At 46.0% G+C, this 54,629-nt stretch overlaps 3 protein-coding genes across 3 annotated transcripts in view; 1 reads left to right on the top strand and 2 right to left on the bottom strand.

Moving 5' to 3' along the window:
- The window catches only part of LOC126533604 (ubiquitin-like protein 7), a 26,195-nt gene extending 12,223 nt beyond the window's left edge, over positions 1–13,972 (bottom strand). Inside the window, exons 1-9 of the mRNA XM_050180768.2 lie at positions 13,564–13,972; positions 11,518–11,619; positions 9,521–9,606; positions 9,149–9,230; positions 7,039–7,096; positions 6,405–6,570; positions 3,944–4,219; positions 1,296–1,355; positions 1–70 (exon numbers count right to left, since the gene is read on the bottom strand). The exon at positions 1–70 is cut by the window's left edge and continues 12,223 nt beyond it. Of these exons, the coding sequence (XP_050036725.1) occupies positions 1–70; positions 1,296–1,355; positions 3,944–4,219; positions 6,405–6,570; positions 7,039–7,096; positions 9,149–9,230; positions 9,521–9,606; positions 11,518–11,619; positions 13,564–13,720 (1,057 nt within the window). The 5' untranslated portion in view covers positions 13,721–13,972. The remainder of the gene's footprint in view (positions 71–1,295; positions 1,356–3,943; positions 4,220–6,404; positions 6,571–7,038; positions 7,097–9,148; positions 9,231–9,520; positions 9,607–11,517; positions 11,620–13,563) is intronic.
- A 12,738-nt stretch (positions 13,973–26,710) lies between these two features.
- Positions 26,711–28,269, top strand: LOC126533602 (beta-1,3-galactosyltransferase 5-like). Its single transcript, XM_050180767.3, has one exon. The coding sequence runs from the start codon at positions 26,800–26,802 to the stop codon at positions 28,144–28,146; it is 1,347 nt and encodes a 448-aa protein (XP_050036724.1). The 5' UTR covers positions 26,711–26,799; the 3' UTR covers positions 28,147–28,269.
- Positions 28,270–29,398: 1,129 nt separating this feature from the next.
- Positions 29,399–53,686, bottom strand: LOC126533608 (arginase, hepatic-like). The gene is made up of 10 exons (XM_050180772.3): positions 52,479–53,686; positions 46,422–46,494; positions 45,246–45,349; positions 43,762–43,939; positions 41,673–41,763; positions 38,279–38,335; positions 36,188–36,292; positions 35,314–35,390; positions 33,812–33,871; positions 29,399–29,718 (listed from the first exon to the last, which is right to left on the bottom strand). The coding sequence occupies exons 1-10, from the start codon at positions 52,629–52,631 to the stop codon at positions 29,540–29,542; spliced, it is 1,077 nt and encodes a 358-aa protein (XP_050036729.1). The 5' UTR covers positions 52,632–53,686; the 3' UTR covers positions 29,399–29,539.
- Between the last annotated feature and the right edge of the window lie 943 nt (positions 53,687–54,629).

A 54,629-nucleotide genomic window follows, 5' to 3' on the forward strand; every position in this document is an offset into this window, starting at 1 on the left:
TGGCAACCAGGGCCTGCAGGCAAGTCGCGTCATTGGCAATGCCCATGTCCCGCAGCTGCTGGAGCTGGCTCTGGAATGAGGGCGTGACAGATGCGACGCATAAAACTATGGTTTTTGAAACATGGGACCTTCTACTGTATGTCTTGCCCATTTTCAATGAAATGTTTCATGCAATCGTTTGAAATTAAAGACTTGGAAATCAGCACTATGCTGACTTTGGTACCACAAGATGCTGATTTACACATGACAAACTTAACGCTCCGACTGCCAAGTAGTTCTGTAAAAAGTGCACAAAATCTACATTTTTTTTTTATTCCCACAAAATTATGGTGCATTATGCCCGTGTTAGAAAATTGCATTAAATGTGCAATTCATCTCTTAGATTCACCCGAAATGTCAATGAAGGATGCCTACCCAGAAAAAGCTTTCCCTGAGCACATGTGTCAGGTTCGATGGTGATTATATGAACAGATGATAACGAAAGGAATCGAAGGCACTGAAGCAGATATACTAGAGTGCCGATGTTCAAATGCACAATGTGAACTGGTTTGGTGAGCAAGGCTCATCTTCCATTCCAGTTGTCCAGTGTGCCCCCCGCCCTGGACGTACCTGCACTTGGTCAAGATGAACTTTGCAGTCTTTAATTAAAGTGAAATAAATCTTTTGCAGTATGCCCACGGGTACTACTGGGGTATGCAAATGCCAAAAAACAACCTCACACCGTGCTGGACTGGCCTCCAGATCAATAGATCACGGGCCGAATAGCAAGTTTTAGTTTTACCTTCGCTCATTAACTCACAACTAAAATGTTATTTGTCTATTGTACAGCTCTCCCGAATTTTTTCGTAAAGTTTACGACCTTTGTGTTCAACTTGACAAAAAATTAATTTGGTGGTGAAGATGTTTGCTCGTTAATCTTCGAACATTACGTTGGAAGTCTCCCGATGGTGAAAATATGCAAGAGGGATATCTGATTGGAGCAAGTTCATTCACATGGGTTGTGCAGGCAGGTCAAATAGGCAACCGCTGGAAAATTCATAGCGAACCGAAAGCAATACATTGCTTGTCAGACTTTGCGGAGTCTGCCGCTGCTTGCAAGTTAAGGGCAAGCTTTAAAAAAGTGTATGCTATCTCTTTCTGTCTCTCCCATGCACTGCTGAATTGCCATACTTGCAGCTCCCATAGACGTTAGCACCAGGTTTCCCTTTAGTACCTCTTGTGAGAAACTCTACAGATGCAGGGTCTTACATTAATGCCTTCAGCGCCCTCCTCGTATACAGAAAACACCTACAAACCTGATATGTGACGGCAGGGTCTGCCACTTCAGCTGCAGGAGCGCCCGCAGGTGATGGTGACTGGACAGATAAAAGACACGGCATCATATACATCAAATTCCAACCTTTCAATGTTAGGTACGGGACTGGTAGGGGTTCAACTAATTGCTGAATCATTTGATTGATTGAATTAGATATATAGCCAGATAGATAGACAGATAGGTAGATAGATAGGAAGATATACAGCCAGACAGACAGACAGACAGACAGACAGATAGCACATTCGATTTCTACTTTGTCTAGGGCTTTGATGTAATTTCAATGTTAGTTTCCTACTTTGGACACATAGCAAGCAGGTGCACATTTCATTCAAGGGCATGTGAGAAATGGACAAACACTGCTAAATTAGCAGTGTGTTTGGGCATTTTTTTTTCTCCATCTTGTTTAATTCGGCCCACCGGATAAGTTTATCAATTTTCTCGGTCCCATCAGGGATGTGTTAACAGAATTCAACTGTACATTGGCTATAACACTGAGCAGCCGCAGTACCATGAACTTTTGTGTGTTCTATGGTAAAATAAACCACTTACTCTACAATGTTCCCATGCCCCATTATTGCTTATAATAATAAAATCTGGCTGTAACTGGGTGTCCACGCCAAAAGACACCCAGTTGCAAATAGCATTCATTTATGTATCAAATGATGTCAATATGATCTCCATATTCAGAAATGCACTTTAACTTGAAGCCTATGCTTGGCTCCATCAAGGTACTGCCTGATGTGAGCACGCCCAAGGAAAGTCAACGGGTATTCACGCCAGGCGTCCTCGTGACCAAGTCAAGCATGGGCTTGAAGTTAAGGTGCATTTCCGATAACAGGGGGTAAGCCTCTTCTTTCTTTTTTTACCATACCAACTCTACGAAAATATTATATTTCAGTTTGTCTAAAAAAAAAGTATCTGATACTCAGTTTGATTTGGGAATTTCACTATTAGAATACAGTCGAACCCACTTACAATAATATACAAGTGCCATGAAAATTCTGTCGTTATAACTGATAATTGCTGTAACTGGGTTGCATGGAAAAAAATGAAATAAAATGGGGCACAGCAGAGCCGTTGTGAGAAAACTATAATGGCAGGAAGGCCAGTGTCCCTCCCCGCCACCTTCCTCCATTCAGCTACTGATTGTCTTGACTCATTTAGCTGTTTAACTCTGGCTCCTGCCTGCTCCGATCGCATGTAAGAAGCCGCGGCTGTCGGCGGTCAAGAATGGCACTGCCATAACAACTGCAGAGAGGGGTCACGGGCAGCAAGCGACATGCGAGCTCCGCCGAGGCATCACTTTGGTGCCCCTAAAAGGGGCCATATAAAAATGCGAGAAGGTGCCACGGCAGCCTGTTGGCTTGAGAAATCCAGAAGAAATGCTGGGGCAAGGCCGCCACAAGCATCTCGCCACCCACGTTCTTCTCACTTCCTTGCACGAGAAAACCCTATGTCTGCTGGCCTTGCTAGCCAACATCCTTCTCCAAGGTATTCAGATGCTCCATGGGCTCTAGCAAAAGGTCTCGCGCGAAAATGAAGCCCTGGAGGGACTGAATCACCTGCAAGGCCTCCTGCGAGGACAACGTTGAGGCAACCTGCCTTAATGTGCCATTGTTTCCGTTGTCGCCGTCACTATCCGTTGCAAGTAGGTTGGCGACAACAGCCTCATCGGTTAGAAGCACTTTGTTTCGAAATATATAGCACTGCCCTTTTTTTCACCAGCTACGTCGAGCATTGCCGATGATCAGCGGGTGGATCAGCCATCTTCTGTTTCGGCAGCAAGTCAAACGAAGCTGAGAAACCACATGGCCAGGAACGACTTAATCCATCGGCATAAGCATGAGCGACTTAATCCGTTGGCAGAACTGCAGAGAACGAGGGACCAGTGAACAATCTAGGAGCAGCTCGAGCAGCACAGCGCAGTTGGTGTAGTCCATTCGTGTTCCGGAGGGTGGCGCAGCATAGAGCTATGGGCGCAGCCCTATCGTGTTCAGAGGGGTGGAAGGGTGATAGGAGAGAGGCGCATGGGAGGCTGGTGATGTGAAGGCTGGGAAATCGGCACGTCGCAGTTGTTCAGGCAGCAGGCGATCATACAGCGGCTCGAATTTCTCTTTTCTTTTCTAGGATTTTACATTTAATTACTTTTCAGCATGATTAACCAGCAGCCAAACTTCATCGTTATAACCGATAATGCAGCATGGGGGCATTGTAGTAAGCGGGTTATTCCACCACAGAAAACATACAAAAGTTGACGGTGCAGCAGCTTCCGATTATTATAACCAATATACTGTTCAAACCAATATTGTTACAAGTGTGTTAGACTGTATTGCTATTCCATGACGTCAAGTTTTGCACACAAACTACAGGAGACAAAAACATTTCGAGAGACAGACAGAAGCACAGACATGAGCGCTTGTGTCTGTTTATTTGTGAGCTAAACATGCCGTCATGAAATGCAGGCACCAAACTCAACCTGCTCTCTATCCTGCTCACCAGCTTGCTCACTAACCCACTCAAAACATCAGTAGTTATTACAGGATGCAGGCCCCAGTTTCCAAATCCTTCCAGTAGACAAGACTGACCAAAGGAGCCGGTCAACTCGAATCGTTCTTAGGAGCGACTCACGGGTGGTGCAACTGCAGCCGCGTTTGGTGGAGGAGCCAGGGACCCCAAAGCCGTCTGCACCGCGCTGTTGAGCATCTCCGACGTTATCGGGTTCCTCGGCGTCGAAGGTGGCGCATGCAGCCGAGGTGAGGGAGGAATCAGGGGGCTACCCGAGGCTGCTGGCGGGGAGGACGATCCAGAGCTCCCCGGATTGGCTGCGGCAGCGGCTAGTGCTGCAGCCAGCTGTGCAGGCGTGATCCGGTTGGGCGAGAACAAGCCACTTCCGGCTCCTGCTGGCTGTAGAAGTGAAAAGAACACACCAGCCAGCCGCAAGTTACCCTCTTCAGGTGCTCCAACCACAACTGTACATGCCAAGATAGAACAACAAAAGCACTATCAAAATAATTAAAAAGCAAAATAATTATATGACACCTGACTGGACCGTGCTGCAAGTTTGAGTATCACCTGAACTGTTTCAGTAAAGCGAGTTCGAAGCAGACAGTCGAGTGCGTGTTCTTGGGTGTTGGATGTCGTGTAGCGAATTCACTTTTTTCATTGTTTTTCGCAATGTTTTACATCAGGCATGATTTTCAAGCTGCTATGTGCTTTGCGAGTATGCTAGACAAGAAATAGTGGATGCTCTCATATTTGACAATCCTGTAAAACAGTTCTCGCATGAAGGCCACATTGTGGGGGCATGAGAGCGTTCACTCAAGAATTGAAAATTCTTAATCTATACTTGAGTTGCACACTTTTCACGAATCTGATATGCAAGAAATGTGGTGAAACTGAACTTTCAATGGACAGAATTAATCGGCATCTCAGTGCTTTGTAAACCTTGCCCGTGAGAAATTGTGCTTGAAAGCAGTGATAAAATATGACAGCACAGGGCCAGTACAATGTAACGATCCTACTACAATTCTTTTCCTTTTTGCAACTTCACCAATGGTACGAAATGTACTAAGCCTAAGTAATCTACGTGACTGGCGGTCGTGAGTAGTGAATGGTAAAAATACAAAGGCTTCCAGTGAAAATAATCGCTACATTATATCTTCCCAGAGATCCTTTGAGGTTCTTTAAAGGGCCTGTCGCCAGGTTTGGCCATTTGAAACAGACAAGTGCAGCGTATACATCGCACCTTGACGATCGTGTTTGCAAAGTATTACAGCCTTGCACGCCCGCACGAACAGCTGAAATTTCAAACCAAACACTGTGTGCCCTCCCTCTCGATGAAGCTCTGCTGTCAGCCAGAGAGTCAAGGTCACATACGCACAAATGGTGTGACATAAGATCAGCTGCTAGCTACATCACTTACCATGACATGCGAGTTTGGTTAATCATTCAATGCGGAAGGTGCAACGTAAATGTGTTGTGCAGGAGAAAAGGAAGAGAAAAAAAGAGAGACGGGGCTCGACTCATGAACGCGACGTGGTCCTTCGGCTCTGGTATGCGAAAATTCTGAGAGGAAACACCGCCTGCGCACGCTACTTGAGGAAAACGGAGAGCGCATCTCCACCGGCAGCAACACTCACCTCTGGGCGGCACGGTAATGGAGCAGTTGATTTCTCCCATCGTCTCCGATAAGGAATCGATTTGAAAAATTATATCAGTAAACTTTATCAGCTGTTTTCACGCCACGTAGTGGTTTGATAATTTGCAGACATGATTACTGGCGCATGATCTATGCACCACACTTGTCTGTTTCCAATGCCTAAATCTGGCAAGGGGCCTTTTAAACCACAGAAAAACCGGAAAAAAGAAAAAAGTAACAGACGACAATTGGGGATGCGAATGGGCCTTACTCTTGCAGTGATAGCAGAGTTTCTCAGATGTTCCAGTGTGACACAAAGTTCGATTTAGTTTTGGGAGATTTCGCAAATCAGTCTAGACGATGCGAGAGCAGTAGAAATGCGTGATGCAAGATCACTGCATGGTAAGCACACCACAATCCAACATCGCTACTTGGTTTGTTGTACAAACACAAATCGATCAATGTAGTAAGATGTTGGATATAGCACTCAAGGATCTGCAGGGCTGCTGCAAGTGTCAGCTATCCCACATCTCGAGGATGGGAACTGATATTTGGAACAAAAAGCACAACCCATGAAAGCCCTGCTTGGCGCGTTTTTCATCTCATTTACACTTACAATATATTACGACTATACCATTATAACTATACTATACAATCTGATATTGATCCTAATCATTGTTATTGTTTATGCTAATTACACCAGTGTTATGGAAGCTATTTCATGTTGTCCTTACTAATCTGCAATTTCCATCATTTGTTTAGTTCTGAATGGACAGTATGGTATCATTAAGGTACTGCTGACATTGTCTTATGGTTGGTAAGGTTCAAGTAGTCTGTGAGACTTTTTTTTTTTTGCTGACCTCAGTTTCTTTTGTAACAAAAGCGACATAAAGTGACTTATTGATTGAACTGATTGCAAATGTAAAACATTGTTTTTAATGTCCACCGCACCAGTTCAAGCTGCCCTTCCAGGTCTTCGTCATCGCTGAGGGCCTCGAGGGAGTAGGACACCTCGGGCGGCGGCGACGTGGAACGCCCAGCTGCGGCACCTTCCTCATGAAACGACACGGCAATTTGCACCGCAGCCTCCACCAGGGCAGGGTGACTTTCTGCCATTCTGTGCACAAAAAGTTCGTCATTATGTGTAGCATGAAAACACAGCACGTAAGAATTATGCGAAACCTCAGTGATGGCTGCTTGTGTTAATGCAACAGCATTTCAGACTCCACAAGAACAGAGAGACTTTCTGCCATTCCGTGCACAGTGAACTCCACCCAATGCATTAAGTTTAAAACGAAAATACAGTGCACAAACGTATAGGCCATCAGAGACGGCCGTTTATGTTAATGTAATAGAACTTCAAAAATGAGGACAAGGTTCACAATAGTGGGGCTTATATTTGAGTACATAGCGTCTTTCTTTTATTCCACCTTGAGACATTTTTCACGGCGCTTCCACAATGGATAGAGGAGTCCTAAATGTGGTAAATTATGAGAAGTGGGATGAAATGAGGGTAGATACCCAGACTGATTCAAGAAAATGGACAAACATATGCAAGGAGATGGTGTCACATTTAGAAACTTACTTTCGGAGGAAGTTTGGGTTCGCCAACAGCGTCATAAGCTCTGGATCTTGAAGGATGCCTGCAGTTGGCGAAAGAAAAGAAGCTCAAGTGAGGGAAGCGTGGGGTACCAACATTGATGCACAGTCTTAAGACCATAGTGCCTCGATGACATTTATCAAAGCACGAGTTATTAGTCACGAAAGCAAAAATGAGATCTGTTCAGACAAACATCAAGTTCAGCTTTGAACTAAGTTCCCAGCTATTCGCAATGCACACTGAACAATTACTGATGCATCACCGATCGAGCATGAAGGCTACCTAAACATTATACAAACAAATTTGAGCTTTTTCCTCCCATGATGTTGGTCACACATGCTTTACACTTCATGACTTCGCATGGTATATGCTTCTTTTATTTTACATACTAATATAATTTTATCTGCTGTCCTGTTCACTTAAAAACATTCAAAGAAATCTAGAAGTTATCACGGGAAACACAAAAAGCAGTTTATCTGCTTCTCACCCGGCACTGTTTTCAATGACAATGACTCAATCTTCTTTACTATTTTTCATCAAAATTCTAATCTGCTATGTACTAAACTTTTTTAATACATTGCCTATGCAAAACTGTACGCCCATATGGTGCTTTCTCCTGCAATTTTATTCCACTTACATATTTGGGCTTTCTTCAAGATGGATGTCTGGATGGTAATCCTATCGGCTGTCAACTGCATTTTCAAACTGCAAAAATAACATTACCATGTGTGCCGACACCTTCGCGGTCTGCCTATGGCACTTCATGTTCGGCGTCCTTAGGTTTCGAGCTGTTAACTTGGCCTCGCGCCATGATCTGCTAGCCTTCTAAATTGCTCAGACTGCAGAGTGACTGCCTATAAAGGTTATGGGTTCGACACCCAGACTTGGACAAATTTTTCTTCAACTGCGAAGCTTTCCTTCAGAAAAGCCTGTACGAGTTTTCCTTTGCCAGAACCTAGTGTTCAAGTAGTGGCCACTAGCATTCCCAATGCACGTGTACACACATGAAAAAAAAAAGAAGAACGAGTATTGAAACCAGCATTTCAAGGAGTACTGACAGAAAATTGTGTTACCCTTTAATGCGACCAGTTTCAAATGCCTGCACAGAGCAGCAAGGCATTGGTTGTGAAAAAAAGAAACTACTGTACAGACTTGCGTAAGGACTGGCCCTATTTTTGTGAGATTTTGCTGAAGTGTGGCCTTGCACGGGATTGGCGCATTTGGTCTAATTTTTTTTCCAACTCTGAATATGAAATCCAGTGTAATTCTCTGTGGTCGCCCACCGCCACAAAAGCGAACGCGATCCTATTCATCACAAATTTATTCATGCATGCTGCATGCTTGGCTACTTGTTTTTGCTATCGAAGCCACTGCGGCTTACGCTCGGTTCGCCAGCACATTCGCCAGCTCTTGCCAAGTAGCGCTCTCACTATTTAGTAGTAGCGCTGTGTAAAAGTACGCTGTACATGGCATCAGCGCACTGAGCGCAATTTCTACTCAGTTAGAATTTGTTTTTTCTCCAAATTTTGGGTGTGGCCCTTACATGTGTGTGGCCCTCACTCAAGTCTGTAACATGATATTCACATCGCCAAAACTCGATGCAGTGGTTTTGTGGTACGAGACACCACTGACATGTAAACACGCACTAGGACTGGGCTGCTGAAACCATAGTCCAATCAGCACTCATAAGGACTAGGAGGGGCGCTGGTTTCCCTGCATTTCTAAGAGAAGCGCGCAATTGGAAGTGCCAATTTGGCAGCTTTTAGCGGTCACTGGCCTTCAACCACTGCACCAGGCTGACTAGCACACTCTGGAGTTTGCAATACCACGTGACGGCCACCTCCGGTTTTGGCGACGTGACTAGCCTCCCTTTTCATGTCCAAAACAATGCCGCACCTGGCGCACATATTGAATGGGTTGCATAAATGGTGCTCTAGCCAATTACTTGTGGCGCACTCGATACCGTAATTTTCAAGTCAACAGCTACATAAAAAGCAAAAAATAAAGCTTAAGACATAATCCTCGTGTCAGTACTCCCTTAACCTGTCTGCCTGCTGTCTTGCATTGTCGACATGAAAGACAAAAACCTCCTTACCGACGGCCACTGGATCATCAGCCAGGGCGGGATTCGCAGCCATCACGTTTTCCAGAACGCTTGGATCCTTGAGGCTTTGCAGCTGAGGATGGAAACGTAAACTGATGACAACCCTGCAGTGCTTTTCCACAGCAAATATAAAGGGCAACAAGGTGCCATAACAAAAATGACAAGTAATAGAACAGTTGGAGACACTTTATAGTTGAACCGAGGATATATCCCATGACACTACTATCAGTGGCAAATCGAGAGTTTAGCAGACGCTCCTATGACAGAAGTGCTGAACCTGCTTCCCATTCATCCTCAGCTGTGCCATCAATTTCTAAAGTGGAAATTTCGAAGAATCACAGAAGCAGGGCAGTAAAAACTCACCACTGTTCGAAAAGCTGGATTGACCAAGGCAGTGCCAAATGCTATCATGGGGATGTCCTGCATGTCTAGCGTGCAGGTTGGCTTCTCTGCGATTCACAAGAGAGACAGGAGAAAGATCACTTGTGTACCAATACGAACGGGACATCACAAAAGATTTCCTTGTGAAAGTTGACACAAGTCACTTTCCTGAAAGCATGCTGTGTTCCCAGTTAAGGGAACATTGACCAAGACCCTTAACCCCCTAAAGGGGCCCTGAAATGCTTTTCTAACTAATTACAGAATGGCCTCACTATTAAGGGACATCGTCTCATGAATCTCATGCCGCAAAATATTTTCGTATCTTTCAACTATAAGCTGACCAATGCTCGGCTTTCTCTTCGGCTCAGTTAGTGCGCTGGAAGCTACACAGCGATAAGAGTCTTTTAGAGATTGCAGACATGTACATGTTTCATTTATTTAACTAAAATTAACAATGCTGTATTAATGAGAATGCTCTCGCAATCATGAAATAAGCCAATAGTGTTGCTGGGTTCAGCTGCTCACGATGATGCCACACGACGACATTGCGGAAATGAGAGCAGCAATTTTCTTGCTGTTTTTGGCACAAGACTGTACAACACCTGCTGCATGCAGTGCAGTGATATTTGGTTCACATGTTCACAGCAGCATCTACGACAGATCGGCAATGTTTTTCTTACTATGTTCAACAAGTGCTTCAGGGTGTCTTTAATGTTTATGTGTTTACTAACCCTTAACAGGAAGCACATATTTTCACGAATTTCTGTAGTAACTTCAAGATGGACCAACGCTCCTAAAATATGCTCCACATACTTCTAAGGCAAGTGGGCCACAAACACCAGCATGCATTTAGGTCATCACAACAGCTGTGACAAGTTGAATACTATAGCACAGCCACACACTGCAAGTACTATTGAGAACGTTTAGTGCTTGCTGTGCACAATACATGGTGAGAAAATGCAAACAAATTGTTTGTACATGAAACATTTTAAGGAGTAGGGTTCAACTGTGGTTCCGGAGCAAAATAACAAAAAATGAAACATTGACCTCCATGACCTCATCAAATGATCGACCTCTTACTGTGAAATTAGTGAAAATAGAGTTTTGAAAGAGTACTTTAAGAGTCTGAATTGATTTAGTGCTTCTACTTAGTGTCCCCTTAACTTACACCTAAATATAAGCACACAAGCATTCCAAAACTCGATCCACACCGAATGTGGCCCCAGTGGCCAGGAATCAAACCTGTGATCTTGTGCTTAGCATTAGAATGCCATTGCAACAGGTGCCCAGTTATTTGTTTTAGGCATTAAAGGGCTTTCCCAACTTCATTTCTTGCCTCCCTACCTAAATTGTCCACCTACATCTCTTTTCTAACCTACATTGCCACCTGTATCTCTTAAAATTATGTATCTCCTGTGCAGCTCTACAGCCGACCGAAAAAGTTTAAAGGACTGCAAGATCTGAAAGAAAGCTGAATACCTCTACAGTCTCTGAATGCAGCCTGGTGTTCAGATTCCAAACTTGAGCTCCCATATGCCAAAAGCGTAGTGTTATACGACTTTACTAGCTATGGTCCCAAACTGCTTAGAAATTTCAACGTTTCCTCAGATCCAAAGATCCACAAACTTTTGCAGTTGATTGTACATGTGATATCTGCAAAGGTTCCCTAAATCACTTATTTATCCACCTGTACCTGTTCTCTAACCTACATTGCCACCAGCACCTCTTCTCATAAAGTTATGCAGATCCAGTGCGACTCTACTCTGCATCTGGTAGCTCCAGGGGGTCACCGAGTCACACATATTGCTTATTAGCCAACAAGAACAAAAGCAGCTGCTTTGCATACAGCCTACACAGAGCAGCACAACACAGCAAAGCAAAAAAAAATATAGAAATACGAAGACATTATGCATACAATAGGGCAAGGACATTTGTTCAAGCTGTCCCCCCACCCCCACTTGGAAAGAAGGAAACCATACCAAGCTCATGATGAGGGTAGGCAAACACCGTCATGCCACTCTTGATCCCACTGGCTTCCAGCGTGTCATCCTGCTTCAGTATTTTGCCCAGGAAAACTAACTCTGAAAGTAATGCCCAATACAAAAAAAAAAAAGCAACAAAGGGGTTTTAAGAGGCAGCTCTACATCATGGAAAACACATGAACACAGAGATTGTTTTGATGCCTACAGCCACAAATTTAACTTTGTTTCTTGCACTTACCACTTTAAGGCACTATGAACACATTTGTGCACACCAAGAAAGTCCGTCAACAGCAAAAGCATCGATGAAAGTGATGATATATAAAATGCGTCCCATGCATCTTGAAACTGTTCTGATTGGAACTGTGCAACAAGTTTGAATAATGGGCTCAGAATGTTTTCACAAAACACGTGGGAAGGTAGATTGTTGTGTGTACTTATTTGCTTGGTGTGAGTATGTCGTTGTATATAGTGCATTCACTCCTTTCATGATTGACATTGACAAACACGAGTGCCTGCAGTCATCAACCTTCTGTACATGTTGTGCTATGCCACAAACACAAAAGGCAGAAGATAGCTGCTTTAAAGCTAGCTTACTTACAAAGGGGACAAGAGAATACTTTCATACCTGACGTATTCAGATATTCCATTTCACAAATCAGTAAAACAGTCTTTGAGTTGTAGGCACACATCACGGGTTTATGTAATGGATAAGCACAGTCAATCACGACAACACAGTGTACATACGCTCCTGACAGTGAGGTTTGCCGGTGAGGGCTGCACCACCTGTCGCAGCAAAAGCGCAACTATGGGGCAGACAGAGAATAGGCACCCTGTAAGACAGCGCAGTGTGTGGCGTTGAAACTAGCTAAGGCACAGCATGGCATTGGCATGTTCAATAACAGAATGAATCTCTTTGAAGCATTTAAGGCGACACTTATGCGTTCCGGTCTGCGTCGCGGGCCTTTAGTCGGCAGTCCTCAAATCAGTGGCGAATGCATTTTCGGAGCTCATACGTTAACATTCCTAATGGCATAGCTAGACGTTTGCGTCATTCTTTTGACTGTCCGTAGAGGCTTGGTTAAGGTGTCCTTGTCACCATGTTAAGGCTAGACCACTGTTTAATAAATCAAGATTAACATAAAATACACGTTTTCTCTAAACTATTGCTTTCTTGCCCTCAATCAGAAGGCAAGAAAATTGTACGCAAATGGATAACAGTTGTAGGAAATTACTAAGTGGTTAAAGACACGTTATAAACTGAGCTGTATGAATGAACCTCACAGAACGTATGTCACACTATACTGCATTCACGCAAGGCAGCACAGACCGACCCACTAAAATTCGACGCCTGTCGGAGATTTCCCAGCATCTGAAACGTAAAAGTTGTGCTAGCACCGTTCCTCGATTTATCGTGCTCCGTACTTCGTTATCATGTCCTCAAGATTCCAAGTCAAGTGCTTCCGTGCCCGCTGGCATTAAACAAGAACTTAATCGGAAGCACCGCCTTAATCGCGGCTCGGAACATTCTAGGTCACTTTCACGTTTTTTCAGTGACGCAGTGACGAGCAGTTTTGGGCTGAACTAAAACGTTCAGCACAAATCTGCTCGTGAACGAAAAACAACTTCGCAAAAAGCAGTTTCGGCGCGGCATCAAGTCGTGAGACGCAAATGCAGCGACAGAAGCTAAATGTCATCGTCGGAGAGAGTTTTTGTCTTTCAAGTTCAAGGTGACTGGAACAAAACAGAGCCGCACACCTCCGCATTCTTTGCGCTCTAGCGGTCGTCACAACGCTACGCTAGCATCTATCAGAGCGAGCAAAATGTCGTAAGCGCCTCTGCAGAGACCTCTCTGCGCAATTTATAGGCGGACCATTACGACACCGGAGCGCAAAAATACAAAAAGGACGATCGGGAGCACAAATAGGTGTTGGAGAGAAGAGAAAGAGAAGAAAAAAAATGATCGACTCGCGTTGCCTAGGCACGACGGAGGCAAGCAGCGGCTTCGAAAGGTCGGCGGACTTGGGAAGGCACGAACATACTCACCGAGATCGCCAATGTCCTTGCCGAACATCTCGGCCACTTTGGTGTGCAGCGCCGACACCTTGTCGTCGAGCTTGAGACTCGAGAGCTTGTGTCGCTCGAACTTGCACGAATTCTCCGGCACCAGCGAGACGTAGATGCACCACTCTTCCGAAGCCATGTTTCCGACCGGGGTCGCAGATCGCGCCGCTCGTTGGAAATATAACACGGCCGGTGGTTTAACAGCGCAGTTAGATGGGCTGATCACGGCGACAAGCGACGCGGCGTGACGAAAAACATGTCTTATCGGTGGAGGAAAGGCGAAATCACGCCCGAAAGTCTCTGGAAGATGAACGAGGCGACGCACGCAAGAGGCGAGCACGGCGAGCACGCAGGACCAAAACACAACACACGCTCGAAGCGGCGCTGGCGACGCCTTCGTCCCTTTCCCTCCGTGCTTCCCCTTCTTTTAATTTCATTTTCTTTGGCGCTGCCAGGTGGCAGCACCAGATGTTGCGGCAGTCATAGGGTTTCCTACAAAAATTACTGTAGCAAACTCTATGGCGGCAGTAAGTGGCTTTCTTACTTTCACATGCTTTCACCATCACCTAAAGCGCACGGCTGTCAGTGTTCCAATTTTTTTTTATGCGCTAGTTTCGTCTAAGAATGAAAATTTGACGAAGCGGCTCGTAAAAGAGCTCAGTGTTTCATGCAGGGTGACCCACTTTTCTTCGTCCAGCCTTTCCTTGACAAAGCGTATGAATGTCAGTTCACTATGGCTACACTCCACCTATACAGACCGTGAGATGTTTGTCGGTATCGTTACTTTATCACCTTGACTAACGCGCCGAATAACGTCGTGTGCGTGCATGCATGTGTGTGTGTGGGGGATTCTACGCGAAAGTCGGCTTCGTCACAACTCTCACATGCCACAGAAGTTGTGTTTTTGATGCTTACTTTTCCTTTACTTTATTGGCGATGAAAAGGCCAACTTCAAGCAATGTCGTGAAGCCAACTCCTGCAGCGGTGACCTAGCGGTAGAGCATACACGCATCGCATGATGCGGATGATGCCGCCGGAAACCCACTGTTTTTTTCTTTCTTTCTTTTCTAATGGATAGAGATGCTCCCTGGCTTGCTGCTCGGCTCTTGTGGGAGTTTGCATCTCGAAAGAGGGCCCAATAGAGATTTCCGAGTTGTCTCTGGGCGCCTTTTGTCCAACCACAAACTACCTTGTTGAAGAGCCCCCGCCGTGGCTGTGGGAGGCAAGTTCTGTCGCCGTGTACCAATAAACTACCCAACCAATAACCTACCATTTACCCACCATCTTCTGACACTGTAACAATGCATATGAAGTTGCATGAATGGCACAGTGGCTCTGGTGCTGCGCTTTGGGGGTAAGCACGAGGTCGCGGGATCAAATCCCGGCTACAGCGGCCGCATTTCGATGGGGGCGATATGCAAAACCACCCGTGTACTTATATAGCTTTAGGTGCACGTTTGAGAGCCGCAGGTGGTCAAAATTAATCCAGAATCCCCCACCACGGCGTGCCTCATAATCGTATCGTGGGTTTGGCAAGTGAAACCACCATAATTTAATTTAAAATTTATTTAGTTGTATGGATAGCCGTTTTATTATTGCATACGGTACAATGGTGTACTTTTGAAGATACGCTGGCCCTTTGTGGGGGCGAAACGCGATTTCGATATTCGAAGCTAAGCTATCGTTTTAAACATCTTAAAACAAAAACACCGATGTCACACGGCCACTTTCGATCGCCATCCAAATTGTGTAAACGCAGAAGCTGTCAGCGTGCTTCGGAAAAGGTGAGGGGATAGTCGTGTCGATAGGGGAAATCTTCAAAGATTTCCTGCGCACGTTTTGAAGCGCGCACGATTTGCCCGTTCAAATCTTGCGCCACAATGTTAGTATGCTGCGACTTGCAGCCCGCAATAAGGGCGCGCATGACATGACATGTCAAGAACTTTATTTGAGTCCTGAGGGACTGAGATCTTGGGGAGCCAAAGCCGAAGGCTCCCGCAGGTCAAGTCGGTGGCTCCGCCCACGATGGGACCGGGAGATGAAGTCCCGCCGCAATGTCGTGGGCCCTCTGGACAGCCTGGAGCTGAATGTGGAGATTGCTGCTCTTGAGGGATTCCTTCCATTGTTCTTTCGTGATGGGTGGAGAGGCGTTAAGGGCTGGGCACAGCCAGAGCATGTGTTCAAAACAGCATGAGTCATGGCCACATTTGGGGCACGACTGTGAGTGGTCAGGATCTATCCTGTTAAGGGACCGAGGAGTGGGATACGAACGGGTTTGCAGAAGTCTGAGTGTGCTAGCCTGAGGTCTGTTCAATTTGGGGTGAGGGGGTGGAAATGTCCTCCTGGCCAGTCGATAATGGGAAACAATTTCGTGGAAAGTACATAATGGATCTTTGTGGATGTTGAGCTCGTTCCAAGCCTGGCTACCGGCGACACTCGTTAGGATTGCATCCAAGCGGATTAATTGAGCTATCTAGATGGGCTGGGAACCATGAGATGTGGTATCCTTTGAAGTTCTTTGAACTGCTTTGTTCACGATACTGTTCGCCTGTTCAGACACGAGGGCGGACGAGAAGGATCTAACCGCAGTGCGCGAGTCCGAGAAGACAATAGCGGGAACTTTTGAGCTGTGTAAAGCCAGAGCGATTTCCGCTTCCTCCGCCACATGGGCAAACTTCGTATAAATAGAGGCTGCATTGGCCAGGTTGCCCCCCGCGTCTACCACCGAGACCGCGAACTTATCCCCTCTGTCATATCTGGCAGCATCGACAAAGAGGGCATCTAGTTTCTGCTGATTGATCTTTTTAAGAATGGACTTGTCTCTCGCGAATTTCCTACCCTCGTTATGCACTGGGTGGATGTTTCGCGGGACGGGGTCAGCCATGATGCGAGTTCTGGTTTCCCGGCTCAAGCTAACTTTGGTCGCCGGTTCATGTCTGGGTTGGATTCCTGCTTCTTCTAAAATCTTGATCCCTGGCTTAGTGGATGAAAGTCTCATTATTTGAGCCGCTGAGCGCGCAATTAAAAATGTACACAAAGAGCAAGTAAAAAAAAATGTGTGCTGTTTAAAAAACATAACTGTGAATTAAAGTTGTTTTAAAGTGAAAATATGTAAGCATGAGAATAGTTTAGACAGCTTTATTCGAGCAAAAAACGGGAAGCAGCGCCGTTGCCGCTTCCCGTTTTTTGTTTCTTCCTTGCCGATTCTGAAAGTTTCGGCAGCGGTGGCAGCGGTTCTCTTAAATCGTTCGTGCTGTTAGTTTGCTGAAAATTTTCGAGGGTAGAACGATTTTTATAGTATAAAACTTCGGATCGTGTCTGCAAGAACGGTATCAACCACAACACTTTATTTCGGTTCGACTAGCGATATTATTATACGACTGAAGGGTTCCTACTTTGCTGGAAGTCGTGTTGCACGATTTGCACTTAATGATGGAGCCTGTTTCAGATTGCCAGTATTTTTTAGGTTTGTTAGCAGCATTATTTTTCCTTTTGCCTCTCTGCAACTTGAATGTGGTAATGGCTTTACGACGCAAGCTGTGTAATTCCGCTACCTACTATAGCAGTTGCGATTGGTTCTGAATGGTGGTGCTTTTTTTGGTTACGGGGTGCTTTTCTCGTCTCGACGATAGATTTACTTTTTTTCTGCTCCAGAAGGACACAAACGGAGGCCTCAGGAGAGTAAATGCTATTACAATAAAGGCAGGTGGCTCAGGATCTCCAGAACACCCAAGGGGCAGCGGGGGGACCAAAGCTGGAAGCAGGGCAATACTGGTGTTGCAGAAGTCATGCACATGGGGCGCTTTTGTCGTTGCTGGATGTACGTCGGACAGAAATTTCACGCGCCTGCGGCGCTCCTGCTGGGTCAGCCATGCCGGATTACACCTTTCTCGCGCCTTACGGCACTGTATACCTCCAAAATAACATCACTTTTCCGGGGGAGCAGTTGGGGCCGTAGTAATAGAAACTGGGCCTGCTTTCCTGCAGCCGTATCTTCGCTCGTGCCAGGCTTTTCGTAAGCTGCTCTCCGTGACTTTCCAAAAAAAATTTTTTAATGCTCCCCTTTGAGTTAAATAAAGGTCCTTCTGCAAAAACATGTGAAAAATCGGTAGGCGGGAGCCGCGCAGCTAGCGAAACGGAAGCAAAGCAGGTACACTGTAAAATAATTTACACCCTTAAAGTGAAAAGGGTGTAAATGTGTCTATAACTCACGACCTTAGGGTGTCCGTTATATAGATAACACCCTAAGGGTGCGAGTTATAGACACATTTACACCCTTTTCACTTTTTAGGGTGTAAATTATTTTACAGTGTACGTCGGACGTACCTTTATACACACAGCGTTATTATAATCTCGGGTGCTCTCCTGAGGCCTCCGTTTGCCGGTTGCGTGTGTCCTCCTGGAGCAGTACTTGTAAAAACAAAAATGCCCGGGCACCAACTTGTGACGCTAAGTTCAGCGCTACCGCGCCCCGCGACTCCTACGCCACCAGTCAGAACTATATCAATCACTATGCATCTATAATTAAACATGATCGCGTAAATAACACTCGCAGGCTGCGAATACAGACGAAAAATAAGCGAACCCAGAAAGATATCGCACGAAAGTCGCCTCAACACCGTTCGTTGACCTTAAAAATCGAAGGAAAATACTGCTAATGGCCCCACATTTAGCTCATGGAAGTGTGCCCACTTCACTATTAGGTGTGAGTGCAATGCAGGTAATGCCAACGGCAGGCAGCAAACGAGTGCGGTCGCCGAAGGTAACGGCCGCCTGAAGCTGAGGTCACTTTTGTACAGTGATGATGCTAAAGAGGAGAAGTTTACGATGCTGTTTCAAGGGAAGCGACAAGGGAGTGAAAGAACGTCGTCAGTAGCTCATAAGCATACGTATGCAACATTTCAAGTAAATTGAACTTTTAAAGTGGTTCAAAAATTTCATGGGCACTGCATGGTACTTTGAATGCAAAAAAAAAAAAAAAAATTATCACCGCTACACATCAGCTAAATGAAACTTGCAATTTCAAGGTTAAGAAATTTAGTACTGCGTGACTCTTTTTAATGCTCCTGTGTGAAGTGTAAAAAGCCTATCAGCAAATCTTGGTGAACATTAAGTTACTTTTGCGTGTATTGTTTTGGCCAAATGCAAATAAATTACATTAAAATTTTTCTTTTTAATTTAGATACCTTAATCATCAGTTGGCCTTTATTCTGCTTTTACTGAATGGTTTCTGCGCTGCATTATGCAATGTGACTGCCAAGACAGCTGTGTCGCTTGCAGTGTTGTCACAGTAGTGGGTAGTCAGTGTAGTCCAAATTTTTGTCCATTTTTGTTGTTCCGAGCATATGAATCTTTTCTTTTGGAGCAACTTCTTCACTCAGAGATGGCATTCGAAATTCTGTGTAAGCTATCACTGTTCATATGACATCCCACCTTTCTCACTCCAAGAGGAAAGCCTTGGATGAAGCGATTCTCAGGTGTCGTGGAAAGTGAGCTTGAAGTAATGTACGGTTAATATGGCTGCATAGAGAAAGCAATGACAATAAATCTGAGACAAGAAACAGGCTGAAGCAACGTCCGTTTTGTTTGTTTAATAGGGAGCTATCACATTTGACCTTTCCTTTACATAAGCCAGTGCAGCTTAATGCTCTTAATAGCCAATGTGCATTATTTTTGCTATTATAATTTAAGTAGTCATTTGTGATACCTGTATCAGCTGATCACTGTTTTCTGAATTTCAGAGGCTGCTAGGAACGACCCAACGTGAGCTAACATGCTGTCACACTCAATGAAAACACTGGCTGACCAGTTGAAAAACTGCTGCTTGAGCGTCATCTGCGACTCACAGGTACATCTGATGCATTTTATAACCCTATTACATAGAATTTTGTGTTTTCTGGCATGTATGAAAGTGAGCTGTACTTGCATTTATTTGTGGGGAACCTCTGGCTTTTTAATTTAGTTATAAATATAAGTCTGAACTATAGCTTGACAACTGGTGATGTTTAAATACTATCAGCTTGAGGAAAGGGGGTTTTATGTTGTGCTATTTCTCAATAAGAAAAATGGCCTTTGCCTCAAGAAATTTACAACATCCTATGTGAATTTGACATCAAAACAATGATGATAAGGTTGTTTGTCATTGTTGTGCCGACGAGATTGTACGTAGGTTTCTTTTTCAGAAGTAGACCACAATAGTGAATTTTTGTCTCGTTACTGTAGCAAGACTGGATAGCTGTCAACTCAGTAACTATGCTATGGAGCCTCAATTGTTTAATAATGAAGAAATATTACGGATTTTATACGTTACCTCTTAGTGACAGCTCAAAAATGCGTGAATTGTAGTGTGGCTTCAGGCATGAAACAGAAGCCTATTCATGTCACCAAAGCTTGATGTGGTGATCTCATGGTACCAGACACAACCAGCTGATGCATCACACACTCTATGACCATGCTGAAAAAACAGAGATCATTCAACACTTGATAGGATAGCAGGGGAGAGTCCTTCTACACTTCAAAAGGAAGCGTGCAATTGGAAGGGCCAATTTCACGGCATTTAGTGGCAACGTCATTATATCACTGGCAACTACTGCACTGAGCCAACTGGCTCGTGCTTGAGTTGTTTGTGACACCGCATGAATGCCAATTATGGTTTTGCTGATGTAAATAGCCTCCTGCTTCACGTCTAAAAGAGCACAGTACTTCAAGTACATTTTAAACTAGCTGCATAAAAATGGGAAGTAATAATTATTTGTGCTCTTCTAGGATTGAGGCTCCATGTCATAATTGTGGGGTTGGCCACTACCTAAAAAGCACAAAAGTGGGACACAATACTTTTGTGTTAGTATTCCCTTAATGAATTTCTCTTAGGTGCATTAGGTTTCTTTTTTCACATAGTCCCCACACCGGTTCAGACATTTGTCCCATCGCAGCACTAAACTTGAGATGCCCCTGTCGTCAGTCAGCGACGCACGCGGCCTCACCGAACGCTCATTGTCACTGCAAGTCTTCACGGCCTCTTGCGAACTCACAACACCACCACCTCACACTTCTCCAAGCGAGACACCTTTTCCCCATACGTGTGCTACACTTCCCCGTGGATTTCGATGGCCGTTTGTCCCTTGCTCCATAGACAACGAATCACACTTCGTTTCTCGTAGGCCGTGGGCGTGTGAAGCACAACCGGCATCTTCAAAAACTGACAGCAGCGCCGTGCCGCGGAGCTACCGGCAGATAAGACCGGGCCGGTGCGAGAAAGGTCCACCGCTAGGAATGGATATGTTGACTTCGCACTTAACGCCGTAATTTGTCTAAAAACAAAAACAAAGGGGCAAAGACTTTCCGATTCGCGCTCCTACATTGTCTTTGTCATTTTCTGTTCTTTACCAGTTTGCATATTGTAATAAAATCGTGCATAAGGCATGTCTATTTATAAAAGTATTCGTGAAATATTTAACAATCGTTACAGATGTCTGATTATACTGGAACATTGTGTTCTATCTATTGAATGGGAAGGCAAGACAATTGCCAGGGTCAAGAAAGAAACCGTGAGAAAAAATACCAGTGCTGATGTGATAGACAGCCTCATCTTCTTTTTGCCTGCGACCGTCTCCGATATTGTTTTTGTCATGAAAAAAAAAATGTGCAGAAATACTGGTAAAAAGTAATTATACGTGCATTGAGAACAAGCAAGCCATTCTAGCATACTGCACAGGCCCGGCGAAATTTATAAACAGTTCACCTGCATATTCATTTTCATGTGACACTGTAAAGATGCATTGTATACGCAGTGTCATGGATCGATCCTTTACGACATTTTTTTCTGAAACGTAGAAACAGAAATGACCTTCGCGAAGTAAATACTAAATGTAATAAAAATAAGTAAGCTGCGCGTATAGCAGTAGCTTGCTTTATGATTCCAGCAGTTCTGTAATTTTGATGATGAAAAGATCGCAGACATTATACAACCGAGGAAAAACTACAACGTGGTCGTATTGGCAGGAGCCTTGCTAGTAGAGTAGCATATACTAAGAAAAACAGTGTGTTTCATCTTCAAATATTTATAAATAAGAACGGTGATGAACCTTCAAGAGTACAGTGGGCGCTGATGGGTTAAGAGTAAGTGTACAGAACTAATTGGAGATAGCGCTTACTATAAACTGTAAAGCGCAAGGCTTTAATTGTTCAAATTTTAAATTAAATGCTAGGTACAATGCCATGTAATCACGATATGACAATGTGGCACGCCGTAGTTTGGAACTCCGGGTTCCTCCGAGGTCGGTCGGTCGGCCATGGTCGCGCACATGTGCACAAATTTCAGCTCACACTGGATCCGCACCGAGTAATGATGTAAACCGAAGTTCGCGCTCCGGCATGTGTTCGACATGTGCAGTTTTCGTCATGTCCGCACGCGTGCGGAAGGCCGTGCGCATGGAGCGTTTGAGTCGGCCCCATACCGCGAGATGTATCGTATTAGCCAGAATAGATTTCAGAAGCGGGTAGTGACAACGCCTTGAGGTTATCTGGATTCACACGGAGCAATGTAAACCAAAGGTTGCGCACCTGCATGTGTTCGACATGTGCAGTTTTCGTCATGTCCGCACGCGTGCGGAAGGCCATGCGCATGGAGCGTTTGAGTCGGCCCCATACCGCGAGATGTATCGTATTAGCCAGAATAGATTTCAGAAGCGGGTAGTGACAACGCCTTGAGGTTATCTGGATTCACACGGAGCAATGTAAACCAAAGGTTGCGCACCTGCATGTGTTCGACATGTGCAGTTTTTGTCATGTCCGCACGCGTGCGGAAGGTCGTGCTCATGGAGCGTTTGAGTCGGCCCCATACCGCGAGATGTATCGTATTAGCCAAAATAGATTTCAGAAGCGGGTAGTGACAACGCCTTGAGGTTATCTGGATTCACACGGAGCAATGTAAACCAAAGGTTGCGCACCTGCATGTGTTCGACATGTGCAGTTTACGTCATGTCCGCACGCGTGCGGAAGGTCGTGCGCATGGAGCGTTTGAGTCGGCCCCATACCGCGGGATGTATCGTATTAGCCAGAATAGATTTCAAAAGCGGGTGGTGACAACGCCTTGAGGTTATCTGGATTCACACGGAGCAATGTAAACCAAAGGTTGCGCACCTGCATGTGTTCGACATGTGCAGTTTTCGTCATGTCCGCACGCGTGCGGAAGGCCGTGCGCATGGAGCGTTTGAGTCGGCCCCATACCGCGAGATGTATCGTCTTAGCCAGAATAGATTTCAGAAGCGGGTGGTGACAACGCCTTGAGGTTATCTGGATTCACACGGAGCAATGTAAACCAAAGGTTGCGCACCTGCATGTGTTCGACATGTGCAGTTTTCGTCAAGCCCGCACTCGTGCGGAATGCCGTGCGCATAGAGCGTGTGAGTCGACCCCATACCGCAAGATGTATCGTAAGCTAGAAAAGATTGCGGAAGCGGGTGGTGACACACGCCTTGAGGTTTCCGCTCCAGCTCGCCGTGACGTCACACATTTTTGACGCCGTCTGCTCGCGGGCCCATTCTAAACCGGTAAAGGCGGGCGTACACATTATTTGTATTCCGAAAAAGAGTACATTGCCCCACTTTGCGACATTCAAGAACGTTTATACCGAGCCACCCAACGAGCCAGGTACGAAAGAAACATTTCGAAATTTGGGACGTCACACTGATTAACCGTCGCCGGAGTTTCGGAGCAAAAGTCGAAATTGAAGTTTGAGTTTAATTTTATTTTCATCGAATAACCAACCTACTGCTGCGAAAAAAAAACGAGACATTGTTTTGTCTGTCTCACTTGACACCGGGGGGAGGGGGGGGGGAGGGTCCCTTCAGGGCCACCTTTATGTAAATGCAAATGTACGCCAATGGTGGCCGCGCGAGGCATCCCGGTGCACCGTCGCCGTTGCAGTGTTGTTTTTCGGCGGCCGCCTGGCCGGAGGAACCGCAATCCAGTGGATAGCAGCGGCGTGTCGGCACGCCCGCGAAATCGATCGATGTGTGCACAAGTGCGAGGAGCGGCAAAAAGACCTGCCAATTTGTTTCCCGCGTGCTTACTCCGACAATCGCAAACGAGGTTGTGGGCGACGACGGCTTGTCTTCGAGCAGTCACTCCATCGTGCTTCCAAGCGGCGTGCCGTAATTCGCGGGGCGAAGCTACGATAGTTGGTTCGGTTCTTTATTCTGGTACCGGGAGGGGGGATGGATGAGGAGGAGGAGGAGGAGGAGGTGGTGGTGGTGGTGGTGGTGGTGGTGGTGGTGATGGTGGTGGTCATCGTCGTCGTCGTCGTCTCACGGGTCTAAGAGACAACAGCAAAAAAAAAAAAAAAATGTGAGTCTAAATCACCGGTGCAGGCGCACAACAGAAGCACAAGAAGAGAAAGGATAAATTCGTTTACATTGAATTTTGGGGTTTTACGTGCCAAAACCACGATTTCATTATGAGGCACGCCGTAGTAGGGTACAACGGATTAATAATTTTGACCAACAGGGGCTCTTTAACATGCCCCCAACCACGGCCGCCCGTGCCCCAACGCACGGGACACGGGCGTTGTTTGCATTTCGCCTCCATCGAAATGCGACCGCCTTGGCCGGGATTCGATACCGCGACCTCGTGCTCAGCGGCACGACGCCATAGCGCTGGTCCACAGCGGCGAGGCTTAATACGTCTGCAGGTGCATTAGCGTGATGTGCGCACATCTGAATCTGGCTTCATTTTTTTTTATTTCGTCCCTTGTTCATCGACTACAACGTTTTTGAATGTACAAGGCCAAGTTCTTGGGCTCTTTCAAGGTTTGTTTTCTTGTACGAGAACGATTACCGGCTTACTAGATGTTTGTAATGCTTTTTCTAACCTCCCAATGCTTGTCCCAACCGGGTTGCCAGAGTTATTATCCATGTTCGCAGGGTCAGCCGACACATGCACATCTAATATCTCTCTCTCTCTCACACACGCACACACACACACACACACACACACACACACACACACACACACACACACACACACACACACACACACACACACACACACACACACACACACACACACACACACACACACACACACACACACACACACACACACACACACACGTTAGGCAGAGCACGCGTGCGTGATCGTGCCCTCCTCCGTTTCTCCCACTCACAAACACGTACCTCAAGTATTGTTTTTTTTTTATTGATGTGAGTCAAAACAAGCTTCACAAGCCTCTTAGACGAGACCTGGTTTACCCACCGAACGTCAGCAACATCCGTCGCTGCTGGAGCGGCGTCTAAATCCGAGCGGCCTAAGGCTGTCAAATCCCATTAGTCCCGTAGCGTAGCAACGGAGTCTATACGGGATTAAGCGCACCCCTACATTGACAGACCCGAACGTAAACCCCGACGGGGGCGTATGAGATCCTCGGACAGTTGGCACTTCAACGCTCGCCGGGAAACCGACGGAGCTTTACCGACTCATTGACTGCTTCGAGAGGTCAAGAAAAAAAAAAAACACAACTGCACAGCGGCTTGCGTATTCAAGTCAAGCAATTGCAGCTCGTGGTGTACATTCCGCGTCGCCAGTCGCGTTCTTCGTTTCGTCTGGAATCGGCGTGCCCCTTCCTCCCAACTTTTCGTCCGTCGTTCTTTGCTCGACGCGCAGCTTGTCTTGGAACGATTGTCGCATCGTCGCGCCGTCGCGGATGAAGGAAGCCATCTGTACGCTTGGCACCAACGACCAAGCCCGTCTTCAGAAGTCAGTCCTGTGTCTAAAAGCAAGAAGCTGTGAAGGCATTTGAGTTTCTGGTGCTGGTTGTGAAGGAAGTCAGCATGTGTATACCTGCAAGTTGAAAAATGGTGAGAGCTCGTTCTGATTCGTCACTATACATGGCCGCAAGAAGCGTGGTCAGATGTGAAGCGATTGGCGTTAATTCCAGTTTATAATTTCATCTTCTGTGCACGAATACCAAGTGAGCGTGTACCGTTGACCGCAGAAAGCCTTGATCAGCCATAGTGTTCATGTTCTGTTTCTTATTGACATAGCAGATACCATGAAGATCTGTGAATCATGAAGCTGCCTATGCTATTGACTTGGGATACTGCAGCGTCGTATCCAAATGCCACGACCCTATAGGCATGTGGCTCACTGTTAGGCATCAGCGCGGGGACTGCTATATCGAATCAAGGTGATCCTTCTCTTTACAAAAATAGTCGTGACAGCAAAAAAAAAAAAAAAAAAAAAAAAATCAGGCAGACGGGCGAAGTGAGCGGGGTTTGGGCATGTCGTGAATTAATTATCAACGCTGCCATGTGAAAGTGCTGTGGAATGGTTCAGTGAATGACGTCATTAAGTTCTAGTGCTGTTTTACCATCTCGTACCTGTTGCACGTCCTGTTGAGGCGAGAAAGAACATCATTCTGTGCTTGTCCCAGAACTCCAAGCCCGAAGCGGTCACCGACTTCGACGACGTTCGACTCAGATGTGCCTGGCTGCGAAGAACCCGCTTAATTGGTGACGTTATTTGCTGGCGTAAATTTTTTTTCTGAGGCAAGGCGATGGCGTAATCTTTAGTTTTCACTCAGAGAAAACGAGGAATATGAACGCAAATCGAGTGGTGTTTATATTTGTCGAGAAAAGACTGTGAACTGATGTGGTAGAAAGTGTGCTGCTTTCGCATTTTTGCACTCTTTCCACCATCTGAGGCATGCCGAACAAGTTTTCCAAGAATTGGCGCGGAAAAACGTCAGAAGGTGAAATCATTTTACTAATGTGTGCTTTAGTTATTGCGGCCGCTGTACACGAGCGTTGATTCGGATGTTGTGTCTATACGTAAAAAATGCGCGTAACGAGGCTGCGTGGATGTCGTTCGCCAAAACCGTGGTTTCCGAGCAAGAGAACGTCGGCGCTTATTCGGAACTGTAGGCACTGAATATGTGTTTTTACTTAAAGATTACGGCGGATTTCTGTATACATTCGCAATGTCATGTGACCCTGCGGTAACTCATAAATCAGAGCTACTTCGCTGTGAGTCCTCAAACATTTCATAGCGTGAGCTTAAAGAAAATGCTTAATATTGAACAAAAGAAGATGACGCCAGAACTGAATTGAGAAACGCCATCGAAGGGGAAATATAGTATGTTCCATCCTTTACAGAAGTCAACAGTTTCAAAAGAGGTGTACAAATAACACTTCATCAACGCGAGGAGTCAAGGGTCATCTAATGCTTTCGTCTTCTACGTTTTCCGCCAATATTCAAACATGGTGCGAGGATGACAGCATCGTGTTCAACGATACGTTAGGGAATAATAAGTCTATGTCGCTGGAAGTAGCACTCATGTGCAGACGAGGGGCCCTACGGCCTGCACAGGGCCGGCGGCATCTTATCCTCGCCCTTTTATCCGTAACAGTGCTGGCAGGGCTCTTAGCTTTCCTTAATAGTTCGCTGGAGGAGAATGGCGTAAAGCTTGTTTTGGATGCGCCGAGCATGGTCCGAATACGCTCGCGATACCTCCTCAGGCCCAGGGCTCGAGAAACGCGCCCACGACTTTCCGCAGTTCAAACTTGGAGCAGCGACCTGTGGGACACTGTCTTCGCTACCAAGACGCATCCCACCGTGGTGCCGTATCAGAATGTCTTTCTGGTCATCGTGATCGCGTCTGCGCCTTCTAACACGCGTCGACGGAACGCCATCAGGTCGACGTGGGGTCGACGTTCCACGGAGTCCAGCAGGTTCGACCGCAACACGTCCACGACCCTCTTACCGGTATTCCTGGTCGGCGAATGCGAAGATTCCTCTCAAAGGCGTCTGATACACAAGGAGGCTAAGGAATTCGGCGACATGCTGGTCGGCACCTACTTGGACACCTACCGAAACCTGACGCTCAAGACGATCCACGGCTTTCTCTGGGTCGCCGATCACCTCAGGCCCAGCTTCGTCCTGAAGACGGACGATGACTGCTTCGTCAACGTCGGTGTACTGCTCGACGTCCTGGCGGAAACCGTGATCTTTCAGTCAGAACCCGTCGAAACGAGCATCGTCAGCGAGAACTCGGGGAGCGAGGTGCCTCCGGGCGACGGGGCCGCCATTGAGCGGGCGTCGTCGTCTTCTTCGAGTCCCGGGAATGCCGGGCGTGCCGTCGTCGCCAGAGTACCGTCCCCTCTGTACGTCGGCAACATCAGATGGAACAACCAGGTCGTCAGGAACCCCAAGAGCCGATGGTTCGTTTCCGAAAGGGACTACGTCAGGGCTCAGTACCCGCCGTACGGAAGCGGAGCCGGTTACGTCCTGGACGCCCGCGCTCTCGACGTTCTCGCCAGGAAAGTGCGCCGAGTGAGACCCTTCGCGAACGAGGACGCTTACGTCGGGACGGTGCTCGGCGAGGCTGGCGTGAGACCGGTGCAAAGCTACCGGTTCGTTTCTCAGCCGTCGGGCCTGTGGACGTGCAACTTTCTCTACGTCGTGGTCATCCACGGGGTGTCTCACGACGATCACCGTAAACTCCTCGACAAGGTGAGGGCCGCTAGGGAACAGTGTCGCGACGTGGAACGCGACGTCGGTTGGGACTGAGACGACACTCGACGGTTGTAGAAGAACGAATGGCGACACTATATAAGATGTAAGTGTGTGATAGCGTTTTTGTTGTCAAAGGACATGAGTGCTAAAGAAAGGAGACCGCGGAAAAAAAATAAATGACACGCACACTGGCGCGCAGAAGTAGTTGTAGGTCTGTTCTGTACCTGTCCTGCTCAGCGTTGCCCTCTTGACTATGACATTGTGTTAGGTGTCTGTGAGATTTTAAGTTTGAAAGGCTGACGGAGACAGCTTGCTTCTGAGAGCGGTGACGTTGAGAATGAGGAAAAGGCGTACGTTACGGTGCCACGAACGAGTGCACGTCTGTCCGTGGCCAAAATACTTTTGTGGTCAGGCGACACATACAGTAGTCAACAAAAAGATATGATCTTTTGCACTTGTGTTCTGCGAGCTGAAATGCTCAGAATGTTGGTGCTGCGCTGTGCCGGACCGCTAACCTAGGGCAGTATAGTCTCTTGAACCGGCAGTGCCATCTAGCTCAACTTATTCACACCGCATGGCACACCCACTATGCACATATAGTTTGCGTACTTCCAGAGTGTATCACAATAAACCGTATATGCCATCCAGTATGTGAAAATACGTGCACGCTGGTGAGAAGTTTTACCGATAGCTGGAGAGGTTAGCCGAGCAAAAGGCTTGACATGCTACTGCATGTTTCTACCAGCTAAACGTTGCTACAGGCCGTTGTGGCTTTTCCAAGGGACATTGAACTCTGTATGATACTCTAACGAGTGCTTCGCGCTTTTCACTGGGGTTTATTGTCAGAAACATGAATATGTATTGCATATTAGCACACACACGTGTAGAAGAAGAAGGCCTAAAAATTAGAGGTCAAGTAATCAATCTCTATATAACTTTGCGGCTTCACAGAGGGGCTCGCAGTGGACGTGTCACCGAATGTGCAGTGTTTCTTTTTCGTCCCGATTGTTTTCTGCGCTGGTGTTCGCCGTCAGTATTAAACAGCAACTTTTCCAGCATTCTGTATACTTCTAAGAAAGGAAAACGTAATTGAAGAATGCAAAGGATATGGCGTCCAAACGAGGCAGAGGACCCGCAAGAAGACGGATACACGAAGGGATCAAATGTGCATTGTCGAACAAGGAGTGTCGCAGGCCATATGGTTTCGACAAGGGCACTTATTCTTCGCTCGTCGAATCATTGGCTCCTGCCTGTGACAAGCCTTGTTCGACCACAATTGATCGCAAAGAATAAGGTGGGCCGTGTATAGTACATATAATATATAAAGCTTTATTTACTCTCTCTGTCGACAGTGTCGCAGGATGCATCTTCACTTTCCTTTATTAATAGTGCTTCCCAACTTGTGTAGCGTAGAAACAGCGGCTCTAAAGTAAGGTTTCGCCGCCAGCTAGGACCCATGTCGCGGTTCGACGATGTTCTTGTCGAGATGAAGGGGCAGGTCTCCGCGTCGCTGGCTGCCGAAGAACGCGTCGACGACCTTCAGGCTACAGTCCAAGGTGTTGTCGGCGTCCTGCTTGCTACCGAGCCGGAGGTTCACTTCGGCCAAGTCCAGAACTCTTAGCTGACCTGCGTGCAGTGAGACGATTGAACGACTCACTGCGTGTGTATGCATACTCCGCACAAACCCATATGTGCAAGCTAGAGCTGACGTCACGTGCGGTTGAGTTCGTGCCGCACAGGCTGTTAACGCGGAAATGAGACAGACAAGGCGCGAAAGAAAGAAGCAGGCACAGGTACGAAATTCGAACTAATGTTTAGTACAGACACTTTGAGTTTGTGCGCACAAGAACCATGAAGAAATGAAAGAGGGAGAAACAAAGAGCAGAAAGAGAGAGAACCAAACCAGTCACACGAAGTGGAAGCACATGCCAAATGTCGAAATTAAAGCGTTCAGTTTTCGCCACCTATATATATATATATATACCATCTGGAAAATCGAGTTCTTCGATAACACGCATTCACAATCACCACTCAGCGTTGGCGCTTCTTAGATTACCTCGATCGTGTAGCAATCTCTTCCACGAAACACAATTCGCTGTTTTAGCAAGCTGTGGGACCACTCGCGCACACAATCCCGATAACGATACGCCAAGGGAACCTTCACATCTCTTCAAGACGTTCCTGCATGCTATGCTCTTTCAGATGTTCTTTTTAGGCATCGCTCGGTTTGCCCGACACAGGCTCTGCCACGGGATAGGGGGATTCGGTACACAGCTCATTTGACGCACGAAACGAACCCGTTTTTGGTGCTTTATACGTATACACTGCGCACTTAACTCGTTTAATTATCGGTGATGTAATCTTGCAAAAGTTTGACCGGTTTACCTGAGGCAGAAATAACGACTTCGGCTCCAACGGTTCCACGCATATTTAGATGACGGGAAGTGCTGTGCCGGTAAGGAATAACCCATCACATTCTTTCGAATCCCGTTTTCTTGATTTTAAGACCCCCCTCATTGTCATAGTGAAACTTTATTGCCCTGTCCAGAACAGCCTCAGCCGCAGCTACGATCATCAGATTGAAGTTCACGTTAGTCGTATGTCTTACTTTTGACAGGAAGCTGTAGCTCGGGGCTGACTCGAATTTCAATATTCAAATAAATATAAAGCGTAAAAAATGCGTTTATTAAACAACCGCTCGACCGTTTTGAATGGAGCTTGTTGCAGTTGAGAGAAAATTGTTTTAGCGACTGTAGGCTGCGCACTTTTGATTTAGGGTCCAGAATTGTTTTTACAAAAGTCCGCAATTCTTAACCAAAAACAGATATCGCAGTTCTGTTAACTGCATCCGTTAGAGAATCTAAAGCGGTCAAATTTTATGCACGAATTTAGGCTTACGTGAATTTGTAACAATGTTTATAAAGAATTTGCGAAATTCCTATTCAAATTGGTGGCCCACTTCAGACAGGTGAGACAGGCGTGTGATACATTAATTTTGCCAGCTTTAGGCGCGGTATTAGGTGCAGTTTACAGAATCGTTATATATTCTTGCAGTGCTGAGTTAGGGTTGCAAACTTCATAGTGCTGTTTTAAAGTTTGAATGAATTCGGGGGTTTTCCGTGCCAAAACCATGATTTGATTATGAGACGCGCTGTGCTGGGGGACTCCGGATTAATTTTGACCATCAGGGGATCTTCAACGTGCACCCAATGCAAGGAACACGGGGTGTTTTGCATTTCGCTTTTAATGTTTTCGCGGTGTTCCGCAGTGTTTATAGAAATATCAACAACATGAAAAAAAAAAGTCTCCTTTAAAAAATGATTTGTCCTTCTCGGGTATTTAAAACTAGGAATCCCCAGTTAAAGCTTCCTATTAACCAGCGCGCGACAAAGGACACCTATGAAGCAGATCACAAGAACGAACGCCAATCCAGCGTTAATTCTGTGCTGTTCATGCAGCGTTCATCGGGGTAGCCTAGTTTTCGTCTTCCACTCTTCTTCCTACACCTTGTCGGTTCAGCGCGGTCTAAAAGTGTTGCACGGCTCGAACGACCGACTACATGTGCACGGTAAAATAAATTGCACCCTTAAAATTTAGTGAGCGTGTAAATCGGTGTATCACTCACAGCTTTACACCCCTTTTGTGTGTAAGAATGTGAGTTATAGACCGATTTACGCCCTTATTTAATCGGGGTGTTAATCGGTCTATAACTCACACCCTTACACCCTTTTCGGGTGTGAGTTAAGTAGTTTAAGCATGTGAGCTTACATACATAATTTCTTTTCTAGGATTCTGGCGCGCTTTTCAGTTGATCCTGTTGGTCTAAAGTGGAATAACTAACACCCTGATATGCGGTAATTCTGAGTCAAATAGGCGTGCAGCTTGAGCAGCAACGCGATGTAATAGCAGGCTGGCAAAACAAAACATATCATGTTCGTTCTTTCGCAACATAGTAAGCGCTTTTGTCAATTTGCGTTCACCCCTCCACAATTCGGACGATGCCTCAAATAGATTGCTAAGCATCCTACACACCTTCTTGATAAAAAAAAAAAGAAGTGGACAACAGCGTCGGCCCTCGGCGCAACTGGTCACTTGCGCTTCCACAGCAAAACCGCACGGCAATTCCTGGCCGAAAATGTCGTATACGCGATGCTCTCGGCATCTACCCGCACGCACTGGAGTACACTGTAAAACTATTTTGCACACTTAAATGTCAATAAGGGTGTAAATTGATTTATAACTCACACCCTTAGACCGAGAAAGAATGTAAGGGTGTGAGTTGTAGGCCGACTTACACGCTTCTTCACTTTTAAGGCTATAAATTGTTTCACAATGTAAAGGTGTGTTTCAGAAAAACTTAAGTTTGGCCTAGTTGGTGTTTACTGCATGTCACATTGACCGCAAATAAAGACGGGGACAACGGAAGAGAACACAAAAACGACACGGGCGATGGAGGCATATCACATAAAAAAAAAGAAAGGCCAAGACTGTGTTAGTGACACTCCCATTAGGTTGTTTCAATTGGAGATAGATATTTTTTATAATTGGTTGCCCCTCTAGGCTGATTAGTGTTCTTGCTTGCTGCGTTCTGCGCATGTTCTATTTGTCTATATATTGCCACAGGTTGCCGTGAATAAACCAGTTACCGCCCGTGTCGTTTCTGTGTTCTCTTCTTTAATTGAGGTCAATATGATTATGAAGGTGTGTTTATCAATCAATTCGTAATCAGTCGTAAGAGTCACCGAGAAGTGGCAATGAAGCGACATGTCTTCTTCAATCGAGGGCTGCGCTGAACTCAACTTATCGCATTTTTACACTGTGAAACAATTTGCACCCTCAAAAGTGAATAAGGGTGTAAGTTGCAGACAGACTATATACCCTTATTCGCTTTTAAAGGTGTAAATTGTCTCACAGCGTAAATACGCGTTTATCAAACGATCCGTCGTCGTTGAGGTCACCAAGAAAAACTACATGGCTTGGATAGACGGCCACTATCCGTAGAAAAAATTTTAGGTTCACGGCCAACAGAAAAACTTCAAACCATCGCTGCGCGTGTATAACATACAATTTTTGGAGCACTCGAAAATATCGCAAAAGTATTAAGTCATACAATAGTCATTGCTCGCACTGTTATTATTAACAGGCGCCCTTAATTACATGTTGTTGGTGTCTTCGTGCTCATGTAGCATTTAGAGTGCAGCATTCAAGTGCCCAACATCTGTGTGAACATCTTGGTTTTGTGAACATTTATGCTGTGTGAACTCATTTGTTGCGTGGGAACATTTCGGGTTTGCGAGTATTTATGCCATGTGAGCTCTTCTGTTGCGCGAACATATATTTATATTGCAGTACTGAGACTTAGTACTTGAACGTTCGTTCATGTGTTTAATAGTCCAGTTTCGTGATTATTGACAACTTTCCCACGATAACTATCATGTAAGAGAAGAGGAGCAGCCGGCGCCACACATCACACCAACCTCTCCTTAAATACATTTAATTAAAAAAGGGGTAATCAAGCGCCACCTCTTGTTCAGTCAAGGGCGCGGTGGTTTGTTTCCCCTCGGAGTCGGTGAAAAAAAATTAGCGTAGAGGCCCTTTTGTTAAAGCGGGCTCAAGTCTCCCAACGACTGCGTATGTGACTCTCTGGGCGAAGTGTGTCTTCCCCCCCCCCCCCAAAAAAAAAGAACAGTCGTACAGCTTTTTGTATATAACGACTTACCCGAGTTGCTGACTTCCTCAGCGATGATTAGTCCTTCTCGAAGAGTGAGACCTCCCATGACTGTGTAAGAAACAATAAAATAAAATTAAAGGAAAGCAGCGTGGTTTGTTTGCTGGCATGTCCAAAGTTCGGGACACCGGGGACCTGGGGACCTTCCCCCACCCCCTGATTAGCGCTACCCGTCTCCTTGCACTCTCTCTCTCTCTCCCCTTCCTTCTCTCGCCGTCTGCAGCCGCTAATTCTGTACGTCAACGAAGAGGTGTTCTGCGAGCAGAATGCTTGCGAACGACACTGGCGCTTCGAATTTATGCGCGAGACAGTCCGCAGAGTGACTGGAACCCGTGCAACAAATTTCCAGTCATAATTCGGAAGCCGTGGTGTTACGACTCCTGCGGAGTTTAGCTCTCCTGAATTCAAGGCTGGTATGCTTGGCATTACACAGCAAACATTGAGGTCTATATTACATATTCGTATAAATTGACCATCACTTCGTGCTTACGACATACGTCTGTTCTGAGTTTTTTGTTTTGTTCTTTACATGCGCAAGAGGTAGCGTAAAACTGTTCTATACTTCCTCAAGGTTTTTGCTACACTCTAAAAAAAGAGTTTGCGCACTTTGGAGATTATCTTTTTCCCATACAACAATCTTCATCTCACTAGTACGCCTTTCCTTCATTTAACGTTGCACGCCCGGTACTTCCAGCTTGCGAACGGCATGCGCATTATCAGTGTGACATAGCATTATCGACAGGCAAGTAGCAAGCGCAGGGTTATCAGGGAAGGAGGCTTAAGTGAGACTTTGACCTTTGTTGTATATGGGCACAAGTTACGCTCCGAATAGTTTTCTTTAGATTGTACGTGCTTTCTACTTCCACGATAGACTCCTGTTGTAATACCGGCACTCCTGACGTACATGACTTGGCACGTTGTGCGCTAGGAATCGAAGTGCACAAAAGCCAAATATTCAGGTTTTTTTTTAAAAACCTGAATATTTGGTGCATGATCCCTCTATGATGCTATACTCTGGATCAGCTCCTGGGTGACTATACCTGAGTCAGCTAGGCGCAATGTGATTGTGCTCAGTGCTGCTTAAAAAAAATTGCGGTGATAGCGGTCTCCGGTGTTCCGTAAACTTGCGACACGTTTATAGAAAAGGATCCCCTCGACTGACACACCATTCGACGTACAAAGGAGCACCTCGCGTGGGAGGGTCTCGTTAGCCAGAACTCCGCAGCCAACGACCTATATATATATATATATATATATATATATATATACCAGGTTCTGCCTCACATGTAGCGGCGTCTCGCGCTATAGGAGCTGACTTCAAATAAAAATTATTCTTCCTTTTTTGTCTCCATCGCTTCGCGTACTATCTCGTAACGCATAACGTAACGCATAACGTAACGCATAACGTAACGCATAACGCAGATAAACACCTTGGATAGCGAATTACAAAGTACGCGCTCGCGTTTTCAGTGAAACAATGTGCAAGCACTCACCGGGCGTCCCCGTGCTCGGCGCCACCAACTTGTCGAGAGAGTCGATGTCGTAGCTGACGTGAAGCGATTTCGTTCCTCTGTGAAAAGGAAAGTATTTAAAAAAAGGTAGTGAACGAGCGAGTGGAACCAACCATTAAATGATGTCCACAATACCACGTGCAGAAACGAACGAGTGTAAGCGGTACTTCGGATTCTTCGTACCAAGGCCGAATGATGGGGGGTAGTAGGTGTGCGCGAATGCAGTAAAACCTCGTTCTAACGAAATAGAAGCGGGCGCCCGAATTACTTTGTTATGTGTATTATTACATGTACTGCAATATGAATCTCTATGGCGATTTCAAGGGGTATTTCACTTCGTTATGTCTGGTTTCTTATAACGCGGTATGACTGTGTTGTAACTGTTGAAAGTGAACGGAATGCAAATCGAATAGTAAGAGAAGCGAATCGAACTTATAACTAAATATCGAATGCTGCTCGAATATAAGTTTCGAATAATGAGCAGCAGCATTTGTCAGTAATTGTAAACGATGTTCACCTCCTCGTATGTGCACAATGTTAGCAAATTTCTATCATTACATCGCACGTTATGAAACGTTGGTTATTTAAAGCGCAAATGTCACATTAGGAATGAATAAAGCAGTTTGTCCGCGTGCTTCACAACGTAAATGATATATATATATATATATATATCGTTATTCGAAAGTTTTGAATACTCACGTACTCCCGTATAGGTGAGTACAAGAAACATATGCGACCATCGTTCTCACTACATTGTCCGAGATCCGTGTACGTAATGTTGTTACTGGGTGCGCCGCCCAATCTCGGAGGCTATGCTTTACATCTTTAGAGAGACAAGAGATGCCACTGTGCTCACGTCGGATTGATCTTGTTGAGTATTCTCTGGACGACGTTTCGGATCCCGTGGCGGTCCACATCGGCCATGTCGTAGACCGTTATGCCGAGTTGGTCGAGGAAGTACCTGCATCATCATGGGCGGCGACAAGACGTCAAGAGGTGTGTATTGTTTGCCATCACTATGCAGTATACAGGGTGATCATTCTTAAGTTTTGCGGAACCTAAAAAAAATATCCTGTCAGATAACGTAATTCTATAGTCCTCCAGCTGGATAATTCAGAGAGGCGGACATATACTCTCACTAGAAATCGGAACACATGTTGAACTAATTAACAGAATTTAACTAATTAACCTTACGGCACATATTGCAATTTACGAATTTTTAGCGGGTGATCTTGCAAGGCGTATCCAATGAGCACGAATTTCTTGAATGACTGCCGTTTGGAGATATGCGCCATCAAACTCGCCGTAAAAAATGTGCTCTTGTTCCACTTACTTCTTTAAAAAAACGCTACTTTATGCATTGAAACAGAAAAGTAAATGAAACGCACATGTATTTCGTCCCACAATTTGGGAAATAGTATGTGAAGACTGGTGTCATCTTCAATTCATTTCAAGTGGGTATACGTCTTGCAACGTCACCGGCTTCAATTTGTAAATTGCAACATGGGCTGCAATGTAATTAGGAAGTTAATTGGATAATTTTTGTTATTTAGTATAATATGTGTTTCGACTTCTCATGCTAGTAATGCTAGCCTCATCGAATAACGCAGCTCAATAACAAGAATTGTGCTATCTGCCACAGGCGATTTTTAAAAATCCCTCCTAAGTTTAAAAAGAAAGATCACCCCGTATGGTGTAACACTCGCGCGACATAATGGTCTTACGTGATGTGACTCATCTACCTGGCTTTTCTTTATCAATGACTGCGAAATATTGTTTGGGGACAACATCGCTTTGAGTTCGCGATCATTATCACGATGCAAAATGATCTTCCGCCATTCTGCCGACCACGTGTTGACCATCTACATTGAGTTCAACGCCCCGCTTTCCTGCGATCCATAAATATGCAGGCTCTGTTTTCGCCGCGTCGCAGCGGCGTGCTCATTTGTTACTGAAGTGCGGTACCTCTTCATCTTGCATGACAAAGGCATATATCTGCAAGGGAACTATTTCTTGAAGCGCGGAGGGACTATAAACAGGCACGTGACGCATTGCATTCTTGGCTTGACACTGGCTAAACAGAAGTATTGCCTCTAACAGTGGGCGATATTGTACGTGCTAAAATGGCTGAGAAGAGCTAAGGCGAACCAAGGGTGTGGATGTGCAGGTAGATGTACTGTATAGTATACAGGGTGTCCCAACTATATCATGCACCAAGATTTAAAAATATGCAAATGCCACGTAGCTGGACAGAACCAAGATAATGTTGTGTGCCGTCGCTTGGAGATACTCAGGTCATTTGCATGGCGCCTAATTACATATAGTTACTCTTGTTTGGTCAACTAACTTCTAAAATATTATAATTAGATGAAAAGTGTCAATGAGAAAATTGTAGAGCAACATGAAGAACTCCAGATAGAGTTTTCTGTTGCTCAATACGTGCTACATAAAAGTGTTTTTCCGAGTGTGAAAGAAGCCCGCGAATACACACAAAGTTGCCGCGCAATTGGCTGCTCGAGGCACCTTGTGTGTATTCGCGGCTTCTTTCGATCTAATTATAATATTTTAGTAGATTAATTATGACTAGTTATGTAATTAGGCGGAATACAAAATATAACCTGAGAATCTCCAAGCGACGGCACGCTGCATTAACCTTGGTTATATATCCAGCTACGTGCCATTTGCATATCTTTAAATCTTGGTGCATGGTATAGTTGGGACACTGTGTATATATGAGGCGTTGCATAAGGAACTAGGGTGCCTCGATACTACACTTCTCCGTACATGAACGGCAAGAGGGGGCGCTGACATCGAGACATCCAATAATGAACCACTAATACATAAGGAACTACTTTGACCAATTAACCCTACTTAACCTTATCACTAACTACTTAGGGTACATATTGCAATCTGAGAATAGTGGACGGTCAGGTGGCGCTTCACTCACCGCTCGTAGTCGTCGACGTCCCTCAGACCTATGAAAGCAAAGTTCTCTTTGTGGACGCTGCACCAAAAAGAAGTGACAGCAAACGCATGTGAACATGCAATTTACGCCGACAGCTACGAAGTCACTGTGCCCTTATTACGGAGGTAGGCTCCGTGTACAGGGAGAAGCTCTCTGGAATTCATAATGCGTCAAATGCCTCCATGCAGAAAGTTCGCACATACGGCGAGTCAGCTGGGCTAATGTATGGATATCCAGGTGCTTTTTTCCCCTTCTTTCTCGTTGGTTTGCACACTCTTATATGAATCGTCGTCTACGTATAGTCGTAATTGCAGCGTCAGGTTTCGTCAACCGATGTGCACTTAAGACACGTCTGAGGCATATCTTCCTCGTATTCACACACGAGACGACGTGTGCTGTGGCCCTCCTGAGATATGGCACGAAAGTCGACGGGCTATGGCTATGCTCTATACAATGGCGTCTAACGTGCTGTATCAGATATGCTTTTACCTGGGATGGCGTAGTTAAGCTGACTTAATCACCTGCGATATCTTATGTTAAACGTATAAAAATTGGACGTGTTATATGTTTCCTTCAGGAATGGACAATACTTTACCTCTGACCGATGGCTTACGCGCCTTTGGTGGTATTATCGCCCCTCTCTTTACGGGAGTCTCTCTCTAGAAAAGCCAGACAGACAGAAATTATATAAGCCAGACCAACAACTCAGTTATGACGTTATGAGTTAGGAGTTATCTCGGTTATGACGTTACTGAACTGTCGGTATAGTGTGTTCTCTTTGTTTGTTTTGTTCGGATCCCAAATTATTAATATTTGCCAACTCGCCCAGCTCTCAGTTATTCTGAAAAGAAAGCGTTTGTACCCGTGTGTCTATTTCTTTGCCTGTATGTTTTAATTCGCGCTGCTATGACCTCAAGAAAGCATGCAGAAAAAAAAAATGGAGGCGGGGCTCGTGACGTGGACGTCACGTGAGTCCTCGGCTCCGAAGTGAGAGAATGCGGGAAAGGCTGTCGTATACGCACACGCGATCAAATGCTCGGCGTATGCGTACGAATCTGGCTGGCTGGATGTATGCTATGAGCGTTCCCTATCAAATGGGGTGGTGGGTTGCGCCGCCAATCTATTGTTCTTGGACTCCCGCCCCTTTTCAGAAGAAAAGCTTTTGGGCGCGTGGAGGAGTGTTGACTGTGCCCAACGTGCCATAAAAGCACTTTCGAACTTTTTAAGTGAGACTGGTTTAGATGATCGCCTATAGAAGCTGTGAGACGTGTAGTCAGTGCGAAATGTGTTTGCGCAAAAACTTTTTGTGGCAAGATTACTTTTTGTATGGACAAGATTACTCTTAGTGTATTGCGTCTCCAGTGCGCATCCGCATATTGGACAACGTGTATATAGTATCTCATTGTACCATATCATAATCATCCGCCACCTACCTTTCCCTGTATTTCCCACTTCCCCATTCCCCAGTGAGGAGTAGCAGGCTAGAGACACGCTCTCCAGGCCGACCTCTCCTCCTTTCTCTCCATTAAAATCTACTCCTCCTCCTCCTTGCCTAATGTACAGCCTATATTTAAAAAGAACACAGACACAAAGAACTCCCAGCATCAAACTTTCTGAAGCAATATTGGGAACCTTGTTTTTGTGCGCCTGCCAGCTAGCTTGCAGGCGTTGGCAACCATGAGTCTAGAGGCGCTAGTCGATGCACTTAGAGAGCGCCTCTGCTGCTGGAAAGCCTCTTCGCACCACTGGCTCAGAACATTTAATTAACGTTATCTCCGTTAATACTAAAGACCCCCCCCCCCACACACACACACGCACGCACGCACGCACGCACGCACGCACGCACGCACGCACACGCACACGCACACACACACACACACACACACACACACAAATTGCGCTAGAGCATTCCTTGGACGGCGCTTCATGGCATCTAGCGCACAACAAAATTTCCGGTGGTTTCAGGTGACGAACTCTATATTGCACCCTTGAATAATATTTCCAAGTGTACCTAACAGATACCCGCTAAAGAAAGACAGCCAAACTCAATCGTCACTTGCAGACAGGTTTGCCTTGTTCGATCGATTTCATTTCAGTTCTATCATGTAAATTTTCATTGCCTGTAAATGTCGTTCGTATCCTTTCACATTCTTTTTATAGTCATTTATTTGTCTTCTATTATGTTGTAGTTATGTTTTAGTTATTATGTTGTACGTTATGTTGCAGCATTGTGTTCTGGTTTTCTTCTTGTATTTATTTTCATGCGTTTATTGTTTACCTTTTATCTATTTTTGTATTCTGATTCACACGTCACGTTTATTCGCGTTTATTTATTAATTTTATTAGAAACCAAATTTGATTTCTCACGCACTGCTTGCTTTCTGAACACAGTGTGCTGCTTGTATTTGTAAATTTTGGCTCAGAGCCCTTACAAGCCTATGTCTATAGGTCCATGCAATTAGCGTTTGCCTGCTTCATGAGCTATGTACAAAGGAACGCGTAACAACAAAAAGAAGTACGAAAGGCGCGGTACACAATCGTTTTCGCATAGCACGCTCATTGGAATGTGGGCGCCGAGGCCAGGATTCGCACCCGCGATTCCATACTCAGCAGCAGAGTAAAAGTAAAGCATCACAATAAAAAAACACGGACGAGACTGAACACCAGTCTAAGTGTTCAGTCTTGTCCGTGTCTTCTTATTGCGTACATTTAATTTTAATTTATTCCATGAAACAAATCGCCCATGAAAAAGTGTTATCAACAACAGAGGATCATGGCCACCGAGCCACCACGGCTATAGTAAGCCGGCTTGTAGTCTCGAAATACAGTTTCAGCATGTCCGGTATTCGCGTATACGCAATGACGTTTGCAGATTACCTGGTTATCGGAGGCGTAAATGTGGGCGGCTGGAGTGGTTACGCGACCTGGTGGCACAGAGCTCCCCAGATAAACACATAGATAGCTGTTATTGCAGTACCCAAGTGTATTCTGCTTCGTTGGAGGTGTAAATTTTCGGCAGCGGTGTAACCATGAGCAGGCTGTCTTTTTATATGTTTTTTTGGACAAGAACACTCACGAAATTAAAAAAAAAAAAACGTGTCTGTGAGGAATTGTGGTTAGACGAAGCGTCACAAGATGTCGTTACCACAGTCCGGTAACCCGGTATTACTCAAACGCCATTGCGCATACCGGTATACCGGACTCCCTAAACATTCTGTAATGAAGCCAAGCTGCTGGTTCACACGATTGGTGTAGCACTACCAGAGCGCTCCTAGGAGCAACCTGTAGAGTATAAGTGGCATAGATGAATTCACCCACGTGTGAACAGCCTGGCTACGTCATTTAACTGCGGGCCGGTGCCTCATTTCTCACTCACCAGGGCTGCAACCACTCGAACCCCTTTGGCTTCACGACGTACGGGGCCATCTCGTGCAACAGGAAAGCGACGGCCATGCCATGGATGTTGCCTGTTACGGGAACAGATAAGCGAACGGAGGATACCGTGTAAACGCGCATTCTGTACAAACTAGAATATATATAGCACTGCAGATGCGATCTCTGAACAATTGTAAGTACCGGAAGTACTGCAGAAGATGCTGAAGCTCATGAAGCAGTGCCAGTGTAAGTGCATAAGTTAGCTTTGAATGAGGGTCCCCAAAAAGGTAACGCGTAGTGTACTTTGTACCTAACGAGTAACCTGTAATCTAGTATTTCCAAATACATGGGGCTAGAAAAAAATACTGGCTTATGAAAGCACAGCTTGCGATTAGCATTCTTGACAGTAATTAATATGTACTTGCCACGAGAAGTGAACAGCTGCATACTTATCAGAATTCACAGCAGTTATGGAGGCATTATAATATTGACACGTGTACTTATGTGTTCTTAACGTCACCACCACGTGACAATATTGTTATGGTAACGATGGCGGAAGGCGGGGAAGGGGGGCAGGGTTAAGGGGGCTAGAGTGACAGTCTTACTGAGAAATCCTCGTTCTCTAGTTTACCGATATCGCCGTCTAGTCAACTCTTATTGATTGAGTGCAGAGCTTGAATCACTTGAGTAGAGATACGCTTAATTCACAAGTTACCATCATTTCGCGCACAGAAATTCCCCAATTGTCAGCGCCGAAAGTGGTGCGCTTCCTTCGGACAGTTGCTTGTGCGAGTGCCTACACATTGCCAGCGCGTTTTTTTTTTTTTTTTAAGTTTAGCGCATCTACTGTGCTCCCTCTGTCTGATGGTGTCTTACTCCTTTTCTCTTTCTCTTCGTTTACCTTTTGTCCTCCCTTTATCCTTTGTCCCGTGGCAAGTGGCAAGCTAGCAAACTGGACATTGCGATCTGATCAACCTCCTTAATTGCCATTCGCTTCGTTCCCCCCTCTCTTCTTACTGACTAACGAGAAGGCTACACCCTTCGGAAACTCCAACATGGCGAAATTTGACAGCGTCCATAGCGCAGCACGCCTCTGCTGGTCCCCTGCAGCCTCTGAGCAAAAGAAAGGAAATAAACTGTAGGAGGGATTAGTAACGTTACGTAGCTGCCCTTGGCAATCCACTTCTCCGTGGAACCGTTCCCTTTGCCTTTTACCTCGAAGAGTCGGCCCAACACGTGACAAGTTAAACGTCTGTGACTCGGCGTACCGGTCGAGGATGTTTTGTTCCCGGTAGTTTTCAATCGTTGCGTGCTCGTTCGGCCGCCATGCCGCGGTTCTGCCCTGCGGAGCGGGACCACTTATTTATAGTTAATAAAGCAGAAAGATATACGTATACAAAAAAGAACAAATAACAACTGGCACCTAGCTAGGCATACAATGTTAGCTATGGCGTTCGTGAGTACAGCTAGGTTGAGCAATGTGAAGAAAAAGGTTCCTAGTTATACAGTGTTAGCTACGACGTTCTTGAATAATTTGCTGATCTGCGATGGTGGTCGTCGAGGCGGGAAGGCGGTTCTACTCATTGGACGTGCGTGGTACAAATGACTGCAAGAAAGCGTTGGATCTGCATAATGGAATGCCGACCTTATGAATTCACGATCTAGTCCGGGCGATACATACGGAGGCGGGGAAATAAGTTTGTTGCGTAACAGCGGGTTACGAAACAACTTATGAAAAAGGCACAGACGGAACATTTTGCGACGTGATGCCAAGTACGGTAAGTTAAGGCTAGACCACGCGCTCTCGCGTGACGATCGCGTGTGTCGGGCCGACTCGTCTGACTTCATTCAACCGCTGGTTGCGCGATGCTCCTTCCCAGTTTATTTCCTTCCTCCTCCGCTCCTCCGCGTAAGGGTCACCTTCGAGCTGTCGTCCCTGGTCGCCCAGAAGTGTCCGAGACGTGGCGTACACGCCAAACGCCCACTGACCCGAAAGCGGCGCTTCGGACAGGCCTGGGACAGACCGGGATCACAAATCGAATACGTCTGCAGAATTCGCGTCGCGCGACGTCCTATATAGACGTACAGACCTGATCCGGAGGAAGCGGGCGTGTTGATGTCGGCGTGCGCGTCCACCCATATGACGGCCAGGTCCGAGTGCGTGGCCAGGGCGTGGCCGTTGACGGTGCCGATGGCCATGGTGTGGTCGCCGCCCAGGTTGAGCGACACGCGGCCCGAGCGGAGTACCTCGGCCACGGAGTCGCAGACCTGCGGTGAGCCGAGTCGATCGACGAATCGCACGTGGTCACTTGAATGGAGACACCGAAGGGTGTCATAGCGTTCATAGGTGTCATAGTTAAACGTCGCGTTATCACGTTGAACACCACATTACTCGAAGGGTGTCATAGCGTTCATAGGCGTCTAAGTTAAACATCGCGTTATCACGTTGAACACCACATTACTGTGGTTGAACAAGCGGAGGATTGCACGGAATGAGTGCGGATGTTTACACGCGTGTGACAAGTGTTACTTTCTTTTAATGCTTTAGCATTAGGAGTGTCGTATAGTGGGGGGAAAAAGTGGATGCGTGTGAATTGTAGGAAGCTGGTGACGTGGTGGAGGTATATAGAGGGGATGGGAGAGCTTGAAAGATCGTGCATGCGTATGTGTACAAATATTGATTCACTCCGATGAAGACTGGGTCACCGGGCGAAACGTTAGTAATATAATAGTATTTTTTGTTGTTGTACAACGTGTCGCAATTTATTTCCTGCTTATTCCTCCGGGTTCAGCACACACTTGTAATTTCTTATATATATATATATATATATATATATATATATATATATATATATATATATATATATATATATATATATATATATATATATATGTGTGTGTGTGTGTGTGTGTGTGTGTGTGTGTGTGTGTGTGTGTGTGTGTGTGTGTGTGTGTGTGTGTGTGTGTGTGTGTGAGAGACATGTGCTGAGTGAGTTACTGAACAACATTTCGCAATGCGTTCAACACGGTTCATATAACACATCCGGGACCTCAAAGAGGTGCAACGTAATGCTAACGCATTTCTGTCGCATTTACTGCTAAATCGCTACTGATACACATTTTTTAATCTACAGAGAATTTGTCAAATTCGCGTATGACAGATGCAATAAATCCGCTCCATTATCTGAAAGAGGTGTACGTTATACAAGGAATCAAGAAGTGTAATTGACCACTTAACAAGAATTCACTGAATAATTTGCATCTAGTTACGTCAGATAGATATTGACACTTACGAATCGGAGCAAGTGAGTTCTCAATGCATGCGCCCACTTAACTAAAAAGGAATTCTGGAGCTGGCACTATTTACCAGTTTCGAGATTCGCGTTTCCAAACTGCGTAACGAAATGCAGCAGTGGTCTAGTTAAATGTGCCCGGTACTGCTTGAGAAGTCTTACTGTTCCCAAAGTACGCTAATCCGAAATAAATGTCGCAAGAATGTAAAACGGGAAAAAGCGTCGGGTTGTTGTTGTTGTTGTGCGTGTTCTTTCTGTTGTTTTTCTTCACCCAAACTTACGTTCTTGCTTGTCCTTCCCACGATGTCCGACTCGATAGCGTTGTGGTCGGTGACATTTGGCTCACCTTCTACTCGAACATCGCCGAAATCCTTGACAAGATAGCCTGCGAGACACAGAGGTTGTGCAGCATAAATGTCCCAACTAGCAACCAGTTAAGCAAGGCTAGAACCGACAGACTAAACAGCGAAAATCATTAAGTATGTACAATACGAGACACTACATAACTATTCTAGGCATGACTATTAAAGAACTGGATATATATATGAATGAGGAGAAAGGAGACGTAGGGCCCGATTTTTATTAGTCATATCATGAAAAGCCAGCACCAAAGGTAGCATAGGGGAAATTACTTGTACTTATTAATTGAAAGAAATAACTGAAGCAGATAAATAGAAGTGCCCCGGAAAGTGAATGGGAAACAGCGCTGCTTCAGCTCAAATGGTAAGAGCATTGCACTCGTATTGCGAAGACGTGGGTTCGTATCCCGCCGGCGGCTAGCCGGTTTTTCCATCCACATTCATTTCCATTAACTTATCATTTCTTTATTTTAATGAATAAGTACAAGTAATTTCCCCTATGCTGTCTTGGTGTCCTCGTTTGCTGGCTTTTTATGATATGACTACTCACATATATGTAGAACCGCGAGAATAGCACGGTGATGGCACGACAACGAGGACCAGTATGACAACAACGTCAAGACGTGGTCGACGACAACAACACGACCATGACGATGGACGGGAACAAGGTTAATGACGATGGCGATCACTGCCTTCGTCGTACAGTTGTCATTGAGCTGATCCCACTCCTACCGTCGTCGTTGTGATGACCGTGGTGCTAAATGTCGTCACCGCCTTAGTCGATCATCGTCGTATACAGTGGTCGCGAGCTAGGTCACAAGTGCAGTTTACTAACTAATACCATGTGTCGGCCCTTCGTGGATATCTTTCGCAACTCAAGGTATAGACGAAGCGGTTGCAGGCACAGCAGCACGAGCAGCTGGAAGCGATCCTGTCCCTACTCCCAGATTGGGCGTCTGGCGCGAAAGTACGGGAAATGAATGAACGACAACTGACCTAAATCTTCCCATTACTGAACGATGCCTTCTGTACCGCGCAACGGCTACGGGTATGACGTAGTACGTATGCGTGTAAGCTGGCCCGAGGGGATGTGCTCACCTAAGCCTCTGAGCTGGTCAAGGAGTCCAGCGTCGCGCAGGAACTTCGGTGCCTCTTCGACTCCAAGCTTCCGCTGTTGATGCGATAAATAAAAGAAAGAAAGAAAGAAAGAAAGAAAGAAAGAAAGAAAGATAGACAGAAAGAAAATTGTTTTAAACATTTGGAGGACGCTTAAGCTTCGCCTCTAAGAGTGGAACGCGATATATTTCAAAGATCCCCAACTACTTGCCACGCTTCCCGGCAACCGCAGCTTTCTTGCGGTTGCGCGGAGCCGAGCGCAATGGTCTTGTTGCAAGGAACCGAGCGAGCCGCGCCGCTCGGAAAAAAAGTGTTTGTGTTTGAGTTTCCGCGTGACAGAATTATGTTTTCTGGTACATTCAAATAAAACTCGAATGCTAACATGTCTGTAGGTTGTGTTTTGGTCGTACTTTACGGTTTCTCTGACGTATTTTACTCTGAGGAATTCAATTCGTTCAATAACGTCCCTGCGCCACGTCGAGGGCCTGCGTGCTTGTAGTTCGGAATTTTTTAGCGCGAAGTGTCTTCGATAACAATAATGGGTCCATTTTTGCAGCGGCATGGTGTCGCGTTAAAAACAAATCAAACGAACGCGTTTGTTGCGCAGTCACAGGGCCCTATTAATTTTCCGAGTGCTGTGTTTGTCTGGTAGGTTCTTTTTGTTGGTGTTGTTGTTTCTAATCCTCGTGCGACGCTTTGTACATGTCGACTTCAATCCGCTTCAAGTTATAACCTGGAAGCAGTTGCGAAAAAGATTCATCCCACATATAAAGTCGGGTGCATGTAGAACTGTACACGGAAGTGGTTTAAACATATTCACGCCTTGAGCTTCCGTTGAAATCAACGCCACTTAGGTCTTATATGGACAATTGTGTCGTCACAGACGAGGAAACGCAACTACCTATGTGCCTTCTCTCTGCCGCCAGGTGACACAAAATAAAAAAAAAATCACAGGGGTCAACCTCGACGGGTACCAAAACGTGTCACGCAGTGTCACAGCGTCGCATCTGTGTTCAGTCTAAGAAGGCGGTTCTTTTGCGAAAAGAAGTGTAAGGGGACAACTTTATTTTACGTGCACGAACATCCTGTTTTGAGCATCTCAATCGTAATCATCATCGTCTTCATCATTATCATCAGCAGCACCCGCTTGTTCTTATGTCCCTGCCTCATTAGCCATAGTATTTGGCTAAAGTAAGAGTTTTCTGTTTGGGTTGTTGACGTACCAGTCGATACGTCAACAAGGGCCGGCTTGAGGAGCAATCGTGTCTCCAAAATTTCCTGGGGCGCTTTCGCACCGGCGACTGACATCGCGCCAGCGACCGCGACTGATAAGACCTTTTTCATCCACGCTGTGGCAGCAGTGCATTCATGACCCCAGAAAACTTCCGGTCATGCATTTCTGACAGTCAAGTTTGCCAAGAAAACGGAAGTATTTTGCGCATAATTTACTGTAGGCACATATTCTTGATGTGTTCAGATATAAAGAAAGTGCGGCATGTGTAGATCTCATGTATGGGGATTTTTTTGCGGCACTGAACAATAAAATTAATTTGTAGAACATTCCAACTTCTTAGTAAAACTTATGCCAGCTGGAGGGTTCTGTAAATTTATAGGCTATTGTAACTTGCGTTGTTCCAGAGGGCTTAACCGGAGGTCTCCTGGGAAGCCCGTTTGTAAGCGTGAAAAGGGTCGTAAGCGGCGACTGCTTTTCACACCGGCAAGCACGACCTGCCCGCCGGCGTGCCAGAACGTCTTGCGGTTGGTTCCTGCTCACGTCTTCTGCTCGTGCCCCTATCGCCACGTAAAAGTAAGCGTCATCGCATGCAGAGACGTCCTGCTTTTGGCGCCGCTGATTGGTTCAGAAAGATTTGCGACTGCAGGCGAGCAGTGAGCGACTGACTTGATACGGTCGCTTTTCGACCAAAGCGACCGTTTGTGACTGTTCTGCGACGCCAGACCATTGCGAGCAACCGGTGTGAAAGAGCCCTCTCAGGAGGATACGACACGGTAACGGCAAGGCGATGAGCGGAAAGTAGGTGACGCCTGAACTGCTCAACGGTGGGTGAACGAAAAAAAAAAAAAGCCTTAGCAGCTGGAACAACTGCTTCTGCGAGGGATCTTGAACAGGGTATTTTGTCTTGGCCCTGGTGAAGACATGTGGGGACGAATTAGCAGAGCATTTCGGACGTAAGTTCTCTTTGCCACCAGCCGGCTGCCATTCGCTCTTACGTATAGTACAATTCTAGCGTGACAACTTTCTTGTTAATACGGGCCGAGACCATTTATCGAAATGTTAGCTCCAGACGGAGGCTTCGCTTGTTTCTAGGGTTGTGCGAATGTTCGAAAGCTTTCGAATATTTTAAAACGCGAACTGTGCGCAATCAAACATAAGATTGAAGCAAAAGTGCGATAATTTTCATCCCCGCGGTCACATACATAGCATAGGAATAAATCTTGAGAATTTAGGTGGTGGAGCAGGCTACGCCGCTCAGGGAGCCAGACTTGACCAGCCTCATAGCGATTATTCGCTATCTCCGAAAAGTCATGTGTATGCGAACGGACTGCTTAGTAGTTGCTAAACATCCATTCCTGCTTCTTTTATTCACTTCATAACGTGCAATGTAATGACAGAAATTCGCTAACGTTGTCGATACTAGGATGTGAAAGTTAATCGCGAAAACAGCTGCTAGTTATTTGAAAACTATTTGAAAAGTATTCGATTCGAGTGGATGCGCCTCTGGTACTGGTCTATTGGTACACGATTCAGACTCAAAAATTACTATTCACGCACCCTTACTTGCTTCGCTCACTGTTGATAAAGTCCCGCATGACTTGAAAGCGAACGACTGATAACTGCTTGAAGAATCTAGTAGACTGCACTGGCATGATTTTGAATCTCGTTTTGCGATTCCAAAACTATGCTTGTTGCCTGCTCATTAACGCCTTAACTGCCGATAACGAGTTAACTCGTCGTGGATTTTTGGCAATTTCTTGCACATGTGTATGTGTTCAGTTTCTTGTAATTTTGACCGGAAAAATAATGTACAATGACTTTCGCCATCTTTTCTTTTGCACTCCTTTGTCACGGCAGTAAACTGGGACACTGAAAAGAAATCATAGATCACCTTATACTGATTTAATATTACTTGAAACTCTGTTTTCGTTAATTTCGCGATAATGGCCGGGTTGATTATAACAAGAGAAAATGAAGGCCACTGTTCTACGCTTGAATTTTGCGCCGTAAGAGCAACGCCGGTAGATGAGTGTTACGTCACCTATTTCAAATAGTTATTTTTTTTTTTTTAGTTCAGCCACCCTGGGCTCAATAAAAGTTTATTTCCTGTTTTTTAAAGGAAAAATTTAATATTCAAGTCAATATTCGCAGCCACATTTTTTTCCCCCGAATATTCGTTTCCAATTCCAATGCTTATAGCAAAAACGATGGACACCCTGCAATCACGTCATCGTCTAACTGCAGAGTTGAAGACAAAGCTGGTGGGATAAGCATGTTTTGACATTATAAGTATAACTGAAGTTCAAAAGACGTGGACAAAACGCGACACTACGGCACGAGGTGAGATAATTAAAAAAAATTGTGGTTAGCCAATTGTTAGCCAAGGTGTCTACGTTTCTTCAGCAGCGATGCACGTTATCAAATCTTCAGACAGTTAGTTTTATACCGTAGTCAGCGTCCGTGGACATTCGATATCACCACCTTCAGAATCCCGCTGCTTAATCCACAGTGTTCCTACAAAGGCTGAGCGTTGGGCTTATTGATGCCGCCTAATCGACATTTCCCAACGCATTATACAAGTACGACATAAAAGGGCACAGAGGGCTGAACTTACGACAGATATTTATTTTTTTTCCCGAACGCAGCTACCTATGCACTTTTCACGAGAAAACTGGAAACAACAAAAACAGGTGAGGCACAAAAATTGTAATCTGCGGAAGACAAACTCCCCACGCGTGTCACTTATTTCGCGATAGGAAATCGCAATCATTCCTTGACAGGGAGAGCGAATTATATATAGCCACACTGACACGCTTGTCCCCAGGTTTCGAAATTTCTTGCGCTCCGATGATTTCTCGTGCGATTTTATCTTTGCATTTCGCGATTGTATGCGCTTGATAGCTGCGCTCGGCAAAGTAAAGTTCGTTTGCAAGTTCAGTCAGTTCAGCGCTCTGTGTATGCTTGTCTGTCGTCCTTGTCTAATTCTCTGCGAAATATCGAGTACTGCTTCTACTCAGGCCTCTATTCGTACGTGTGCTACTTCATACGGCCGGGTTTCTCAAAAAGTTTGTTCCGCAAGCTTTACTGCCGTCAACTTCGGCATGCTCCGTGCTCAATGCCCTCACCCGTGCTCGTTTCCCATCGCATAGGACATCGACTACAAGCTAGCCCACCCAGGATATCATTACAGGGAGCTAGAATATTGACACGTATACATGTTTATCTTTATTGGGTGACCACGTTTCACCGCCTAACAAATGTTATCGCACAGCGCAGGACGCGCCTGCATGTATAGGAAGCTTCTGGAATGTTACCGATGTATCCATCCGCTGTCTGTCACCGAGCCTTGTGTAATCTGATTGCATGCATGCGCCACGCGAATGGTGCATAACTTTGCGGAAGACACGCGGGTACCAGCGATTACTCTGGAACATTCGACCACTGATGTATAAAAGATTTCGACGATCGCCGACTGTGTTCGCCGCTGTCGCCGTTCTTTGAGCGTAGCCTGTTTTCGTAAGCACAGGTTCGCCCAATAAAAGTTAGTTTCGTCTTTCACAGTATTGCTACTGTGTTCTTTATACGTCATTACCACGTGACAATATTCTAGTTCACTGAGCTCTCATTGTGCATGTCACTTCTGTCTTTCTTTTTTCCAAGCAGCTACAATTTGCTAGAACTGCCAGCGCCGGAGTCGACTGACGAGCGTAATGGGCAACCAGCGCCGAAATTTCGCGCGCCACCAGCATGCAGACGCCTAAACACACAGCCTATAGCGAGTGGTGGACACAGTTTTAGCGCATGCCATGATTCTGCATCGGCAGATTCACCGCTCATTTAGAGTCACATGCGTCCAGCTTTTTTATCTGTCTGGCCACCGGCGTGCTAGAACGTGGCAGCTCGTGCCCTCTTACCAACCCTCACAGCCATGTACAGATCTCGGCTGAGTGCATCAAGCTCAGCGAACGTTGATAAAGGCGCGCGCCTGGTATTGTTGAATATGTATCGCCTCCTTCGTAGCCTCCCGGCATGATGGTGCCAGCATATTCTGGTTACACGCTCAAACTGCTGTGGCGCCTCCTGACCATGGCGCTGGTTCCCCCATAAGTGATGTCCAAAACATGGCGTCTATGAAGTGTTTTCGGCTCCGCAAGTGCTTCCGTTGCATGCAGTGAGCAAAAGCACATCCTTCGAGATCTGTTTTCTTGTTATTTAGAGTCAACCATCGCTTCGGTGCGGATTTGGACACCACCGATATTCTAAGACCGCAGGCATCATGTAGTGGTTTTCTGAAGCGATACGTCACTACTAGAAACCGCGTCGTTTCTGTTGCCTTTTAAGTTTGACACGTATCTTTGATTTAAACATCTAAAGACAGTGACGGTGAAGTATGGAGGCCAGAAATAAAACTAAGGAAAAGAGGGAAGAAGTTATCAATATTCTATCTCAATATATCGCTCTCACTGCTTATCGTCGCTTCGAGTAAAACTGCCAAGTACGTTTTCCCCGCCTTTTCGTACGTCACGCTCTCAGCAAGGCTTATGTGTATATCTGTTAGCGAATGTAAGTCGCACGCTACTCTAGTCGAGTGTGTAGCGGCCGTCAGGCCTGACGTGTGAATAACTTCGTCGGTAAGCAAGCTGACACTGTTCTTTATCACATTTGATAGACAGCAGCGCCACGTAGTGGCGCGTTGAAGCAGTTACTGGTCGCCCGGTATAACGTGAGATGAAACGATATGTGGCAACGATCTGCCGCAAGAGATTAGCACATGAACACGCGCAATTTCTGGTTCCTTCTCTTACCTGTCCTTGATGAAGAGGGATTCCCAGGACGCCGATCTCTCGCTGGGCGCCCGTCGAGTACGCCGCGGCTGATGTCCGGTTGCCGATCCTAGCAGCACGAACTGCGCGAGCCGCCGCATCTTTGACTAAGCTACGCGACGCAACCGCTCCCATTGTGTAAAAAAGTGGCTGTTCCGACGCTCTCGCCGGGAAATGCAAGTACGGCGATAAAGACTCGAGCTCGCTAGCTAAGCAACTCTACAAGAGCCCCGAACACGTTCCACCTGGAAAGATACAGTCGACGTCCGTGCGTGCGAGCGTAAGTACAAAAAGGCCGCGTTGTTTCTCGCGGGATCACACGAGACTTGCGCGGCGCGCGTACTGTGTATATATGTGTACGGAAACTCGACGACGCGGCGTTGGCTCGATCACGCGCTTTCGGGCTCCGCTCGAAACGTCAACTTCAGTGTTTGTACGATGCGATGAGCCTTCAAGGTTGGAGCGGGCGATGGATACTCGGTCACTGCATATCGCGCATACGTGGTGCAGCGCAGGTAGTGCTGTCGTGTTCCTCGGTTTTCTTCGACGAAACGGTATCCAAGTGTCGCCGCTCCTTGGATGTCGAGCGCGTCGGATGAGTAAAGAAGCTCAAGCGTCAATGACACGGTAATCCAAGTGCACTGGTGTTCAAACAGAATGAAACTTATCCGCACGTCTTCGGCGAAGGAACACGCTGTATCCCGCGGCGACTGAGAGAACGCAACACAGACAGACTGAACCGTTGTCCTGGCTCTTATAGAGCAATCCGCAACCTTGAGATTAGGGCTGAAGACCTGAAAGCGGGTTTCCTCTTCTGTCGTTTAAATCTTCGCCGTCTCTTGTCGCAGCGGAGGCGCTGCTGCACTTTCGACGATCGGTGGCTTCGTTTCTTCTCTCTTGGAAAAAAACAAACAAAATAATCCCCTGTGACGTGGCCACTGCTGACGAGCTCTCTCGATATCCGGCGCCCCCTTTCCCAAGCGATTAACGCTTAAGTTAAATGCTCAACGCTTAAGTCAGTCGAACCACGACGTGACGCCGAAACACAGCGTCCGCTGAACTTCCCCGTCTGTATACGTCTGTCCAACGTTTCTCCGGACGCCTGTTTTACTGCGACCAGCGGTCGGCGCACATCGTAAAAGCGTCGAGATTCCGCCGACTACTCCCATAAAGGCTCCTCGCTCGGTTACGGAATGAGCTTGGATATCGCGTTTGTTTTCGAGAGATAGAGAGAGAGACAGCGAGAGGCGCACAGCGATGGTCCGACGAGAAGCGGCGAGAGAAGATACGTAAAAACAAAGCGAGATCCTGCAGCTTATCGCGGAACAAGACGACCATCGCGATAGATAGCGCGTTATCTATTGTTCTTCCCCCCCTCCCCCCCGCCCCCTTCATTCTTGCTGACAGCATATGCGTCAGCGTCGCGGAGACAGCTGGAGAGGTGGGCTATAGGACAGACAACGCTTTCTTGTGCAGCCATTATCATTTCAATGTCTCTGATGGAAAGGGTGACACGCGAATGTGCTGCCGTCGCGCGAGGCTTCGTGCAGGCAGCAATGGCATGCTCTTAGATTTAACCTTTGAGTCCTCCACATTGATCAGTTGAGTGAGTTATTGAATAATTTTATGACTGATTAGTTTTTTTTTATTGAATAAGCGAGTGTGACTGAGTGACTGGATGAACGTTGGTGATGAGTGCGACTGAGTGAATGGTTTATTCACCGACTGATTATGTAAGTGTGAGGAGTTGATTGGGTGAGTGGGTGCCTGGCTGAATAATTGACCGATTAGGTTTAACGTCCCAATGTGGCATCTGGAATGTGTTAGGCGTTGTTTACAGGTTTTTTTTCAGAGGAGGTGGGGAGGGAATTGTTGTGACCTTAAGATGGTGATTCATGATGATCACCCGCCGTGGTTGCTCAGTGGCTATGGCGTTGGGCTGCTGAGCACGAGGTCGCGGGATCGAATCCCGGCCACTGCAGCGGCCGCATTTCGATGGAGACGAAATACGAAAACACACGTGTACTTGGATTTAGGTGCACGTTAAAGAACCCCAGGTGGTCAAAATTTCCGGAGTCCTCCACTACGGCGTGCCTCATAATCAGAAAGTGGTTTTGGCACGTAAAAACCCCA

This window comes from Dermacentor andersoni, chromosome 7 (assembly GCF_023375885.2).
Source record: "Dermacentor andersoni chromosome 7, qqDerAnde1_hic_scaffold, whole genome shotgun sequence".
In the NCBI taxonomy this organism is placed as follows: domain Eukaryota; kingdom Metazoa; phylum Arthropoda; class Arachnida; order Ixodida; family Ixodidae; genus Dermacentor; species Dermacentor andersoni.

Coding starts and splice junctions, on each gene's coding strand:
- LOC126533602 (XM_050180767.3), top strand. CDS start 26,800: ATGCTTTCGTCTTCTACGTTTTCCGCCAATATTCAAACATGGTGCGAG.
- LOC126533608 (XM_050180772.3), bottom strand. CDS start 52,631: ATGGGAGCGGTTGCGTCGCGTAGCTTAGTCAAAGATGCGGCGGCTCGC. Junction 41,764..43,761: donor GCCCGCTTCCTCCGGATCAG/GTCTGTACGTCT, acceptor TTCCCGTAACAG/GCAACATCCATGGCATGGCC. Junction 36,293..38,278: donor GACGTCGACGACTACGAGCG/GTGAGTGAAGCG, acceptor ATGATGATGCAG/GTACTTCCTCGACCAACTCG.